We start from the raw sequence: 72089 nt of genomic DNA on the forward strand, positions 1-72089 counted from the left end.
ATTCCACCAAAAAGTGGAATCCAGTCACTTTACCGAAAATCCTAATTTTGAATGAAATACACGTCTGTTTTTAAATATTAAGTTTTAACTGTTCACAACCACAAATTCCCAGATGGTAAGCAGTTGCAAATAGAAAAGGGAAAGCTTGCAAAGCATGGAAAAAATGCTCTCTGGCAAAGCTAAAAAATTATAGGAACTGGCTTGCCTTTGCTATACTTTTTCCAAGATGTAAAAAGAAGCCGACAGTCAGATGGCTGCTTGCCATTTGTCATAACCCATTTCAAATATGTCTCCTTGTTACCTTTTCTCATACACTTTTCCTATCTTATCTTCAATAAAAATCTACTTCTTCTCAGGAATTGTTATAGCAGAAAGATTTTTCAGGTCTTAGAATGTCATTGGAATATTATAAGATTGGATGTAGTGTAGGAGTGTCCCACAGCTTTGTAGCACATACTGACAAAAACAGGACAGTTTTTCCCTTTGATTCATTTGGTCTTACTGCTCCGAACTGTGAGTGTTAAAGACACTATGAATTAGATTACTGGAAAGCAGCTCTCTGGCATTAGTCTTCAAATCATATTCATTTTTTGTCATTCAGAGTTTTCACATAGCAAAAAAAAAATGTCTTGATGAATATTAACTAATTTATGAATTAGTTAACCTACTCAGGTGCCTAAAGAGGGAAATCTAGAAGCTTCCAAGATACTATAAAGTATTCTTCACCCAGGCTCCAGATGCATTTACAAAAAGATACAGGTCTCTTATGTCTCTTATGTCATACATGCTGGGCTCTTCACGGTGTCTGGGGTTCCCTAAGGAACCTCAGGGGATACAAGACTGTTGGAGATTTTTTCAGAAATGGCTTGGAAGGCAGCTGTGGGGGACAGGTTCTCACAGCCTGTTTCTGTAAACAGCAGAAGTTCTCAGGTTGTTTTTAATTACAAGTAAAAGTGACAAACATGAAGACCTTGAGAACCTTGCATACCAGAGTTCTCAGGCAGCTTTCTCATAACTAGTAGATATTCTATCTTTTGCTGTTTTGGGAAAGCAAAAATAATTCTGAGAACCCAAATCTTGGTATTAGAAACATAAGGAGGAGTTGGTGTGTTATCTCTGACCTATTGTGAGCTCGGGTTTGCAATATGCATGAACTTAATTAACACGGTTATAAAAAGTGATTGATTGAGTGAATAAACGGAGTCAGATGCTGAACAATGAAGTTGGGTCTCTCCCTCCATCTTCAATACAAGACATTTATGGCTTCGTACACAAACTGTGCCCTGATCACAGCTCCACTGAGCTTTCCTAAGTTGATCATGAATCAGTGATTTTACCTTCCAGTTGCAAAGCTATCATGACTATAAACAGTGATAAAAAAATAATGTTTTCCATTGATGTGGTTTTAATTCAAATTGATATTAAAATTATTAGCTGGCTGTTTGAGATTTTTTTTATAATTCTAATATGCCTCCTTTCCTCCTCTTTATTCTACTATGAAATGATAGCTTTCTTAACTCCTACAGAATACAATTCTCTTGTTTTAAAGAGAACCAAATTGGTTAAACCTATGCACAAACTGTGTCTGGGCCAACCACCTAGAATCCAACAATGCAGAGATCCAAAGACGAAAAGCAAAGTTACTATATGCAAAATACTTCACAAAATTATGTACAGGAACTTTTAAATAAGTACATTATTCTGTGGAAACACTTAAAGTTCATTCCAGCCCTTACAGCAAATGGATTGAATTCTGCATATTCCCTTGTACAAACAGGATAAAGCTCCCTTTTCTCACCCTGTAGGGCAAAGGATATTGGATCTTAAGGCCATAATATATCTGTGCATAGGAAACTTATTACAAGTCCTGGGTCTGCTCCAGACATACAGATATTTTAAGGAAACCATTCATTTGGAGAGAAAAGAAGGAATGACATCCGTCTCAGATTGAAGTTTGAGGTTCTGATTTTTTTATGTTTTGTTGTTTTTCTAATGAATAGCAGCTGTTCAAATGTGCTCAGAAGGTAGAACGCTGAATAAGCTCCAGTGCATGGGATTATTGGGCAAGGATCCGGGGAGAAGGTCAAAGAGGAGATATAAATAAATATTTATTTAACAGCTCCCATTGTTGTCAGTAAGGGATGATGGCTCAGCAAATCTAAAAATCAGCAAAGCTTTATTTAGGTGTCTGGATATGAATATGAGAGACTGTACACAGCCTAGATATAAACTATGCTATGTAGCTGGAAAAAGTAATATGACTGTGTTAATCTGACTTCTTACCTAGGCACTTCTTACCTAGACAATACTTCTGATTGTATAACACTGCTTTTTAGATACATCCTTGATTTTAGAATGGAAAAAACAGTACATGGAATGTACTGCACAAAAGTACTGTACACATGTAAAGGCATATGTGTTTACAAGGTTTACTTTTTTTTGGAAAATCTATTTCAAAAATATTGATTCAGTGCAATTAAGACCTTTTTTCTGATATTAATGTTGGTCTTCTAAAGCACAGGTTATAACAACATAACTTTCAATCAGAATATATTTTGCTTATGCTGAGAGGAGCTGTCAATGGCTGGGAAAATAATGCAGATGAGCTAAAGATATTTTACTAAGTCTTACTGCTTTAACATTAGTGCACTGTCTACAGGCTTAATCCAAATTTCTCATGCAGCCATATTTGCTGCTACTTACTCACTTCTGTGTACATACACTAGTACCCTCTACTGGTCTTAAATTTACTGTGGTGTTCAGCTAGTCAGAGGAGGTAGAGGCAAACCCTTAATAGACATCTGAATGATGAATACTTTCCTTTCTTCTGTTTTGATCAGGAGGTCATGATCTCTGTTCCCGTTAAAGGCACGACATTACTCGGCAATGTGGGGTGGTTTCTATCTGTCCTACAGTTCATTAAAATTGTGCATAAAAGCACGGATAGTGGAATCAACAATAAACCAGCACTGCTGGAAAAGACATAAAATACTGCACAGCTAATCATAGAGAAAATATGGCCCCTATAACAGCTCTTTGTTCTCTACATTCTTGCTGTCATCTGTTGTGCTGTTTTCAAGAATGTCAGATGTGAATTGATTGGCAACATCTTTGCTTGAGGGGAGCAAAGCTATTTAATGTATATGGTTTTTAAAATTCTATAACAGCCTATGAAATGCTCTGGAAATATGTAAATTCACATTTAATTGTCGTTGAAGAAAAAAGATCAGTAACAAAAATGCTCCAAGAAGAAAACATGGCTAAAAGGAGCACCATGGACAAGAAAGCACTGAATTTCTCAAAAGGCAAATAAGTAATTGTCCACATAAGGACTCTTATATGCCACTTGTACAGTTTGGCAAAGTTATAGCAAATAATGCAATCATTGGATTCCACCAAAAAGCCCCACATTTTTCAATACATAAATGACAATTTTTATTTCCAAAAGTTTTCTAAGTAAGTGGGCATGAACTTAGTCATAATGGTTTCCTCACATTCACCAATAAACAAAGCCATTTTAAATTACAGTTTCCAGAAAATGGAAAAAGGAGAGATAATTCTTATCCTGAGACTTTGAAACATCCATGCCAATATTTCCAGTTTAGCCACTGACTAGGATGCTAGACTTCAGTAATATTTAATATAGCATGATATTGTGCACAGATCTTACAGCTCCCAATGGCTGAGATCCTCTAAAAATAAAAAGTTCTGCTTTAGCAACGGCACACACTGATGAACTTTTGAAGGAAGAGGTTGGCATGGTATTTCGGTGCCAGTGCTAGAGGATTCTTGGAGCCCATAACTAGTGCTGTATCACCAGATACTGTCACCATCAGGTTCATCTGAACCTAGAAAGCGTGAGCACTAAAAAAACTGCTGTAGACGGAGGGAGAGCTACACTGGATGTTTCATTTGGATTTTTTTTTATCTTATTTGTTTGGTGTTTATAGACTGTTACTTTGCATGAAAGAAATACATCCAGAAACTTTTCTGGTTTGGCTTATTTTTACTGAGCAAATGTTCTATATAATACTAAAGCCCTTAAAGAGATTTTTTTCTATTATGCTTAAGCTTGGTTACCCACGGACTTTCTCTCCCTTTGTTTTCATGCTTGGCCTTGTTACAAAGGATCACAAATTTTATGCACACCAAGGAAACCTTTGAACAGTAACAATAAGTTAAGAGGCTGGACGACTTATTATGAATGCTTGCTTTTTCAATTGTAAAATGAGAAGAACGATCTTTCCAAGGGAAAAAATTAAAAAAGAAAATACTTTCTTTTTCTCTTGAAAAATGCTAAATGATTTTTAGCAACTTTTCTTGTCCAACTAAATGGAAATTATCTTAACTGATTTCCTCAACCTGGTTCTCTGAGAAAGATCTAAATAATCTCTAAGATCTAAATAATTCCCATTTGCATGTGCATCTGAATGTCATTCCCTTTATTTCCACTGTCCCCTTATCCAGTAACCTATAAAATTCTTAAGCTATTAAAGAATATGTTAGAGAAAGGTGAATGATCCAAGCTATAGTATGTTCTTATATTGCTGTGAAAATAAGGCAGTAAGAAGATTAGAGTTCCCTGTGTCCCCCTTGAAGGAAAAGGGAAGGAACACTAAGGAGGTAGTGAAGTCAGGAACATATATCTCTAAAGTACTGACTTGGCACACTACCTCTTGCTTAGCTAGAGAGCAGTAAAATGTGCTTAGGGGTTATGGCACTAAGTTGAAAATACTGTGATTGCTTGGATCATATAAGGAAGTGAAGCATTGTGTTTTAAGCAGCAGGAGATATAGGGAGAAGGGCTGGTAGGAGAAGTCTGGTTTGCTTAGTTTTGCTTCTCAGTGAGACATTAGAGGATACTTTTAATTGTTTGTAGTTTTATTTTTTTATTAGTCTGATTGTATCATGTTTCTTTTCAAGCATGAATTAAAGATTATGAATATTTCATTTTCTGTTTTATTTCCAGATTTTTCCTGTTTGGATTGCGCCTTAGATTAGCGGGTAAGGTATAAGGACAAACCAATTCATGTAAGAGGAAGAAACACACTTTTCCCACTTCTTTCTGAATAGAGGTAATCAGATACAGAAACCATAGAAGCATTGAATGGTTTGGGTTGGAAAGGGCCTTAAAGACCACCAACTCCCCCTCTATAGGCAAGGACACCTTCCACTACACCAGTTTGCTCAAAGCCCCATCCAACCCGGCCTTGAGCATTTCCAGGGAATCCCCAGCTGTTCTAGGCAACCTGTTCCAGGGTCTCACAACCCTCACAGACATGAATTTCTCCCTAATATCTAACTTAATCCTAATCTTTTGTTTTAAAGCCATTACCCCTTGTTCTCTCACTACATGCCCTTGTGAAAATCTTTCTTATGGGCCTCCCTTAGGCACTGGAATGTTGCTGTAAGATCACCCTGAAGCCTTCTCTGTTCCAGGCTGAACAACCTAACTCTCTCAACCTGTCTTGACAGAGAATTTCTCTTGGGAGAGAATTTCATTCAACCCACAGTACAAATCAAAGCCAAATACACTTAAACTATTATTTTAAAAGATAGGTTTGTTGAATTAGTCTCAAATCTTTTGATGACAAGTATCCAGTTCCACAGTCTTTGCTACTGTATATCTTACTTCACTCAGGAGAGAAGAACTGACTCTTCTTCAATGCCTTCATATGGTTTAGAAATAAAAATATCTGCATTTTGGTTTCATGTGGGATATTTAATACCTTCTATGCTTCTACTAAGACAAAATAAAAACAGAACCAAGACAAACAGTGAGATAAATGGACAGATAAATGGCAAATGTTTTAATTCAGATAAAAGTACAAAATAATAGATAAAAGAAAAGAGGACAAGGACATAAATTAAACTACCATCTACTAGAAGTAATTTCTGGGAATACAGCTGTCAAGTCCTTTAAATTCTAAGCAGTACTGCCATTGTGGGCATGTTTTGTGTCTAAACTGTGTGTCTACAACTGCCTGTGTGTTACATAAACGCTTAAGAAAATTATAATCTTAATTAGATCGAGAGTGCAAAATGAAAATCAAGTTCCAACTATGAATTCTGGGAAACAACTTGAGATAGAGATCATGCAGGGATGATTCATTTGACAAGTTATCTAATTGAAGTAAATATTGCTGGGTTGCGAAAGTAATTTTAAAGAAAATGCAGAGCTAGTAGTTAGAGTTGCCCTAGGCAAAATTTATGAGTGATATTGTCTTCACACTCCTGCTCAGTCTACCCTTTGTGAAAATGTTTTTGTTGTCTGTTTTTCAGTCTTGGTTCACATGATATATTTTTTACTGTGATTGGTTGAAAATCATGTATTTTACAAAATATGTGGAATATGTATGCTTTAATTCACAAACATATATATATATATATATATATATATGTGTGTGTGTAGATATTTTTTCACAGAGAGATAAAAAAGAAAGAGTGGATGTGTGTTACAAAAGCAAAGACAATCAGCTTCCCTGGCTTATGAAATGGAAACAGCAGAAACATATTCTGTCCTCAGGTCTGAAAAAAGTCTTGAGCCTCCAGTTATTAATGTTTCAGATGACTGTTTTCTGTGAATGAATGTCTAAATCAGGCTGAAGGATAGGAAATTTAAACAGCTATAATAAACTGCCGTGTGTAAAAACAGTTGAGATTATACATGGGTGGAAGATTCACCTTGACTACTATATTATAATTAATGCCCATCTTAAAGTATCCATTTGGCAATTATTTTGTTTCTTATCAAATGTTTATATTTTATTTACTGCCCATCCCTTTTTCCTGTCTCCCACAAGAGTCATTTCATGTTTCAGGTGCTGAAACTGTTTCAGAAATTGTAGAAACCGACTATGTATAAAAAAATGTGACAGAACTGTGATGTCTCTGATATTTAGCCTTTTTCAATCCCTTATTTCCCTTTTCAATCACACTCTGGAAATGATACTTTACTAATTTTAGATTGAGTCATCCATTTCAGCAGCTTATACAAGAAACAAAGAATCTTTCAATCCAGCACTTGTAATAGAATCACAGAATTAATGAATTTGTAAGTGAACAGCACATAACGCAAATAAAACTAAAAAGTATTTTTATTGGGCTTATTTTTTTCTATGCTGGTTCTGGCTAGTCCAAAAAAAGCTTAGATGGAAAACATTGTGTCATTGTTTCTATTATAGAAACTATAATTTTCAGAAGTTTATAACAGAATTGTAATAAATTTATCATTCTGTTTACAAATTACACAGCAGTTATTTGTTTTTTTTTAATATAGTAGTCTTCAGGGGAAGAGATAGGATTACACTGAGATACCATAACTAAAGAATGGAATAATTCCAAGTTGGTATTTATATATATTTGAATCATTTAAAATGGCACAAAATCTTCTACAGGACATGAACATTAACTTCATTTAATCAAATGATAATATTTGTCCAATCAGCATGCCAAGGCATCTCAAACTGCTCTATTGTGTGGGGCCCATGGACCCTTTTGTTCTGACTGGGTCAAAAAGCTATAGACTATATTTTCTTTGAAATGTGTTCTTTTGTTTGGTGAAAGCTGTCCCAAAGCAATTAGTGTCACAGCTTCGAAAGAAGCATAAGTAAAAATTGAAAAAGCAAAGGGGAAAGCAGAACTTATAAATCTGCCTCTCATGCCCATAAACAGTGCAAAGTTAAGATGAGTGTCCTGGTCCAGTGAAGTATCCCTGCTGGAGGAGATCCTCACAGCATAAAGGTGATTTCTGTCATGAAGCCACAAGCCTGCCTCCCGGGGGACGTGTCCAGATCACCCAGCCTTTAACGTGGTTGCATAAATGTGGAAAACAACAGTGGTAGCATGGTGCTGGGCATGAGCTAACGTGCACAGGCTTTTAATTCCAGGTTGCTTTATCTGGCTGTCCCAGGGCATGGACCAAATAGATGCATAACTGCCTCCAGCTGCTCATGAACATATCCTGCATGAGAATGTCAGTGAAGGAGGGGGAAAAGGAGAAGAACACATCCTTCACAGCAAAATTTGGCTGTAACCAATTTGTTTTGATTACCAGATCCCCTATTCAAAATATCTAGCCAGGCCGGCATTTGGGCAATAAAAAATTGCACATCAGGCTAAGAGCAGATGCCTCAAGGGAGGCCCTGTTGCCACAGACCCAAGTCCCAGAGATGTGATGCCACCAGAATGTGCTTCTCATTAAAAACCATATAGCATTGTATGCTGCCTGTTTCTAACATTCTTAGGCAAATAGATTAATATTTTTAAATATTCCCATCTTTCCAGTCTTCTAAAAATCTATATGCTGGAATGGACAAGGTTTAATGTTTGATACAGGTACACCCATTCAGGACTTTCATCTCAGTCTAATTCTCCTAGAAGGAGGGCATTTGGCAGAAAAGTCATGACTGTGTACTCAGATGAGGAAAACATATTTAATTTTATTTTCACATTTTGCTTTTGACAGCAACTATTTTTGCAGACAATCCCTCTTCTGTGGTACACCCCATCAAATAGAAAAGACATGTAGCTGGCAGCATTGGTCAAACTGAAAAGCAGAGTAAGCTTCAAAGTCTGCACATGAAGCAGGGAGGTTGCTGTGGGATAGGACAGGATAGAACAGGATAAGGTAGTGAAGGCAAGGCAAGTCATACCCTGAATGTTAGTTAAATTAGATGTCTACTTGCCACATTATTGTAATATACATTTCACCTCCCATTTGCAGTAAAAACTAAATTGCTTAGTTGATTTATTTAATGCGAAATGTATTTCTATTGAAAAAAAGAATTGGCAGGTTCATAGCTATGAATCTGACTTACCTAAGTGGCTGATAATTATGCCACTAACTTGAGTGGATACAGAACCAAATCCTTATTAACATGTGCTTTCTTTTTGACTCATTGCATTTAAATTGTATCTGTAAGTGCCACCTATAAAATTGTTCTGCGGGCATTTTGTGATGCTATGTCACACTATCGCTTACAAATTGGTGTAAAAGTTATACTGAAGAGCAGTATCAGGAAATTAGTAATTGGTACCTTATAAAATCCAGACTGTATGCTAGGCATCTGCTTTCTCATTGTGAGACTAGTTTTTCCTCACAAGGAAACTAAAAAATCCAGAAAGTGGCCTAATCACAGTGCAGTTCTCAAGAAAGTCATAATACAGGGAGTTCATAGACCTTGGAAGAAAGCAATGTGTAATTCTACAACCCTCTGCATCCCATCTAGATAATTTAACTCTCTGTCTATCAATCAAGGAATGACATGTTAAATCACTAAGATGGCTGTTGCTTTACAAAGTAGTGTATTTCTGGTGTATTACTTATAGATACTTGGATGAAAAATATTTCTTACTGAAATTGGATTTTAAGCTGTTCCCCCAACTACACCATTACATTCCTTTATTCCTTTCCTTTATATCCTGAGGTATTGGGTTTTCCTTTGTTTTCCATGAAGTTCTGTGTAATTTTTAAGGCCAGCTATGATCTAAAACATGGCAGGGAGGTGGTTCATTTTATAAAATCAAAATGGAGTATCTAATGCATATAATGTATGTTGCTGACACAATTAGTATCCAACTGCAATGGAATCCCAGAATTTTGTCTGTTAGGCAAGACACAAAGAATTTTTAAGATTAAGGGTAACTATGCCAAAACCTGGGATCCATCCATTTCAAATCGCATGCCCAGGTGATGCTTCACTGTAGTGAGGGCTCAGAGCACAGGAAAAGGTGCCCCTTGAAAATCTATTAGCATAATGCACTGTTGCATGGCCCACTGTTCCCAGATCCAGCATACTTGCAACACAGAAGCAAGACTTTGATCCACCACTTCATGGCGCCAAGTATGCAGAGGAAACAGAAGTGTTTGTCCTCTGCCCTCTTGTCAGCAGTGCACTGGAGAGCAATTAAAGCTGGGTGCTGCACATAAATATCACATTTAGGGTGAGTCTAGATTGGAGAAAAATGTACAGGTTTTGCATCACAATCCAAGATCTGTCAGAATTGGGTGCCATGCAAAAGAGAATGCAAAATACCTCTGTGATATAATTCAACAGAAAACTATGAGAAGGTAACTATTTGATGTATGTCAAAAGCTGATTCAGTTATTCCCCATGTTTCAGCAATGTTCAATAAACACCCAGTGATATTCCTAAAGTTCACAATTCATGATATTTGGCTTATATTTTGTTTCCATGAAATTTATGGATTATTCAGCTTTCCTGTGCTGCCATCCCCTTGAAAAAGAGCATTAAACGTTAAAAAGTCATGGCTGCACCCCTTTCATTTGACTTTTTAGTGTGTATGTGTTTGAATGCAGCTTCCTTCCTTCCTCTATACTTCCCCATTGCCCAGTTTCCTCTTAGACAATATATACTTCCTAAAACAATGAATCTGTACCTAACTAGGCAGAAAAAGAGGAAAGAGGCAGACCAGATTGGATCCATCTGATCACTCATATTATACATATCAGTATTAAATGCTGAATTTATTCACCAAGTACATTATACATACGAGAACACTGTAGCATTAAGCAATAGAAGAGATCCACAGGAAGATCATTGAACAGATATTTCACAAACATGGGTTTGTTGGCAAGATTAATCATGCCTATTATACTTGACCCATTTTCCTTTTTTTTTTATAAATTAAAAACATGACAAAAACAGAAGTTGGGAGCTATTCAGTCATAACAACCACAAACTAATTAAAGTGAAGCTATCCTGTATGTATTGAAGTCATAATTGAATTTTTGTTGACTTTAAAGGAGACAAGATTTTGCAAACATTCAGAAATCTGTAAGAGTTTAAAAAAAAATTGAAGACACTCAAGCTTGTTACACTCTGAGTATTAAATAAGAGCAAACCGTGATGCTAATCAGGTTTGACTTCTAAAATGTAGTGTTTATGAAAAGAAGTTTGAACATTAAGAAATCCACAATGGGGACTATTCAAACTAAAACACTTTATGATGCTTTAATTACTTTGGGTTTGGTTATAATTTTGGCTTTTTTCTTGGGACTGCCAGCTGCAGTAGTGATGAGTGCAGATAGCTCCCTCAGGATGAGGATGTGGAAGTAGGGAATGACTGATCTTTTCTATATCACAGAAATATTTGAATTGTTCCAAACATTACAGTTTGACTTTTCAGTTCTGAGCCATATATAATCTGGTTCATATATAACTACATTACTCATAATAACTACATAATAATTGTTCATAATAACTACATTCTTAGTTTTCAATCCTGTGCTTCATTAAACTACAGAGGTATCTAAATTACTTACATGAAAGCTATTTGTGAACTGCAAATATATTACTGGTTGGCCAAAATTGTTCCCCAGCTTTCAGAAGCTCCATGAAAAAATTGTCAAGATTTCAGAACAGGAAATGTTAATTGGCTCAGTTGTTTAATCACCAAGTAAATTATACATATGTATAATGTGCATAATGACCCCACATGGGTCATTCACTTGAGAGTAAGGCTTGATGATCCTTGTGGGTCCCTCCTCCCTCAGAATGTCCTGTGATTCTGTGAAAAACGGAACAATAACAAAAAACAAGGAAAAATAATTTATTTATTAATTAATTTACAAAACAACTTCAGACAGCCTTTGTTTTCCAACTTAGAGCAGACTGTTTATTACCTACATCATAGAAATTGCATTTCTGTTAGAACCAAAGACAACCAAACATTGAAAATATCCGCTGTGAAAGAAAATCTACAGCTTCAGACATTAATGGTGTGGAGCACCCAATCCAAAATGGGATGTATCTGGTTTTCAAAATAGGCTGAAGCCCAAAGATTTCCTCAGTTCAAATTAGAAATCAACCATAAAAAAATGGGTTTAACTTTTATCTGGATGTCTAAATATGGCTTAAAAGCCTTGGCCAAATTATTTTCCATTATGAAGACACCATAACACATCTAACTTCTCTTCATAAATTTTAATATGCCAGAGACTATTTAATCCCCTGGGAGGCAGCATGGAACTCCTTTCAGTCACACAAAGTAGAGAGCACTAACGCTAGGCACCCCTGCTCCAAGCAAGAAATTTTGATATCAGGTCAAAATCCATCAATTATTTATTAGCTCTTCTTTAAAAAAGAAACTCATTAGAAAGAAGTAGTTCTTATGAAAATCTTAAAGTACAACAAAGCCTGTTTGGCAACAAGGGCTCCTCATAAGTGACTTCTATACTTGATATTCACAAGATGCGGAGTCACTTTACTTCACAGCTAAAACTCATTAGGCCCACAGGTCAAGACCATTTCTCTCTTCACAATTCTTTTTCTAGTTGTCTAGCTTTTATACTCTGTCCCTTGGGCTGAGCTATGTATTCACTCCCTCCATGCTGGTCTGCCTAACTCAGGAAGTCATTCACATTCTTTCAAGGAACTCAGGGAGCTCGATACACTCAACTTGATAGCTGGTTATCCAAACTCCTTGACCATCTTCTCTAAGCCTTCTCTCATTTTAAGGGTTTATTGGTCAGCCACACTCAGTAAGGTGACTTAAACACATTTTTGTATCATTGCTTCAGTAGCTAAAGGTTATAAAATACAGTGATGCCAGAAAGCTCCTTCTTTGCTCCAGGTGCAACTTTGTGTGTGCCAAAAGGAAGCAATTCACTAGGCCAAGTGGGCTTCACCACCTTACTTAACTAGCACTGTAAAGAGGCAAGATTCTGATTAAGAGACCTCACTGCCTGTAGGGCTAATGTTGTACCCTTGGCAAAGAGCCAGTTCCATGCCCCTGGGTTGTTTAGGCTCTACAATCCATAAAATAACTTGACAAGCTTTTGACAAAAATTTCACATTCCCCAAGTGTGTAGAAGTTATTCTTCATGCGGTCTTCAAACAAGCTGACACAAGAGAAGCCTGCTGGGGTTGGCTCAGTTTTATCTGTAATGAGCCGAAAAAAGACAGAAGCCAATATTCCACACTATAACTGGAATCAGCAGCTTATCTCATTAACTATTCACAGTGGAGCTGCTATGCTTGAGGAAGCCGGATAATTCTCCCTTTCTTTAGGTGAAAACATATTCACTTGAGCATTGTGAGGCTGCAATTTACCCTTAGTGCAAACCTGCCATGAAGTAACTACTTTACTATTTAGAAAAAACTCGTGGCCACTTAGAGTTTTTACAGCATTTTTAGCTAAAGATGATTCTAACATTTCAAAACACAGTGTGATGATTTCCATTTATTAGTCAAAGGTATTTTAAATCTTTACAATGTCTGAAAGCATGCATAAAACTCTTAAGGCACATCTGTAAGTTCAAAAAGCCACACTGAAATCAAACTAGTAATAATAGTTTCTTGACTGATATCTTTGATGCCAAATTGTATTCTGGAAGCATTTTTATAACCAGATTCTGAACTTTGAAATAGGGTTTTAGGTTTATAACAGAAACAATTACAAAAGCAAGGCCAAGTCCCTGCATCTGGATTCAATGGTTGCACCACTGGTCTTGGAAGTTACAAACCTAAGTCTGTACAAATATATGTTAAGAACTTCAGTCGTGCAAATACAATGGCGGTATATTGTTTTTTTCTTTAAGTAAAGAAGAGAAAATGGTAGTGATAAACAAGAAATATTTTAAATGTATATACCTTTCCAGTAGGAAAAAAATATATTTATATTTCATTTTTCAGAATATATTTCTGAAAAGATTAATTAGTACTTTCAGCTCAGCTTTATATCTGTGTTAACCCCTCTCCCTAGATATGGCCTCCAAGTGTCATTTGTAGCAGAAAGCCTAGATTTTGCTATGTCTGCTTATCAGAGCAGCATATAAAAACCACTGATGTCTTATGTTCTGGCCACTGGATTTCATTTAGACATTCAGATCACACAGATCTGTGTAACGCTGCACTACTAAAAACATTATAAAACTGAATAAGATACAGTAAAACATAATCTAAATCTGCACTGATCTGTCCTGACATGCTGAGCGTTACGAAAACATATTTTGTCTTTGCTCACAAGCTGTTATGCCACTTACCAGCTCAGATATGAAACAATTATATTCTGCAAATCCATACATGAGTAAATAAATAAAGCTGTTAATTGTTAAAATCCTCTAACCTCTAAAAGGATATACTGTTTTTGCTGTGTCCAGTTCTGTTCTTATTGAGGGCATTGAGGTATCTATAGCCTATAGGAATATTTAAAAGATGGAGCAGAACACACCTCATGATTTCTCCAGGGTTTGTGGCATGTTTTGTTAACACTCCTAGAGTTTTGTTAATCACCTGGCACCAGCTATACAAAGCCTCTTTCAGTACTGCTAGTTTTACTGCTGAAACATATTCAGTGTCAAGTCACCTGGGCATCCACTTCAGGATTAAAGTTTGCCTTCCACTATGTAAGATCCAGCGACTCTGAAGTGTTTCTCTGATAGTTTTTTGATGCAGAAATGCACAGTATGAGAATACCAAGAATGGTAGGGGAAGCACTTTTTTCAGTCAAGAGTGTGTTTCTGAAAGCAGGGACAGATAAAAAATGGAGCTGAAATAGCTGTCCAGTGAAAGAGGGAAAACATCTCTGATTAGTGTTTCTGGGGACCTTGTTAAGTTTCTGGAAATAGCTGTACATCAGGATAGCCTGTGTTGTTAGGAGACTAAGTTCATTGGCCTAAGAGTCATATGTGCTTCCTAGTCAGGTAACAAGAAGCGACAACACATTGCAGTGTTTCAAGTGTGCACCACGAAAAGGGTAGCAAATCTTGGAGCTTAAAGGGAAGAGCCAAGTACCTGGGTCTAAGTTTTATTGGCAGATGGGACTTGAACAGCTGAGCAGCAGTTTGGCACCATTCTTAGTACAGAATTTGTTCTTCAACTTGAAATGTTGTTCTTCAGTATAAAATGAACAACACAGGCTGAGAAGGTTAAACTGAGGAAGTGGAGAAATTTTTGTAATTTTCAATGCCAAATAATACAGTGTAAACCACAGTACGCTGAAGAAGACTCAAGTGGAGAATGTTTACTGCCCACTGCTACAGATTATTCTTTTCCTTTCTTTTTTTTTTTTTTTTTGGTAATACTTTAATAAAAGTTGAATTCTTAGCTGAGGAAAGAAAGCAAATGAAATAAAGTTCTCATCACCTCTTTTATTTCAGCTGTTTTTTTGAAAAGAGAGAAATATTTTTCTTTCCTCAGCTAATTCTTTAGCTGACAATATAAAGAAGAAAATTTGGCTCTGTGATGCTTCATTTGAAAGATGTAGAAGTGGCATAGAAAATGCCCAACAACAGTTTCCATGTTATTACTCCCAGGTTATTAACAGTCTGCTAGAAGTATCCTATGCAGTTAAAAGAAAAACTTCTTCTTCACAACATTTCACTGGGAAAACAGAAATAAAATAAGAGAAATAAAGAGATACTGGAACACAGTCAGAGGAAACTAAACCTACTTCTTCTAGTGGTATCTCTCATTACAGATTGAAGTAGATTCTTTCATTCATTCTTTTAATCACAGTACCTCTTTATTCCTTCACTTGTTAATACTTTCAGAGGCTACACCATTTCCTGCCCTTCTGCTTTGTAATTTAGAACACAGGTAAAGCAGGACTGCATCTCTCAAGGTAACAAGAGGAACTTGCCCCATGTGTTTTCATCCAAGTGACCCCTCAGATAAGCCAGGTCCAAATGGGCTACCCTGGTCTGGGGGAAACTGAGGAGCCCTGTGTAGCTGTGGCAGTGTATACAGCACTGTCTGTCCTGTGCTCAAAGGTCTCCGGATGCAAGTCAATCCAGAGATATGTGATGGGCAGAAGTGTCAGCCCAGCGCTGTGCTCAAGCAAACAAACTCTGTGGAAAGGCAGACATGGGATCAAGCTAACACAGCTATGCAATCCCCGTCTGGAGCTGCTCTGCAGACACAGCCACTGGGCTCCAGCCACCCACCAGACATGCCCAAAGGCACTGGAAGCAAGGACAGCCGTGTGACATTTTTGTTTGCACTGGCACAAGAAACAGTTCTGTTTTGCTGATGGCAGCTGAGGGCCCACCAAGGCTGTGGCACCCTCTGTTACAAACTCCCTGCCTCCTCTGCTGCCTGTGCTTCCTGCATACCTCAGTGAGCCTTGGCCTAGCATTGCTTTCCCTCCCACGCTGCTGACCCTCATTTTTTCTTCATTTCTTGTTAATCAGCATTTACTCCAATTAGTTTGTGATATAACTTGTCAGGCATTATAGTTCAAACACATGAAAGATCAAAAGTAAATAAAGGAAATACTGACACTGGCAGTAGACCCAGCACGCTCTCCCAATACAAATACTCAGTGCCTGAAGACAAGCAGTGAACAAGTCATGACAGCACATGGGTATTATTTCTGTAAGCTAACAGTTTGTTTTTCTGCATCATAAAGTTGAATGCAATCCATCAACTTTTCTAGAATTCTTCATTTTTCTGCTGGAAGTTAAACAAGGCCCTAATTCATCTGCAAAAATTTATCCTCCATTTGCTGCCAAGTGGTAAAAGCAATAGTTAATTTATTACCAGCTTCAACAGAAGGCATTTAAAAAGTTCTGCTTTTTCATGTGTGTCACTCATGGGATTTTCAGTCTTCTGGGCTCCTTCTTTCTCCTCTTTTGGAGACAGCTGTCAGGAAAGTCCACTTGTCCATCAAGTTTATTCATCAGTAAGACTGTGATGGTCTATTCCTCGCTTTGTTAAACCATAGCAAATAAAAAACATCAGTTTCAACTTCAAAAAATTTGTCTTGTTTAATAAACAGAATCTCAGAGCTCTCTTCTTCCTGCATGAGGCTGCTTGACAAGAGAAACTGAGAGAGAATCCCAACTGAGAAGGATGGCACTGGACAGAGATAATAGCGGAGGAAAGAAGACTGGAAGTTTCATTGCACCTATGGCTGTTCTTTCAGCAAGAACTATGGGTACGCCATGGCAGTACACTTTGCATACCAGGAAGCAGAAGCTGGGGCAAAAAGGATAATCATAGGATAACAGAACAGGTTGAGTTGGAAGGGACCTTAAAGATCATCCTTCTACCACTTTACTCAGAGTGCCATAAAACCTGGCCTTAAAATCATAGAATAGAATCATTGAATCAGCAAGTTTGACAAAGACCTCCAAGATCATCAAGTCCAACCTTTGACTGAACACCACCATGCCAACTAAACCATAGCACTAAGTGCCATGTCTAGTCATTTCCTGAAGACTTCCCAGACTCTATCACTGTTGTAGTGTGTTCCTCCTGTTCCTCATGTTCAGCAAGGTGTTGACCAACACCCCCAGGCCCTTTTTCACTGGGCAGCTTTCCAGCCACTCTGCCCCCAGCCTGTAGTGCTGCATGGAGTTGTTGTGCCTTGAACACTTCCAGGGACAGAGTGTCAACGACTTCTTTGGGCAACCTGTTCCAGTGCATCATCACCCTCACAGTGAAGAATTTCTTCCTAATATCCAATCTAAATCTACTCTCTCTCAGCTTAAAACTATTAAGAGCAGCTAAGCCATATTTAAAAAAAAAAACAAACAAACAAACAAAAAAAACCCAACCAAAACAAAAAAAAAAAAAGAAAAACAAAGAGGAAAACTTGAAGGCAAGGAGGAGATAAATTGTCTGAAGAAAGGTATAGAGAAGAGCCCTTGCAAAGGGCAGCAACATACTGGCGCTGCAGCTGCAAAGAGAGGAACAGATAACTGGCTCCTAGAAAACCCAAAACTTCATTTCTGAGAGAGTAGTCACGCTACAATAGTTTGCCAAAACTGTGCTTCAATGTTGGCTCTTACTGAAAGTTGAAGGTAACTCCTCAGCCTGTGAGCTAAGTGACCACAAGGACAGTGGTAATGATGGAATTTTCCCTCAAACACTGCCAATCTGAACAAAGTGAAGGTATTTCACAATTAGGGAACTTCAGTGAAAATAAGAAAGACAGTTCTCTCTAATTGTACCATTTCCTCAAACTTTCATGCTTGACTTACCCTTAGCTGCCTCCCAGTCCTGCCAAAAAGCCTGTCATTTGCTGCTACCTACAACAAACAGGTTCTTGTTCATGTGAACAGCCTTTTACCTTCAGACTAACTTTCAGAAATGACTGTATCACAAACGCACTTGGTGCTCCCTACAGTTCAAGTATTTCTACTTGGTTTTCCTAGTTCCTTTGAAATATTTTCCTACCACTTCGTAAACTCTGTGTAAACAGCAGTTACCACAGCTGAAATGGCAAATATCAGTGACATGGATGATTTCCTTCACCATTCATGTGCTCTGCCTGTCCCTAAACAGTGTAAAAACTTGGAACAGTTTGTAAAGATGTTTTCCAACCATTTACTGTACCAGATGCCAGAAAACCTAGCATCAGAGAAATTATACTGCTGCAGTAGCTATCTAGATATCAGTAAATGCCTCCCCTTGAAATATAGCTGAAACCTCAAAGTAAAAAACTAAAAAAATACTGTAACCACAGGGCTGTCCATGCACACATAGCATCTATGAGTTCCATATCACTAACAATATTTACTACTAACTCCCTAACTGTAAGTACTACACATCAGTTAAAAAAATCCTGTCCTTAATACTTTTAATTCTCACAATTTATATTTAAGAAATGGTAAACTTTGCAATAAATTAAAATATATATTAGAGCTGGATGTGCTTTGTTACTAAAGTAGTCTGGTTTTTACCCTGTGAACTGTTGATGCATTTACTGTTAATACAGAATTGATAAAATAATATGGGTTGGTATTGGCTTTGCTTGGCTGAAAAAAATTATGCTGAAGATAGTGAACATCATGTTAGCATTGTTATTCTAAATGTCTGTAATATTTATTCTGGCATTTATTTAAATGTAGCTTATATGTTGCTGTGTTTTAAATTTGTGACCAAAGCAGTGTGGAAAACATAAGGATGCTTTATCTTACTGCTGACCAAGGCTGGTGTTGTGCTGGGGTGTTTTCTGCTCCTCACACTATCCTGCCAAGAGAGCAGGCTGGCAATGCACAAGGAGCTGGCAGGAGACACAGCTGGGACTGCTCCTTGTGTGAGTCCCCAGCTGATCCAAGGGATATCCACCATATGGTGTCATGCTCAGCATGTGAAGCTGGGGCAGCTTTACAAAGGGGGGATGTTTGGAGTTACAGCATTTGCCCTCACAAGTCATTTCTGTTCATGATGACACCCAGCTTTCCTGGAGGTGGCAGAACCTGTCTCCCCATGGGCAGTAGTGAATGAATTCCTTGTTTTGCTTTTGTTGTGCTTCACCTATCCAACTGTCTTCATCTCAACCCCAAATTTTTCAAACTTTTCCCCTTCCAATTCTCTCCCCCACATCAAACTGGGTTAGTGAGGGAGACTTACTGGAGTAAGTTAGCTGTGTGGAGCTAAGCTGCCAACATGACATAAAAGACATCATACCACAACACAAAAAAAGATTCTGCAGGTAAAAGCATGGATAATGAACTTTTATTTTGAAAGTGAAACTTTATTAATGCATTTAGAAGATATGTCTTGTCCAGATTCTGACAACAGTTTATTGCAAACAGCTAAAGAGGTTTGCTCACCAAGCCTTTTGATAATCACACCTCTCACATGTTTCAAAGTCAAAACCGGTTAATCGATTACGATTCTTTCTATTTATTTGCTGATGATCCGCTGGCCACAATTTTACAGCCTTGAACATAATGCCATTTCCTATATTTACTTACCTTGGAGATGGAATTTGAAAGCTTCATACCAAAACTCAGAGGCATTCTTATGACTCAAGATGCATCCATGCTCATTTCTGCAACTTGAAAGACTGAATTTTTTGGCTTTTTAGAACAGATGAAGGAAACGGCCACATTGTCTACCTAGGGAACAGAAAATTATCCATATCCAAAAACCACACAGCGGAACCAATTAGATATTAGTGCATGGTCTTCTGAATCATGCATTTTTCACTGGACTAGACATAGGCTTACTTTTGTGTACTGAAACAATTGCTAATACTAGAGAGAAGTTGAGAAGAGGGAACTCAATTATTTAATAACTTTAAACTAAAGTTGGCTTCTCTGGTGGATTTTAAAAGGCAATTAATGACCAGGTCTACGTTCAGTCTGGTTAATTACTGGTTCCCGTCTTTTCCTCTATTGTTATCATTTCCTCTCTATTTCATTTCTGAGATTTTCTGTTCACATGCATTTATTGGAGCGTCTGTCCTTGAGCATGATTACAGAGACCAAATTCCCACACACTGACAGGATACAAGTCTCGGCAGCAGAATTGTGCCAGTATGAAGTATAAGGATTAATGTCAGGTTGGTTATTTGTGTTTTGATGGGATCTATAACAAAGAATCTTTAAGGCTGGGAAAGATCTCAAGAGCATCGAGTCTGACCATTAACTCTGAACTGCCAAACCCACCACTAAACTGTGTCCTTAAGCACCATATCACTATGGGAAGAAAAAGAAGCCCAAACTGCTGGGTCCAATTAGGAATTATGCGCTGAACTCCTGTGTGTATACGTGTGTGCGAACGCACAAGATGCGTAGCTGCACGTCTGAGCGCTTCAACAGTGCTGGATGCACCGAGGTCCCAGAGACAAACTTTCCGTAAACTTCAGTAACCGCAACTGCCGCGACCCCTGTCCGCCGGCTCCGGAGCCTATTTCAGCCACCCCCGCCCCGGGCCCGCCCGCAGCCGCCCCCAGCCCGGCGGTGCCGCCCACCCCGCAAGAGGAGCCGCTGCGCCGCGCCCTCCCCCAGCACAGCGCCCGGCGCGGGGAGGCGGGCGGAGCGCGGCGCGCCGGCACCCGCATCCCCGGTCCCCATGCGGCGGCGGGCGGCGGGACGCTGCCGCCGCGGGGAGAGCTGCGCGCCCAGGCAGCCCGTCCGTGGCCGCGGGGCCGCCCGCATCGCCCGCCCGCCCGCTGGCCCACGGAGCTCCCGCAGCGACGCGCTGCGCTCCCGCCGGGGCTGAGCGCTTGCGGCGTACCGACTTTCGGCGGGTCGTGCGGCACCCGGAGAAGGGGAGCGCTCGGAAACAATAGCAGTCAATACAAACCAGCACCCGGCGGTGCCTGCCCGGCTGCCGCGCATCGCTTATGCTCGTTCGGGGGGACCCAGCCGCGGCGGCGGATCCCGCAGGATGACGGGTGATGAGGAGTCCTAAGTCGGCGTCGAGGCGGACCACCGCAGGCAGCGATGAGGCTCGGCGAGCCGGTGCCGGAGGGGAGGCCGGGGTCCAGGTGACCGCCGGCCCCGCGCCGCCGGCCGCCCGCAGCCACCCGGAGCCTCGGGAGCGGCGGGCAGCGCCTGCCGAGAGCGCCTCGCCCAGCCGCAGGTAAGGAGCGGCGCACGCCGCCGCTGCCGGAGCGCGGTCGGGTGCGGGCGGGTTGGGTTTTGGGGTTCCCCGGCAGGGCTGCGCGGGAGCAGGGAAGCGGCTGGGCTGCCCGGCCAGCGGCCGTCGGGCGTCCCGCAGCCGGTGCCGCCGTGTGTCGGCGCTCGCCCTCAGCCCGGGCGCTCCCGTCGCCCGGTCCGGCGGGGACATTCTTCCTTAATGGGAAGCATCTGTCCTCCGGTACGGCAGAAGGAAACACGGAGGCGAGGGGGACTATGGCTCCCCGCAGCCCCCTCCGCCCAGCCGCTGCTGGCGCACGGCCCGGTCCGCGCAGCACCAGCCGCACCCTCCCGCCGCCCGCCCCGCCGGGAACCGTGAGGGCAGCGCCGCCGCTCGGGGCTCCGCCCGCGCCCCGCCTCCCGGGGCGGGGCCGCAGCCTATTGGCCGGCACGCTGTGGAGGCAGCCAATGGCGGAGAGGGCTCTGAGTGCGCCCCCGTGCGGCGGGGCGGCGCGGTGCGAGTGCCGCGGCAGATCCCGGAGGAGCGGGGCCGGCCGTGCCTCCGTCCGACACGGGCAGGGCACGGTGAGTCCCGCCCGCCGGCCCTTCCCAGCCCCTCACGAGGCGCTGCATCCCCCTCTTCACCTCAGTGAGCATCTCCTGAAAGGGACCTCTTACTAAAGGAATCTGAATGGGTAGGCTGTTTTGTAGGAGGATTTTCATTAAGGAGAATATAAGGGAAACAGCACCTGAAAATTCTTAAACAAATTACAAGCTATTTGTCTTGTAAAGAATGCTAAACATCCCATTAACTTGACCACAGATATTTGGGAAAACTCTTCATCCAACGAGCCTCTTCTTTGAACTATAATAGTTTGCACATGGTAATCTTAAGGAAAAAATGTGCAATCTTGTTGCTTGCAGATCTGAGAAAATCTGAATTTTATACTACAAGAAAATAACTAATGGAACTAATAATACCTGGTACAAATGAATTCTGTTATTGTCACAGTGTTGTACAAAAGCAGGAATATTAAATGTCTGTTACCAATAGCAGCCTGTGTTCTTGTATGACTTTAATTTGAAAAACTTTCAAATTCTTCTGTTGATTGGAATAAGAATAGAAGCGTTTTAAACTCACTTGTCCAGAGTTAGGGTGCTTAATTGGTAATAATACATGACATAAATTATTTGATTTTCAGAAATTACTAGTGCTCCAAGTCAGTAACACCTGTGTTTTCTTGTCTGTGCTTCTTTAAATGACTCTCCATGGTTGTAGCCATTCAGACTTCGACACACAGTTCCAAAAATATGAACTTGAGTATTGGTAGACGTACTGTAAACTTTTCCTCTGAGGTCTGTGCTTATGCTTTTAAACAAATTGTCTAGTTTTATCATTTCTGATTGTTCATAATACCTGGTTGGTTTAGATTGCAGTGTTAGAGTATATCCAACATCACAGAACAACCCATGGCAAAGGATGACAGAGTCTAGATCTATGGCCAACCAATTCTTTCTTTCACTTTCTATCACAATCATTTCCCATATCTATTATGAATGACATTCATTGAGCCACATTTTACCATACCAAAAGTTAATAATGTGTCTAAATATTAGGCAGCTAGGTGATGTGAGTTTGCTAATTTGGGACCTAATGAACCTCAGTTGTACTATTTCTAGTCATCTGATGAGGTACATAACTGATATTATTCATCTTCAAGTGATTATGGCTTGTTTTTTTTTTTTTTTTTTTCCTTCATTAACTGTAGAGGGAGCCCTGGCAATTTGCTTGAGCTAGATATGTCCCTAAAAGTTTTCTAGTTTTTCTGTGAGATGAGTACTATTCTTGGTGTTCAGAATAAGCCTTATAAAACCTATTACCATAGGGAGATAGCATAACTTTTTTAGAATAGGTATTTAGTAGAAGTAAGTAATGGGGGGAAAATTGACATTGAAACAGAAGACGACATGGAATAAAGAAAATGGCTTTCCAACTGAACTTGGCCTTGGTTGTCCAAAGACTTTCTAGACAATGCAGGTAATCACTAGGTATAGAAAGGGTTTAAAATATGTAAAGAGTGCATAAAAGTTTTAAAAAATAATAATTTATTCTCTCTTTTCTTCCTGCCCCCCAACAACGCAGGAGTTGCCAGGCGAGGGGAGGCGCCAAGATGGGGGAGAGGGCGCTGTCCGTGGTGCTGCTGCTGGGGCTGGCGCTGCCGCGGGGCGCCCTGAGCTGCCCCCAGCCCTGCGCCTGCTACCTCCCCACCGAGGTGCACTGCACCTTCCGCTCCCTGGCAGCCGTGCCAGCACGGATCCCCAAACACGTGGAAAGGATCAACTTCGGGTTCGTATGGCAGCTCGGGGCAAACGGTTTTGTGCTCTCAGTGCGGGAGCCTGGGATGCTTCGTGCAGCTGGGGCGAACCAGGATCTCTGTGTGTACTTCTCAAGTAGAATCACAGAGATGGGTGCTTACCCATCAGTGCTGAATTTCAAACGCTACAGCTGCTGGCATGGAGGAATTAGCTTAGCCTTTTTGTTTCAAACAAAAGTTACTATTATTTTCAAATAAATCTTTATATCACGGTGTGAGTTCTTTTTTGGCACATAGAACATTTAGTCTTTTAGAGTGTATAAAGAAAGATATTTAATTAAATGTATTATGAGATTTCTACAGAATACGGAATTTTATACCTGATTAAAAAAAAACCAAAAACACAGTAGGAGTAAAATTCTATGATGTAACCCAGGAGCATTTTGGAGAACAATGAGATGCAGCATATCTTAAATGAATACAGTGGAGAGAGATTTGATCCATTGCCTTTGGAGTTGTGGTTTTGTTGTAGTTTTTTTTAAGCGACTAAGCGCAGTATAAGCATATTTTGGGAAGAGATTGCTCAGACTCCAGCTCATGTCCTCTGCCAGGATATTGGCATCTCACATCTGTCAGATTTTCAGACAAGAAGGCAGGGACTGTTGGTAGGCTTCATATCACAAAAGTACCATGTTGGGTCATGGTGTGACACAGAACAAATCAAGACATGTAGTCCTCTTTGCTTGGTGTCAGGGCTGCCCCACTACCCATGATGAACTCACCCTGACAACCTCATGGCCTGCAGCCGAAGCAGCAACTGATCATGCAACGACTGGCAATAGTGATCTATTGGTTAGAGGTTTGTTTTTTGCTTCTCAATAATTAAAATTTTTATCCACCAACATTTTATCCACCTAAAGCATAATTTTATTCTCAAAATGCTCTTGTGCTCATTAAAGCTACATTAAAGAAATATGTACTCAGATCCCTCAATTGCTTTTGAAAATGGGATGTTGGCTTCTAAGTTACTAAGGCGTTTGGGCTGGTTTTTTAGTAAAGTACATTATTTGATATACTATTAGCATAAAAAACATTTCCTACCTTTGTATTTCATCACTACAAATGACGTTTTCTGAGTTATGTCCTTTCCCAGGAAGAAACTGTCTTAGCTGCCTGTTGTTACACTTTCACTTTGAAAGAGTACCTTTATCATATTACTGTTTGAAGTGCTATACGTTTAGAGAGTGAAGATTTTTTTTCTAACTGTTAATTATTCAGGAATTTTTTTTTATTTAGACAGGTTAATTTTTTTTTTTGAAGGACTGATTTTGAAATAAGGAATTTTAATAAGATGTTTGCTATAAGCTTAGTGGATCTGCAGAAGGACTAAAAATATTAATACAGTACTATAAAATTTTAGCAAATTAAGGATCTTTAGATAGATAACATAGTGAAGATCCAAAAGTATTTTCTCCATATTCAAAGTATGTTAATTTCATGCTGTGTCTTCTCTTGCTTTCTAGAAAATACAAGAAATTGGAAAAAAATCTCTAAAATTCTATGCTTAGTTTTAAGACTTCGTGCCTAGATTAGATACTACATTTAATTTTCTGAATACATATGAAAAACACAAATGTAGAGCTAGGCCACCAAATGTAACTCTTCCAAACTGGTAAATAAAGCCTAATTTGTTTGTCCAAAGCAAAACTGATTCATTTTCAAAGAGTAGATTTTTCTGTATTCCTTATCTAAGAGGAGTTTCAAGGCTCAAATGATGGAATTGGAAGGTCAATTCCTAGATCTTCTGTATTTAGTTAATGTAGCCAATTACATGTTGTAGCAGTAAGTGAAGCAGGATGTGACTTACTGCTGCTTGTGCTGTTTGGGAGATAACCCATTTTTAATGTTTACTCTCCAAATCTCTATGTATTTATTTTTAAATGCTGCTTTGGCAGCACTGCAGCTTGTGTAGTTTGCCAGGCTCCATAGCATCATGGTTTGGCCACAGGCCATTAACTTATTTCCATTCTATAAACTGAGCTGCATGGAAAAATATACTGACAACTATTAGAATTAAACGCCTATTTATTACTTTTACTCCTAATTTATGGCTAAAGTGTCACAAAGTGAGTTGAAAGAAATCGTAGTGTAAACATGAGCTAAGTATGCTTGGGCCTTGTAAGAGTCTTTCAGTAACTTCTGGCCTTTTGACAATGCATTAAAGTCCCTCCAGTTTTTCCTGAAAGTTAGATTATACTAATTTTACATTTTCAGTCCGTGACAGTCATATAAATTGTAACTGCATGTGTGATTTTTTCCGCCAGGTTCAACAGTATACAGTCTATATATGAAAACTCCTTTGCAGGACTTACAAAATTGGAATTGCTCATGATACATGGAAATGATATTCAGAATATTCCTAATGGTGCTTTGAAAGATCTTGTGTCTCTACAGGTAATGCTTATGTTTTCCTAAATTTCAAAACTAACTTTAATGAAAAATTGAAAATAAAACTAAATGTTCTTTATAGTGCCTTTTAAGGATTAACATACCGTTTTCTTCCAAAGTACATTGGATATCTATTAACTATGCCTATGTCTAACTTGATAATGCCAACTAACACTCAGTTTTATTCTACTTCTGACCAACGTATCATTTTTCAGTGGTGCAAAAGATTTGAATGTGGGAGGAAAAAAATTACTTGATTGCTATTCTATTTGGATTTAGACAATAAAAAGAATCTCTGGTTCTTTTTTTTTTAATTGATATTTGTTTTGTTTTTTTGTTTAGGTTTTCAAAATTAGTTACAATAAATTGAAAGCCATAACTGGCCAAACTCTTCAAGGACTTTCAAGCTTAATGAGATTGCACATGGACCACAACAGAATTGAGTTTATTCATCCAAATGCTTTTAATGGTTTAACCTCTCTAAGACTTGTCCACCTGGAAGGAAATTTGCTCCAGCAGCTTCACCCCAACACCTTTTCAACATTTATGGTCCTTGATTACTTCAAATTGTCAACAGTAAGACATCTCTACCTATCTGAAAATGCTCTTAGGACCTTGCCTGCTGGGATGTTTCAAGGCATGCCACTGCTGGAAAATCTTTACCTTCATGGAAATCCATGGGACTGCCACTGCAGTTTGAAGTGGCTCCTTGAGTGGAATGAAGTTTCTGGAGGTAGGAGCATAGTGTTTATTGAACTCCTAATGTTGATTTTTTTTTTTTTCTTCCTGTTCTGTGTGTTGATGGTTTTGTTATTTCCTAAGTGTTATTACCTACATGATGTCTAAGTGCAGTATTAATTCATGTTACTGTTCAATAAATATGTGTGTTTAAAAAACACTATAAAAAGCAAGCGATGTTCTTTCATTAGATAAAAATATGTATTTAACAGCAAAGAAATTAGCCATTACATTTGGGATGTTGGAAGTGGTAGTGAAGTTTATAACTGGAAAGGGCTTATAACTTTTTACTGTATTTTCTTGCACAGCAGTGTACCTTTGGTAAGGGCTGCCAATTGTCCTCAGCCAACAAAGCTGCTGACTGTATCCTCTCATGGAAGGTGTTAACATTGGATTTGAACTTGTTTGTCCAAGGAAGGAAGGAAATTAGGTTACCAAATTCCTGATTAAACCCTCTAATTTTGAATCTGCTAACATCAGGGCTGTAATATGCATTCTTCATGTCCATCTGTGTTTCTTCATTGACCATAACTTCCTTTTATAATGGAGCAAATATATATTAAGTATTTTCACATGTTACAGTGTATTTATTTAAAACTATGTATTTTTTTCATAAAATAGCTTGTCTATCTTTGTTCAGTCTTAGAGATTAAAAAAGTATCACAATGTCTAGGCTGGAATGCTTCTGATTGTGTTCAGATGCAAAAAAGAGAGGTTTATAATGCTTTTGTATCAGGAATACACTAAATCAGGAGGGGTTTGAGTGACAGTTTTTAGTTTGGGTATCTCAGTGCAGCAGAAGAGCTGGTGTCACACCAGAGCTTCTGCTAAATTATTAAAATGGAATTGGCATTTAATTGTAATTGAAGATGTCTCAAATAAGTGATGGAATCCCAAGGTTTATGTAATTATTTTGGAGCACATATAATGAATGATGATGGGTCCTGTAATCTTAGAATACATAATTCATTGCAATTTTGCACTTGACTGTAGGACAGTGCTTTTTAGGAATGTGTAATGCTTGAATGAGTAATATAAGTCTTCCTGACTAAACAGATATTTGAGTCATCTGACTGAAATACTGTATTTCACTACTTTCATTTTAATATTGTTACATTCTGTTCTTGATTCAAATTGTGTGTGTATGTCTAATGGGTGTACTTAAGTTTTACTGTAAGTTATAATAATGATATATTAGCTGAACATTCCTTCCTTAGTGCGGTGTGGGCTTGCTAGTATTTTTTATTCAGTTAGGTTACCTCTGTATGCTAAAACAGTAGCAATTTTTGGAGGGAGGAATAATTTATCCATTATTTTTATATATGACAGATTTTGTATCTGTATATGACTATAACATTTACTTCTTTGGGAATTCTGTCTAGAGAGAGTTATTAAATTTCTTCAGACTAGTGTAGCCACTGCCAAGTTGATTGTGGGCCAGTTTTTCCTTATCTTTGAAACATCCGGTTTGAATCTGCAAGTGACTAACTGCATATATATATATATATATATATATATATATATATATGTATTTAATTTTTAACACCTTTTCCAGAAAATTGATTTTTCAGATTAGCAAAGCACATATTTTCCATTAAAATAATGGTATGAAAATTTGCTGTGTATTTCCCTTTCTCCTGACATTTTGCCTTATAACCCACTGGTATATTGTTCATTCTTTCAAAGATCTCTCATTCTTCAGGATGATACTTATTCCTAGAATAACTGTAATACATTTTATTTACTATACGGTTCCATACTGAATACCTAAGGTACATTTGGCATTTGAGTGAACAGAACAATGTAATAAATATATGATTGTTACTTTGCAGACAACATTCTGCATTGACAGAAGAGAGGAGTCAAGACTGTAATTTCCTGGTCTAGCTCTCCTTCTGTGTTTTACCTTTTTTCTATTATTACAAAGTTTGCAGTTGTTTTAGAGGTCAGGGAAGAAGTGGCACTTTATTTTTTTCCTGCTTGTGAGTGCAAGAACTAGGCAGTCTGTTTTGGTAGCTACAGTAAAAAAAAAAAGAAACAGCATTGGCAATTTTGTGTACTGCCAATGCTGTTCATCAATAGAGAAATAATAAAAAGCTTCCTGGATTATTTAATGAGGAAGTCCAGCATTTCTCTGGTAAATGCTCTATTTTTGAAAGCTGAAAGGCCCCACGCCTCTTCATGTTAGATCCACAAGTTAGGCTGTCACTACAAATGCAAACTTTTTGACACAGAGAGTAGTTTGTTGCTGATTTAAATGTTGCCCTGCACACTTTGCATAGAAACCAAAGAAATCATGGTCAGATTGAGAACTGGGTGCCCATTCAGCTGTAAAACAAAGAGGTGGCATTCTATAAGTCTTGCCTTATAATCATAATGCAATCCTCAAATCCTCATGAAGTTTATTTCATATTTCAGAGAGTTGTCTAACTAGAACAGTTTTTCAGCTTATTTATGTCTTGTTTTCCTTTTTATTTTCTTTCTTCCGTCTTTTTTTTCCCAGGTGTTTTAAAATGCAAAAAGGACAAAGCCTATGAAGGGGGACAACTGTGTGCTAAGTGCAGCAGCCCAAAACAACTGCAGAAAGAAGATATTCAAAACTTGGAAGATATTTCCTGTAGGAAGCCTACAATTCAGTCCTCACTGAGGCAAAATAGCAGCACTCAAAATGAGGAAGATGGTGACAGTTACGAACTCCCTCTGGAAGAACTTCAGTCCTTGCCATGGAACATTACTCTAAATATGACTGATGAGCATGGCAATATAGTCCACCTGAACTGTGAAATCAAAAAACCAACAGGTTCTACCAAAATTCAGTGGAATCAAATCCAGACTCAGGAGATAGATATAAATGCCACAATTGCACTGGATTTTGAATGTCCAATGAATCGAGAAAACTATGAAAAACTATGGAAGCTTATAGCTTACTACAGTGAAGTACCTGTTAAGTTAGAGAGGGAACTTATGCTCAGAAAAGAGCCTAAAATAATCTATCAGTACAGGCAAGGTTCAGATTATGATGCTCTTTACTACACAGGTGTAAAAGCCCAAATACTTGCTGAGCCTTCTTGGGTGATGCAGCCTCTTATAAATATCCAATTAAACAGGCATCAGAGTACAGGGAAAAAAGTGGTGCTATCTTTTTTTACTGTGTTTTCTCAGACAATTAATACCAAAACCACTAGGCAGCAGAGAAACTGGGTAATGATAGAGCAAAATCAGAGCACAAGGACAGCACAGACTGTGGTGGAAGGGTCAGAGTGTCAGCTGAGCTGCAGTGTGAAAGCTTCTGAGAGCCCCTCCATTCAGTGGCTTTTTCCAGATGGAACTAAACTGCAGGCACCTTTTAATGACAAAGAGAGTAGGTTTTCCATTCTCAATAGTGGCCAACTAATAATCAAAGCAGTCAGTTACACTGATGGAGGTGTGTACCACTGCATTGCCCAAGTGAGAGATGATGTGGACATAATGCCTTACAGACTTGTTGTGCAGCCTGCAGCTATTCAGGTAGCTGATTCAGATGTAGTGAGAGTTGAAAAAAATGTTGGAGATCCAATAGCTTTGCCATGCAATGCAATTGCCATCCCAGACCCGCAGTTGAGCTGGATTCTTCCAAACAGTCAGGTCCTCAATGATTTATCAAACTCCTCAAAAGGCTATATGCTGCCCAATGGTACTTTGCTTATTCCAAGGAGCCATGTCACTGATAGTGGCCATTACAGATGTGTGGCTGTCAATCAGCAGGGATCAGATCAGATTGTTGTAAGGGTCACAGTAAATAAAATGGTGTCTGACAGGTCATTTAAACGAATCAAACTAAAGAAGCGCCCAGGCTCAAAAGGCTTGTCAAAAACAAGAGGGCGGGTCATAGATGATGAAGAGGGATCAGGGGCAGGAGGGGTGGAGGAGTTCCCACGAAGAAAGAACCGCCTAAAAGACTGGGAAATACCTTTTAAACAAAAAACTGACCAAGTGCCAGAAGCTCAAATTAAAAAGGGGAAGAAGGGCAGAAGGAAAATGAAAATCTGGAAAAGTACTGATGGAACCCAAGACAGCAATGTTGCAGAAGGCCGGAGAGTATTTGAATCTCGAAGGAGAATTAATGTGGCAAGCAAACAGATTAATCCACAGCATTGGGCTGACATTTTGGCAAAGGTCCGTGGGAAGAATCTTCCTAGAACGACAGCTACAACTGTCTCTGAAACAACTTCACTGCCATCAGTCATTCAGGAGTCTACTCCTGCCCCTTATCCCTTAGCCAGCCCTCCATCCTCAGAGACAGGAGCTGATGTGGTGGATTCCTCTGCTGAGGCATCACCTGTGGGTGAAGACGAGCAATTCTCAGTCACTGCTTCACAGAACACGGAAGTGTTTTCAGTCCAGCCTGTATTAATAAGGTCAGAAACGGAACCATTCTCCAACCACAGGGCTTTAGAAACACCTGCAAGTATGGACACTGTAGAAATTGCTTTGTCAGGTCCACATTTGACTCCTGTCTCTCCAACTCCACAACCACAAGGGGAGCAGCATCTTGATGTCAGGACAGATGATTCAATTGCTCTTACTGAAGAACCTCTAGCCAAAAAAAATGTGACAAACTTTCCTAATGTTCAGAACAGTTTATTCACAGTGGAAAATGTAGATAAAACTGTATCTTCTATATCTGAAGAAAATTCTGCTTTCGCTGAGCTACCACTTGATGCTACTCTCCTTGCTGAGTCTCAGACTGTGGATCTTCATAGCACCTTGGAGGAAAGCTTGAAGTTAAATGAAGGGGGCCCAATTAGTGTTGGCACTGTAACTTCAGCATCTTCTCAGTTTGTTGAGATCATCCCAACAGATTCTGTCAGCACTACTACTGCTCCTTCATCTACTTTTCCGTTTGTTAGAGAAAAGAGCAATGATGCAAGATACCAGCGCAAAAAAATATCCACAAATCGTACAAAAATGGCAGACTTAAATAACAGTTTTCTAGCTGTCACCCCTGTTAGGGTTCAGAGTGAAGAAGAACCTGAAACCCAGAGGAATACAGTGACTCAAGAAAGCATATCCAGCAGTTATGCAGACAATTCTCAGACAGAGGAACATAGAAACTTGGCTATTCCAAAACAAAATCCTATATTCATTTTGCATAGTGCTAATGCTCCTCATAAAACAGCAGAGGAGTTAGAAACATCCTCTTCCATGATTAGATTGACCACTGTGGCCACCACAACAACTCCATATAGAAAGACCATGCCTTCACTTATTACTCAGCATGGTAGAAAAAGGCCTTATGGGAGAAGGAGAAGGCCAAACAGAATCCGACAAAGACCAAAGCCTTTGCCCCGTCCTGTTTTAACCACAGAGGCAATGCCTATAATTCCAAGGACACCTGAAATTGAAGCTGTTACCAAAACTTCTGCTGCAACTCTTAAAAGTCCTGATCTTAAAAACACCAAAGTACAGGCTAGGAAAGAGGAGCGTATGGAATCCACTGCTTCCTTAATTCCTGATTCGGGTGTCACAGAGAAAATTACAAAAATCAGAGATGTGATCACAACTTTCTCTTTTGGGCCTACTGCTTCTCCACCTGGAGCCAAACATGTGCCACACCCTACTAACCCTGAAACCTTGGAACTTCCAGTGACCGAGCCCATCACAGTTTTATCATCATATGCTGTACAGGATGCGCTTCCCACGAAAGAATCAAGTGTGTCTCTGAAACCAGAGCAAAGTGAAGTGCCAGCATACCACTCATTAGACAACGTCTCTGCGGAGAAGGACATGAAAGCAGATTCTAAAACTGTGGATCATACGGCAGAGCAATCAAGGACCACAACTTCTCCTGCATATAGAAATACTCAATACTCAATACTATCAACAAAACCAAAATCTCAAGAAGAGCCTAACCTATTTGACTTAGAAGTTGTGGTTAATGAAACAACTGCTGGAACATTCCAGGTGGCATATCCCACTATGAGTGACTTAAGTATTCCTGTTGGCACAGTCGAAGTTTTTAAGGACCTATCAGTTTCAAAGGAGCCATGGAAGCCCACAGTATCTGTAGAGACACCAGCAAAAGCTGAGCCACCTCAGCAGTATGAGATAATTACTTTATCCTCCTCTTTCAGCACTGCAGAAACTCAGACTTTTCCAGTTAGAGAGACAAAGAAATCTGTTACTTCCCAGGCTGGGACAGTGCCATCTTCCTTGGACAGAAAGGAATCTGTGTTACATGTGTTTTATCATTCGCAGACAACTGAAAAGCCTCCTACTACCTCCACTGCTTTTATTCCATTTACAAAACTTGTCACTCTTCCCCCTTCGATTTCAAGCACTTCCCATCCTTCTTTTCATTATACAGCCAAGGAGAGTAATACCTTTAATCAAGAAAGGTTCCCAGAAGCAAAACAAGTTGGAGCAGGTAGTGACAAAATAGTGATGACCTCAAAACAGAATGTTCACCCTACTCCTTCCTCTAACCAGAACAGGATTAGCATACAGTCCAAAGAGCAGCAATTCAATGAGTTGTATAGTAGCAAGTCGAATAACAGTTTACTGCTAAATCCAAGTCTTCCCCATCCACCTGCTGGAATGATACCAAGCATAAACCAAAGACTACCTGTTGTGCCTCCAAAGCACATTCCAGTAAGAGGCACAATGAAGCTTCCTGTAACACAGGGCCCTCTTCGCTATTTTATAACACATCAACCTCTTCACTACACAAACAAGCCAGAGATAACAGCCTATGCAGCACAAACCATCCAGGACAGGAAAACTTCTGCTTCCCAGAGAGAATCAACTGCCCCAACACAAGCCACTCCATTTCACAAAACAAATCCATTAACTGAAAGCAAGTTCAGTAATCAGGGTCAGAACAGATATAATTTTAATTCAAGATTTTTTGGAAATAACCATGTTCCAGATAACAGAGGCACAGCTGGGAGACTACCAAGCCAAGGGATCCCCTATTATCCCAGTTCCAGAATACCATTCCTTTTCAACAGAACAAGGATATTCCCTAACTTAAATATGCATCCTAAACCAGATGTTCCTAGTCAACCAGTGCCAAAAGACACAAATGAGAAGAAGGTTGCTCAGGTCTTACCTACTGGGATTACAGTGCAGAAAGCTACAGCTATTCCAGTGCCTCCAATGCCACATGCTACAACGACCACATCACCACGGGTGATTTTAAAGATCACCCCTCCAGCCTTTCAGCATACAAAACCACAAATAAGCACTACAGTTCAACCTTTTAAAAATGTCCATTATCGTCATCAAAAATTTCCATCTGTTCCTTACATGGGAGGCATTATGCCACGCAATTCGACTGTAATTCAGTCTTCCACTAATTTTAGAGTACATGGAGAAAGACCTAAAATTATCACAAAAGCATCTCAGACCATATCCATCCTTGCTGAAATGGATGCTTTTATCCCTTGTGATGCAGTTGGGGAACCCAAGCCTTTTATTACTTGGACAAAAGTCTCTACAGGTAAGACAGATATTCTGCATGGTTTGTAGGGGTATTGCACAGGAGTGCAATATGATCACAGGAATACTTCAAAATACTGAAAAATGCTTCCTGTCACTTATAATCACTGTAGAGAAAATGATTAATTGCAACTAATCCTTACAAGTAATAATAGATCTACAGTGTTTCTTGTAGTAAAAGAAAACCTCTACCATTTAATGAGTTCGTTTTTGAAGAATAGTTTTTGGCTGTGAAAAGCAGCCAACTCTGCTTATTCATAGCAGTTGGAATTTATTACAGCAATATTTTTGAGTATGGGTTTGTTAACATTGCTACTTTAAATATTGATGTGTGTATCATCTCCATATGCAAAAGGAACAGAAAAGTTACATAAAGATTTAAGAGGGATCCTAAAAAAGGCCTTCAAAAATTTCCTTGCTGTCCATGTTTGCAAGATAGTGGTTAGTTCTGCCGTGGAAACTATGACTAATTTGTGCTATGGATAGAGTCAGAAGATGTCATGTAGGCCCTCTGAAGTTGTAATTGGTGTTGAGTAAACCTTAAATCTCACTTAAGACTTCTTTATTGCAATAATGTACATTTTAAACCCTTTGACTTTATCTTTCTTTTTTTCCTCTCACTTTCACAGGAGCTCTAATGACAGCCAACAGCAAGTTACAAAGGTTTGAAGTCTGGAAAAATGGTACTCTCCTTATCCGAAATGCTCAGCTTCAGGATCGTGGACAGTATTTATGCACAGCTCAGAACGTGCATGGCGAAGATAAAATGATGGTTATGCTCACAATTGTAGCCCACCAGCCCAAAATTTCACTTTCCCGCTATCGAGATGTCACGGTTTACTTTGGAGATACCATAGCAATGGAGTGTCAGGCTAGCGGGACTCCAAGCCCGTTAATTTCATGGATTTTCCCAGACAGGAAGATTTTGCAGGCAGTCACAACCACAGAAAGCAGGATAATGCTTCATGAAAACCGAACTTTGTCTATCAAGCAAGCAACTTTTTCAGACCGAGGAGTTTACAAATGTGTAGCAAGCAATGCTGCAGGAGCTGACAGCATTGCAGTGAGGCTGCACATTGCAGCCTTACCCCCCATCATCCAGCAGGAAAAGCAAGAGAACATTTCCCTGCCCCTTGGTAGCAGTATTAACATCCACTGCACTGCCAAAGGAGCACCTGCTCCCAGCATCCGCTGGGTGGTCTTCGATGGCACCCAAATCCGACCTTCTCAGTTTGTCAATGGAAATTTATTTGTTTTTCCTAATGGGACTCTTTACATTCGCAACGTGTCCCCCAAGGACAGTGGGACCTATGAGTGCATTGCTGCCAACATGGTGGGAGCTGCCAGGAGAACAGTACAACTCCATGTGAAGAAGCACGCATCTAATGCTAGGATCACTGGGAGCTCTCCTCAGAGAACAGATGTAACATACGGTGGCATCTTGCATTTGGACTGTAGTGCTTCTGGTGACCCTTGGCCTCGGATATTATGGAGGTTGCCTTCCAAAAGGATGATTGATTCCCTTCACAGGTAAACTATTGTTTCAGGTGTTGCAGGTAAATTGCAGTTTGGATGAACTTAGAGAAAAGCCCACTCACAGGTCTCGTTCCTGACTTCTGCAGGTCTTGAATGATCCTCCCAGTCCTTTAGAAGGAATTTCAAATTATATAAAAAAAATTAAGTCATATTTTAGCATAATTTTCTTCAAAGTGGTATTACTCTTGGAAAGTTATCTTCAAGATTTTAGGATAAGCTGCCACTGTTTGTCTTTTACAGCCACTTGTAAATGTAGCAAAAAGTCCAGATATACAGCTTGTGTACTGCTTGTTCCAATGTGCTTAGTCTGAATAAGATTGCACAGGTGCCTGCTTTGCTTTTCTCCTGGAGAAAAGGGATCGTTGAATTTTATCTCTTAGGCAAATCATTACACACAGTAAATACAGGGCAAATAAATCAACTTATAATTACTTAAACAAACACAATAATTTAAACGCCGTGTATAAACAAATGTTACTACAAAATAAGGTCTGTGCAAACCTGGTTGTGTATAAATGCCTAAAACAATATGTTCTCCAATGTTTGCAATATCAAGTAAAATATCACTTCTACAATAACTGTCCTAACACTTGGTTGAAAACAAATTTCTGTGCTATAAATTATTTGTAACTCACCTTAGAGCACTATAAAGAGATGAGAAATGCATTGTAATTAAAATGCATAATTGGGAACAACTTTCTTCACAGCTGAACATAGTCATAATTTTTTTTATATTGACAAAAATATTTTTAGGTAACCTGTATATTACAAAATATATAGCACAAAATCCAGATTGCATTTTATGCCTCATAGTGCTAACAAAAAATACTGTGTTTCTTTTTAATTTTCCCTCATGATCTTTATGTGGGCTGCTTTTCAAATACTAGAGATCTACTTTGGGAAGATAACTGGCTACTGAGGTAGTTGGTTTTGACCACAATACACCAATTCCATAGTGAAGTGGAAAGGAATAATAGCTTTTTTAGCATACTGGAATTTCTTTTCCTTGAAAAAATAAAAGCTTAGCAACATTTGGCATCTTTGTGACTGTTCTAAAAGTTTAATATTTATACCCAATGCCAGAGGAAGTTCCTCATCTTTATTTGTTTTCAGCTGAAGACTGAAGTACCGGACTCCATTATGGTTCATATAGGCTTGTGTGGATTATATAATTCAGAGGTCTCATATTTCAATGTTACAGAATAATGTACAAGTAGTCAGAAGAGGGAAAACCACCATAATTTGTTATTTAGTGGTCAAAACCAGCATTAAAGTCATTAAACACAAGAAAATTACTTGGTTACAAGTGAGTAGACTTCTTTGACTTCTTTTTTTCCATTTGCTTTTTGGTGGTGAATATTCTGGAAATTTCTGACCATCTAATTATTTACCAGTAGCAATTTTCCTCTCCTATTCTTTTTTTTTTTTTTTTTTTTTTTGATACTGTTGTTTTTCTCCCACAGATTTCTCTCAGTAGTTTATACCCAAAATGTGATTCTGTAGCTCATGTTAGGTTCTTTTTTCTTTCCTTACAGCACTTTGGAAACTAGAATCAAAGTATTCAGCAATGGGACTTTGGTTGTTCATTCAGTTACAGACAAAGATGCAGGAGACTACTTGTGTGTGGCCCGCAATAAGATAGGGGATGACTATGTGCTCCTCAAAGTGAATGTGATGATGAAACCAGCAAAAATAGAACATAAGAATGAGAATAACCACAAGGTCAAGTATGGAGGGGACCTGAAAGTTGATTGTGTAGCCACAGGTCTGCCAAACCCAGAGATCTCCTGGGGTCTACCAGATGGCAGCATGATCAATACTTTCATGCAGTCGGATGACAGCGGCAGCCGGACGAAGCGATACGTGGTCTTTGATAATGGAACCCTGTATTTCAATGATGTTGGACTGAGAGAGGAGGGGGACTACACCTGCTATGCTGAAAACCAGATTGGGAAGGATGAAATGAAAGTGCGGGTCAAAGTGGTGGCAGAGCCTGCAACCATCAGGAACAAAACATACATCACTATTAATGTACCGTATGGCGATGTTGTCACAGTGGCCTGTGAAGCCAAAGGAGAACCCACTCCCAAGGTGACCTGGCTTTCCCCAACCAACAGGCCTATTCCTGCCCTGTCTGAAAAGTACCAGATATACAGAGATGGCACCCTCCTCATCCAAAAGGCCCAAAGGTCTGACAGTGGTAACTACACTTGTGTAGCACGGAACAGTGCTGGAGAAGATCGGAAGATGGTCTGGATCCATGTTGACGTTCAGCCGCCCAGAATCAATGGTCATCTCAGTGCGATTACATCTGTGCGGGAGACAGCCACCAGAGACAGCCGGAAACTTATTGACTGCAAAGCTGAGGGCATCCCTGCTCCTCGTGTCCTGTGGGCTTTTCCAGAAGGAGTAATCTTACCGGCTCCCTACTATGGGAACAGGATCACTGTGCATCGCAATGGAACGTTGGACATCAGAGGGGTGAGACAGACAGACGCCGTGCAGCTCGTGTGCATCGGGCGCAACGAAGGTGGGGAAGCGAGACTGCTTGTGCAGCTCCTCATCACAGACCATTTGGAGAAGCCCTCCTTCAGAGACCCTGTCAGTGAAAGGATCACTGCCATTGCTGGGCACAGCATCAATCTGAACTGCTCAGTCCAGGGGAACCCCAAACCCAGCACGAGCTGGATCCTTCCCAATGGCTCTGAAGTGCTGAGTGGCAGTCGCCTGCACAGATTTTACCATAAGAGGGATGGGATCTTACACATCAGCAGCTTATCTGCTGGGGATGCTGGCACCTACCGCTGTACAGCCAGAAACCCGGGAGGGTATGTGGAACGAGTAGTCTTCCTGAAGGTGGGACTCAGGCCAGAAATCAGCAACCAGTACAACAACCTGGTGAGCATCATCAATGGAGAAACTCTGCAGCTTCACTGCATCACCCAGGCAAACCAGCGGGCACAGATCTCTTGGACACTGCCCAATGGTATGGTTATGGATGCCCCCCAGGCCGTGGGTCGCTTTTCCCTGATGGAGAATGGCTCACTGACAGTGCGTGAGGCTTCTGTATTTGACAGGGGCACCTACCTGTGCAAAGTGTCAACAGAGTATGGCACTTCTGTTATGACTGTGCCTGTCATTGTCATTGCCTATCCTCCTCGAATCACCAGTGAGCCAGCACCTGTCATCTATGCCAGACCTGGAAATTCAGTTAAACTGAACTGCATGGCCATTGGGATTCCTAAAGCAGAAATAACATGGGAGCTTCCAGATAAATCACATCTGACAACAGGAGCTCAATCCCGTCTGTATGGAAACAAATTCCTCCATCCTCAGGGGTCATTAGTCATCCAGCAGTCCACTCAAAGGGATGCAGGCTTCTATAAATGCACTGCTAAAAATATACTAGGCAGTGATACTAAAACAACCTACATACACATATTCTAACATTAAAACAAGTGCCTTTGACTGGATACTGGTGTTCAAGTCACTGCCAAACGAGTGCAATGAGGAGAGTACTGCTTGCAACAATGGCTAACAAGAGAAGAAAAAGGAATTAATCTGCATTTCTTTTGTACTCAGTATGGTAGTAAGTCTGGAACTGAGAAGACTAACATGTTATAAAAGGTCTTAAAATTTTTAAGACAGTGTAATGTTTTTCATGCTATCCAATAGCATCTGAGACCTAAAGTACTCTACTGTCAATAGTCCAAAGCTATTTCTTTTTCTAACAAGCACCTTAAAAGTACCAAAGAAGTATTAACTGTTCATGAGTGAGCTGCAGTGATAGAAGTACTTTAGTAAAACATAATTTTCTTTATACCCTGCAGCGCCTTTTCATAATCTAGGCTTATAGAATATGATTATTAACCTTTCTGTTCATGCTTCTATCAGCTCTTCAAAATCAAAGACTAAATTAGCAAATAAGAGTGATCTATTTTAATAAAAATACATGCAGAGATTAGCTGCCTTAACATATGAACATACATTTGCCAGCTACTAAGGATGCTATGGTCAATTAATTCATTATCTATTTTATATATATTTTTTAATCTGACTATGAGACTAGAAAGAGTAACAATGAAATTGGTCTCATTTTATAAATTATTGGTCTTTACAAGACTCTGATACATTACAGTGTTTTATAATATTAAGGTCAATATACTGTACATTTTATAATAAAAAAATAAAATATTTTCCAAAGAATGTATTCATTGGTTTTCTTTTTTTTCTTTTCCTTTTTTTTTTTTTTTCAGAAAATAAGGAACTCCAAGCAGTGGGAGTATGGAGTTAGGTCAAAAACCCTGAAGTAATGTAGTGTTATATGTACTTGTATTTGACCCAATTTCTATTTGATACATTTATAGATATTTTAGGGAAGACAAATTAGTATAATTGTTTCTTTTTAAAATTGATTTATTAATAGAAATTTATTAATATTTCAGCATATATTTGCAATGGTAATACTTTTTCTGCAGTCAAGGATTGTTTACTGGATAATATCCATAATTTTCTGAAGATTTATCTCTTGTGCTTTAGAAATATTTGCTAGAAGGTGCTGAATATGCCCATGTTTCAACAAAGTATAACAATCAGAATTTTGGAAATGTTAACTTACCTTTAAGCATGTGGCTTTTCTCCGATATTCCTGAATTCTTAAAGTTCTGCTTGCTCATAAAACTTATGCTCATATTTTAGAATATGGTTAGAATAAAAGCTTTATTTTTATTTTCTCTGTTGATCAAAACATGTCAGTAATGTAAAGTGTTTTGTTAATATTTACATTTTGCAAAAGCTGAAATCAAAGACTTCCTACCCCACAAGTTTATCCAGTTTAGAAAGTAGTAAGCTGTTGCAAAATGTATACTTATCATAATGGCAAACAGGACTGAGCTACTTAAAGTAAAAGGTATTTTATTAGAACAAGAATATAGAATTAAATGAGATGGGCATTGCTGAAGATACAAGGGGTACAATTTGTATTATAGAATATTTTATAAAACTTATTTTTAAAAATTCAATGCAGGTTAAAAATCTGTGGTTCGTACACAGCTTTATTAAAGTTGTGGATATGTTGCCTAAGTAAATAGCACTTAATTATGTCTTAGTTTCTTTTTTATGGTTTAAAACCTTGGGCCTTAAATCACCAAGCAGTGCTCAAGGGGAAGCATATCCCTAAATACCTGGCAGGGATGTAGCTGCTTGTGAGAGCAGTTAATGAAGAAAGAAAAGAAGCATTTAAGATTTTTGATTAGGTTGCCCATGTGGTACTTTCTAATCTGGCTGTTTTCCTTGAACATATCAGACACATCTTTAGATCCTTTACTTTTAACTTTATAGTAGTTTTCCAATTTGGAAAACGGTCATACAGTATTTAATAATAATAATACATCTTGTAAAAGAGTCTGAAGTCAGCATTTGGCATTGTAGTAGGAGTCAAGCACTTTTAATCATGTGTCCAGCCTTCACTTAACAGTTATGGGAATTTAGAGATATTCTTGGGTGCTGAATTACTTCTGCATATTTCTATTAAGTAGATTTCTTTTTATGTTAAGAGAAGAAAACAGAATCCAAACCCAAATTCAAACATTTGATCTTTCAGGATCAAACAAAGCATCAGATCATGTTTTATTCCTCAGTTCAGAATTTTCACAACTGCCAATGGAAGTTTTGGAGGCTAAGATATGAAAGATTTGGCTCTAGACATTTTCTTAAGTCAAAACTTGCATGCTTGCAAAATTCCTTCAAAAGGGGATTTAACATTTTTTAATGCATTATAATTTCCATTATTTTTGCCTTTACCCCTTTCATGAAAATATGCTCCCAATAAGAGATCTATAGCATATAATTTTCTTCCAAAATAAATGTAACCACAACTTAAAAATATAAAATGAATGCTTTTTACACTCAAGCAGTGTTGGGCCATATGTTGTGTCTGTCATACTCTTTCTGTGCTGATATGCTGGTGTTCCAGGATATCTATCCTGGACTCAAGATAGGTACACTTCTCCCTTTTGTAGAAATAAAGAGATTCACAGGGAAACTAAGTCTGTTCTAGGATTTCCATTCTTGGGCCTGAATCTATGTGTCACTCTGGGTGCTGAATCATCCATCAAATGAGGGCAGTTGTAAGACACTGAATTTAAATCAAAATTTATTCCTTTATTTTCAGGTAATTATCTGCAAGTTGTGTTAAATAAATCAATGACAAATTCACATTACTTCAAGGATGCAACACTTCATTAATTTTTTTTTTTCTTCAAAAGTCTTCATTCAATCAGGACCCATGAATTCAAAGGCAATGTAATTCATTCTTTTCTGATTTGGGAAATGCTGGGAAGGTAGGTTTCTAAGTTTTTACTTGATCAATCAAAGCAGGTTCTGGATAGTTTCCATGGAAAGGAAAAACATTAATTGCCTTTGCTTTGTAAATGGAGAAGAAAGATTGGTTTGTCTTCTATTTGGAGAAGCAGAATAAGAAGGTGACTTATTACAACTGTGCAGATTGAAAATTACTGCAGTTGTAGATATATTTTTTTGCAATAGCCTTCACAAAAGGAGATTCACTGTGACCATATCCAGAACACAACTAGCAACTGGTAACAGAAATGGATGTAGGAATATTGACCAGAAAAGCAATAAACAGGGAAGTAAACAGGGTATTCGTGTCTAGATCTGATAAAATTCCTGAAACGCTATTGAGTTCACTTGCATGTTCTAGTGATTATCTTCAAAAGCTAATGAAGTTCAATTGTGGTACAAGAAGACTGGAAAAAAATACCAAAGCTGTAGTTGAGAAAACATGAATCAGTAAAACTCTGGTATTAAGAGAGGTACTTTGTTTAGCTCATTATTAAACAATCAGTTTAAGAGCATCTGTAGAATAACAGAGTGATAGGAAGCAGCTGCTCTTCCTGTTTCTGTGAAATATCAAATAACAACCATCTAGTTACCTTCTCACACAAGTAGTTAGTTCTGAGTATGGGAAGAGAGGGTTGTTACAGTATATCTTACTTTAGCAGTTTAGTTTTTTGGGTTTTTTTTACACAGCCATAAGAGATGTCCTCATGTCCAAACTAAAGAAATGCAATTTATCTTCTATAAAGTGGGAAGTTGGATGTTACAGAGAAGTCATAAGTAACTGCTTCTCAGTTAGGAGAACATGTCAGCTGAATCCAGCTAAGGTCTGGTGACTTCCCACATTCATTAATGGCTATCAGGTATACAGAAGACGTTTCAAAAATATGTAAATATTATTAAATTGAAAAATATTAAAGTACATTTGCAACATCCCAAGTTGCTGTTCTGAGAGATCTTTCTAGATGGGTGAAATGATTGGAAATAAAAACTAATCACTACCCCTCCCTCCAATAAATATAAGTGTGAGAATTATATTCAAAAAAGGACAATGAATACACATACAGTAAACAGTGAAGAGTGAAGAAGGTGTAGGAGTTGCACAAGTTAATAACATGGCATTCCAACCAAAACCTTATCACTTTGAAATCTGCTCAAGAGGGCTGTGTGAATGAATATAATGGACATACTTTTCTTGAAGTCAGGCTCAAATACAAAGAGACTGGAAAAAATCCAAGGAAGTGATTTAGAAAAGACAACCTATAATGCTAATTTAAATTAGATGAGCTTGTTCTGCCTAAGAAAAAAAGGCCAAATATCAAATGCAACAGTTAAGAAAATGTGCAGTCCTTATCAAAACAGCGATGAGTTGTTTTTCAGGTTCACTGAGGTTTAGTATGAGAATCTTACTCCAAACAAGCTCTAGGCTAGATACTAAAACTTTGTAACTTTAAGAACAGTTGAACAATGTATTATTTTTCTTTAGAAAATTTTGAAATTCCCATATTTGGAGACAGTTAAAAGAAGTTTAGTCTAAGAACTGAAACAGATAATCAACATCCTTGTCCAAGAAACTGAGAAATCTTGGGATTTCTTTAAGTTTACTTGGGGCGTTAAGTACATTTATTTGGGTTTTCATAACATTCCTATCTTTTCTATATTTTCCTATTAGTTAGATGCATTTGTAAAAGAAAGATTTGTTTGCTAGTTTTAGTCTGGGCTTGTGATTTTTATCTATGTAGTATTCATGATAATCTATGGGATTGTTAACCATTTAGTACATAACAGATATGGGAACATGATAAATAGGTCCATTTTGACCACATCTTTATGATGGAAATCTCATGGAAAGAATTTCTAGAAGCAGCTATGTCATAGGATTTTTTTGTCATTCAAATAGTTTGATTGACAAAGGCATCTCACACCACATCATTCACAGGCTTGTCCAGAGCAGAAATAAGGAACTGCGAGGACTTCATGTATTTCTTTTACCTAGCCTGGATTTTATTTATCTCCATGTTTTCAAAAATGCATTTGCAATCTTCCAATGCAGCCAGCTACCTTGAAAATATCCTGAAAGCTGTACAAGCATATGTATAGCTTTTAATATAATTTTCTCTATTTTATTGTTTGCAAATTGACCACAGCAGTTTTTGAATGATAGAAGGCAGAGTAAATCCTCACAGAGAACATTTAACACTCCATTAATCAACCCTCAATCATCCTGCAAAAGATGATAAGACAGAAGCCACTGCATACAGTAGGGAAGCACATCAAGTAGATTGTGGCAGATTATCATCCTGTGGAACAAATAGTGCTTTGTTAGAGCTGTTGCAATTTCTTGATGTAAAAAGTTAAAAATTTGTTTGCCCTAAAGGTGTGTATACTTTTTACTGTTATTTCTCTTGGCCTAAGAAAAGATAGTGGTTTTTTCTGAAAACCTTTCTTGCTGGATCGGTCCAGTAACACCAGCATGGAACACTTAGCAGAAATGCTAGTAGCTTTTGTAATTATCTGAGTTACAATCTCACCTGCCATAAATCAATTGAGCCTGGCTCAAGAGCCACCCAAAATGTTCACCCGTTTTGTGAGCATCCCTACCTTTTTACTTGGAAGGAAATTGAGTTTCATAGGTGATACAATAGTGAGTGAAAGAGACTGCAAGCAATAAAGAGACAGTGTAGTGGTAATGGAGGACACTCCTGTTTTTCAAGAGTCATTAGCACATGGGAAGTTCTGTGCCCCTACTTACTCTTTTGAATAAGAAAACTTTTCTTTGCCTGGGAGGTAGACCTCTCATGTTTCTTTCTTTCCCATATGCAAGACCCACTGCTACTCTTCATATATGGTGAGAGTGATGCTTCTGACACATGGGGTAATGCAGCAACAAAGATGCTATCACATTGGACTGTGGATGTTATGAGGTTGAGCTGCAGCTGTGTACCACCTACTAAGCACTTCTTTGAATGTGGGACCTCCACAAAGGGAAATGCATGTTGGCAGCAGTACTGCTGCTTCTTCCCTTCTCCATGACCCCATTCATCAAGCACAGCTGGCTGTTATATCAAAGAATTCACAGACTGGCCACGCATGATGTGCCAGATCACTGAGTGGTTAAGAGGCATAAATACATGATGTCTCACAGCTGCCAGGACTGGAAATGGCAGCCAGCAGTGTGAGTCTTGACAAGTGAGGAGTAAAATGACATGAGATGGATAGTCAAATTATAAAATTAAAAGCACAAGTGGTGCTGTCACACCTAAGTACCTCCTCTAGTGCTCTGTATCATTCAAAGCACACCTGATATCATATGTGTATTCTGTAACCCTTGAATTAACAACACATGTATGGGTTTCCCTGTTACCTTTATTCCCAGTGTTAGTTAAAAGATATTCCAGGCTCTGAATCAAAACTAGATTTTTTTTTTCCTTGCTTCTACCACAAAGGGTCAATGGATTAAGCCGCTGTACTCAACTACTAAGAACTGCTCTGTGCTTTTATGAGCTTCTTTGGAATATTACAGTAATGGTCAAAATGAGGAACATTTTATTAAAACCCTATTTACTAACCTGGGAAAAAAATCCCTTGGTAGTCATGGATGACAAATGCATGCAGCTCCTGTGAAGCTAGCAACCCAAACATCTCTCTGAAATCAGTGGGAAAGTTCCTGGACTCCAAATTGTCTAGACAAAGAAATTCTTAACTGTTTCTTAACTGAATCATCTTTTTTCAGTAAAGTGAGACTGGGAAAGGATAAGGAAATTAAAATTTGAGTATTTTGAAAAAGTAAAGGGAAAGTAGGACAATTGGGACTTGAATAAGGGATGCAAAGGGCCTTTCTTATACAGAAATGGAGGTAAACATGTAATTGTATATTTTTAGAAAGCTAAAATCTTGTCAGTTTTTTTTACAGTGTGCAAAAAGGCATTACTATTCTGCTCAGTTGCTTTTAAAAATTCTGCTAATATATTGCTTAAAATCTGAATACAAAGTGTTACTAGGGAGTCCTAGTGACAGTATTCCTGTGCTGTTTCTACAGCAAATGTACATAAACAAATACTCGTAGTTATAGGAAAAATATAACAGGCATCTTATACTACATTCTTCGTATTGTAAGCTGCAACAATGATATAATAAAAATTTATTTCTCTTCATCTTTAGGTCCCAAATCTGTAACACAATATGGGGAGGGGGGGCAGTGGGTGTGTGGATAAGAAGAATGCTAACAATGCAGTTAAGCAAGGTGGAATTAGCTGATCTATTAGCATGCTGCCACAAAAAACCCCAACCTACACTCTCCTTTCCCTGTTTCAGCAGTAAATTTCCCCATCATCTACTTATGCCAGCTCTTTTATTAATGTGTACTCTGTCTTCAGCCAGTTCAATTCATTAATTTGCTAAAATAACTAATCAAGAGGGGTGGGAGACACATGGAGTGTATAGTTTTCTGGTCAGTAAGCTGAACTGGCTCATCCAGGTTACTAGGGAAAGGTCCATGAGCAAGAAAGCAAATATGCAGCAATCTGAAATGAAGCAAGGAAAAGTAGGATCACCTTCTCCAACTGCAGTAAACTGATGAAGTAAACTGTTAAGCTTCCCCCGACATTTCATCTGTCTTTAACCAGTGACTAACTGGGGAAAAATACCCTCTTAGAGTATAAAAGGATGTTTCTCTTATACCTAAACTGTTCAATATGCATGGTTTTGTATAGCCTTGTGGATGTTTTCCTGAAGCATATGTGCCTTCATAACCGCAGGTAATGATGCTGACAGGCAGACCACTGCAGCTGGGGAGTTGGTGACCCACATAACAACTAACCTGAGCAGGTGCAGACCCATGCAGAGCTTGCACTGCTGTGTGACACATACAGCATGGCCTTCAGACCCACCTTGTCCTGCTCACGTCCCTTGACTGTAAAATTAACTCAATAATTATAAAAGATAAGCTCTGCAGGCAGCTCCCACTCAATGCCACCGTTTACACTGCCTGCATGGCTTTGCCTTTAACTCACAGTGTGAGTTCACACATGCATATCTTCTTTGTTTGACAGTAGAAATGATGAGTAGACTTGTTTACTTTTTAAAAATGGTTCAAATTACCAAACTGGGGCAACTGTACCATGGGTGGGCTCTGCCCAGCATTCCTCATCCTGATTAGAGACCTGTTTGGCACTGCACAACTCAGGGTTTCCAGAACCTGAAGGGAAAAAAAGTTATCTATACTTTTCTTCCCCTCTTTATAATGACAGTTCTATTAAATTCTGATTTAAAATACCCTTTGTGGAGTGCCTTTCTTACTGCAATCATAATGAAGCAGTACCTCCTGGTGCCACACACAGTGTATTCATTTCTCTTGATTGCATGATAGCTGTGTATTCTAATAATCATTCTAGGGGAGAAGTGTTTTCTTTTTAAAAGGCAATATTGGTAAGAAAGAGAAAACTCAGGTAAAATCTATTATACAAACATTTTTGTTGTTTTTCACAAACTGAAATGCTTAATTATGCTTTCTCCAGTCGGTAAAGGAGGAACTCCTTCAAATGAGTTTTTAGCTGCTTCCTAAGGCCAGAGGAATTTGCTCAGTTTTCTCTGTGTGCTGGACATGTTGAAGACTTGCCCTCAAACAGATCATATCCTCAACTTTCTCATAACCTTGCACAACAAAAGGAACATTAATCTATTCCTTAGTCACCTCAACATACTGACAGACAATTGTGCTTCATAACGGCCATGAAGCCAACAATAATGAGAAAAGCAAGGGTCTCATTCCTTTCCCCCTCATTAATGAACATTTTGTGTACCCTGGGAAGCACTGTAAGACATACACTTACAACAAAGGTCTGCTTGGCCCCATGAACTTATTCTATATGTCATGCTGTTCCATTAATCATTGTGTTTTGACTGATATAAAATGATTCTTGCTGTGTCAAGACAAAGACATATAAAGGGTTAAAAATAGAGGAGGCATGAGGTGACCCTCTGGATATATGACCCCACATAACCAAAATTATTTTCAAGAAAAGGTTTGAGGGACTGAGTTTTGAGTTTTCTTTATTGTGACTTTTTTTTTGGTATTTCAGAATTCACTTTGGAATGTATTTGGAATATGTTGTGCCAAGCCTTTAAAACAAAATATATCCTGTTACAGTTTTTTCTTACAGCCCTCAGTTCCATTCTTAAACTGCTGGACAATGTTTAAGAGTATTCAGCTTACCCAGCTGAACTTTTCTAAAAGACCTATTATTAAAATAAAAAAAGTTCTGGTGATTCATTCAACATGTCAGTGAATCTGAGGGAGATTCCCAGCTCATAAAAATTGAAACAAATAAGAAACAGGCTGTTCTTGCATAATCACACACAGCAAATGGTGACAGGCTTAATAGTTGTTAGCTAACGGAATCAGAAAAGTTATGGTTTTGTTCTCTCTGATTAACCTTGCATAAAACATGTTAACACATGGATACATAACTTTTGAAATATAGGAAACAAGACTAGTTGATCAACGGAGACTTAGCAGACCGTCTTGAGCTGTCCCTCATTAGAGATTTCTCCATACAGGCTGATGTAGCCAATCAGCCAAATTCAATTACTGAAGATTAGAATTGTGCTTCCTGACATTGTATGGGGTTCCATCAAACAGAGGAAAACAAAAACTTGCAGTAATTAGAGATTACTGAGTCAGACTACTCCTGAGAGCAAAACATAGCTTAGAGTAATTTCTTTTACTGAGTCGTAGCTTTTCCCACCCTTACTACAACCTGCCTGTAAAATATAACTGTAGTTCATAAACATATGTATGCAGCAAGGTACTAATAATTAGAGGCTGAAATGTGAAATTTTGGTCCCAGATATGGGGAAACAAAATGGCTAAAGTCTGCTTCCTGTTCAGCAATGTCCAACTGCTTTGTGCCATCTCCCTGTTGCAGCTGTTCTGTGAGTTTAAGTACCCATGGAAAAAAAAAAGCTAATTGAGATGCTGTCACTTATGGCCAGTTTCTAATAGCCTGGGTCAGAGTGACTTACTGCAAAAGTAATCCTATGGCATGCTGTTCAGTGTGGCTGTCTGGATCATAATTTGCTTTCAATCTTCACTTAGACCAAACAGCCAAATAGAAACCCCAGGATTATACCATTGTATCAAGTTAATTATAAATTAAGTGTAACATTTTGCAGATATATCCATTTTCTCCAAAGGTGCAGATTCTTGCATGTGTACATGTGTTTGTGTGTCTTTTCTTCTTTCTTTAGCTAGATATGTATGTCTTTGTGCATGCATATATTTTATGTTTGCATACATATGTTCTCTTGGTATATATGTGTGCATCTGGATGTGCATATTTAAATTTTTGTTTAAGTTCACACTGCCTTTTCTCTGTAAGTAAAGGAGGGAAATAAATTGTAGAGGTTCATGGAACAAATTTATTTCGCTTGATAAGAAAAAACCACATGATTTTTCTTTACGTCTAAGCATGAAGTACTCTACTGTCATGTGGAATGAAATCTTAGATTTGAGGAAGACCAGCCAGTGCTCCAAAAGTCTGAAATATCATAAGCTAACTGAGGGAAGATTTTTTTATGATTTTGGAAGTACCCAGATATTCCGCCTCACTCAGAGGCTCAGTTATTGCTTTTCCTGGCAGGGGAGTATCTTCCAACTCTTCTTTGAATAGCCTTTTTTTGCTCTTCTCAGCCAGCATGAGATGCTTTGGAAATTGATGACCCAGCTGCAGATGCTACAGTGAAACAGCAGATTTTACAGTGCTTTGATCATCTCAGGAAAACTCTCAGTTCTGGAAGTCTTTTATCTTATATTCTGCCAGCATGATCCATAGTAGACACTAGCAGTAGCTAGCAATAACTAGCATCTGCTAATGGAATATGAATGAGATTTACAATCTAAATAAAGCAAATAGATTTTTAAAAATTCCATTGTGATTTTCCTTGGCTTAGTAATAACACAAATGAGCAGGAGGATTACACTACATATTTAAAAATATATATATTAAAATGGCATTGATGAAGCTTTTAATTTAATGTTTTCTTAGTCTTGCAACATTCTCTTAGAAGTTTTCAAGGCTGCCAAAATCTATATCCAGCACAGCAAGAGAGAAACAGTGTCTGTTGAACTCAAGCATGCTTGGATGGTGGTGGATATTTATACAACACTTCCTATTTAACCTTTCCCTCTACTTTTGTACTAATCTGCAAGACATGCTGAGAAAGATAATAAGCAAGATTACAAGATACAACAGGCAAGACATGCAGAAGTTATCAAAAGAACTATTGCTGTTATGGGCAGTCTGACAGAGAATGGAGGCAAGTGAATAAATGCTGCTTTGTTTCATGTTGGTATAATCCTTTTGACTTTGATGAGATTAGATAGTTAAAAATTAAGAAAGATTTTAGCCTGTGTTCAGCTCTGATACAAGAACATAGCTCAATCCTTGGCAACGATTTCTCCATTGAAGAAAAATTAAGATGACCTAAAAACTAAGAAACCTAAGGAATCTCAAATATCAGGTAGCAAGATTTTTTGGGAGATTTGAGGGTTACTTTGTGTTATGACTATTATAGTATCAAGACTATACTTTCAGCTTTTAGTTCAGGAAATGTATGAAGCAATCATTATGTTTGGCACCAATTTTCAAATCACAGGACAGCAGCTGGCAGGTCTTTGTGTAAGAACAGTAAATTAAAAACAAGTACTGAAAATTTTGGGAAGAATTTTAAGAACTAGAGAAGTGAACATAGAAGATGGACAAGAATAGCAACAGAAACCACTGGATTGCTTGAATCAAATTAAACTTTGAAAGATTTATTTGCACAGTAGTTTGAAAGTGAACTGTCCAAACAGTCTACTCTTGCCAGTGTCTGATTATTTTACTTCATGTGTTCATTAAATTAGAACAATACTCAGACAGATTAGAACAATATTCAGACACTGAGTCTTATTTCTACATTATCTGCATGAAGAGTCTAAAAGAGTTTAAATAGAAACCATCAAATAAGTAATCCTGTAACTGAGACCGTTTCATTTTTGGAAGGCCTGGGGAGGGAGGGGTAATGTCTAAATTAAGACTGCCTAACTCAATGGAAACATGAAAAGCTTCCGCTTGCAGATATTTATAACTTGGTTAAACTAATTGCTGGATTTAAATTTTCCATACTTTTCCTTTGCTTATGATGCAGGATTTATGGTGTTTTCAGTTTTTTGTGGGTTTTTTTCTTTTTAATTCTTAAAGGGTTTTGCTGAAAAAGGCTCAATTGTTTCCAAAAGTTAAGCTAAGGAAAAACTTTCTGCCAGTATTGCAAACATTTTCCTACTATTTCATTGAAGCATTTGGTAAAGACTAAGATGTTTGGAAGAAAATAATTCTAGGATCAAAGGTGTGTGTGTGTTTGCTATTTTAAAATCTCAATCTCAGATGGCTTCTTCTTACCACAAATGATGTGGATACGGGTAGAACATCATATTGGTTAATATGACTCCCAGCAAGAAGATGCTGTAAACTAAATTCCCAGTGGTGCCTCCACATCCTGTAAGGATGACAGACTCCCTCTTGGGGAATAAAAACCTAAAATTAAGTTGCCACACTCACAGATTTTCAGAATCTTTCAGAATAGGCTGGGCTTCTTCACTGTGCAGAAATAAACCTCCGGTTGAATTGAATAAGGATTTGATCTCTTTATGAAGTGTAGGAAATTTTGATAATGAAGAACTGAATTCTAAAAAAAGGAAAAAAAAACTACCACTACCATCACCAAAACCAACAAAATTCAAACATTGACATGGGAAATCAAGATGAATCCATGACAGCACAGGAACTGAGTTTTTAAACTACTTGACTTGACTACTTGACTTTGATGAATGTAGTTTTATTAAAATCAATTTTAGGAGATAGCTGGTAGAGAGGTCATCAGATTAAAAACCAACAATATCTAAGTAAAACAGAGATACAAGGCAAGTATGAGAAGACCATAGCCTTTGAAAATATTTCCCACATCTACATGAAAATAAATGTGATTCAATAATTACACTCATTTTTTCCAGCAGTCCTAGAAACCTCAAACTGGGACAACAAGATGAAATAGAGGCTTTACATCCCCAAATAGTGTGATCATTAATTGTAAACACATATTGCCATGTTGTAAAATTCTGGGCAAGCATGATATGCTTTGAGAGCATATTAATTTTTTTCAGATGTTTGAGAAGTAATTATTTTGGCAGAATATCTCTTTTTTATTATTTTATGTCATCTTTCAGGACAGTGCAACCAACTATATGTCAACTGAGATCTTCCTCTGCCCTACTTTGATTTCCAGCAAATTTGAGGGCTCAGAAATGAAGAAGAACTACTAGAGTGATCAAATCCCTCCTGCTTTATAAAACAATGTGCAATTGAAAAAAAAAAAAAAAATCATTGTCTAGACTTACCTGCTGGGATTCACTGCAGTGAAAACCATGGATCTGTCTCCTGGTCTTCCAACTCAGACATCTGCCAGGGATTCCCTGCAAGCTCACATGTCCAGGCCTCCTTTCTATAAAAAAGACTTGAATACGAAGCAGAAAGGTGGGTGACATGCCAATATCTTGCCTCAAAATGAATACAGGATACTGCAAAATTGGAGTGCTTCCTAGGTTCAGTAATATAAAGAAATGTGCTCAATGTCCAACAGACTAAGAGAATATTGTTCTTTATGGGTTCTTTTTATTTTGTTTTTTTTTTAATTTTTATTTCTTGACCATAGGACGATGTTGAAAAAAGAGATGTATTACACTACCCCAGTCAGTCAAATTACACTTTTTCTGGGATTCCTGATAACATATTTCTAATGTAGATTCTCAGTTAAGCATCTTTGCCACATAGCAATGAATGGGCCAGCAATTACTGAATTGGGCTCATATTCTCACCAATTGTTTTAACAATAGTCAAGAAATATTGCTAACTATATTTATATAAGAAATACTGCTGAAATATCGCAGAGTTGTAATGCAGACCATTTAAATTTTTCTTTGAGGTCTTAGTGTCTTTGGGACTTGAATGTAATCACCTGGTTTGCCACCACTGAGACAATACTAGACACAGGCAGCTGGAGGCTGAAAGGACATGACGTTGTTCTCAAAGTATGGCCTCACTTGTGTACTTAAAGCACGCATTTGTTTATGTTGTACTGCTTCCTGAGCATTTGTCACCTTAGCAGTTCAGCCCTGCTGTCAGCACTTTTGAAGTATTTGCTATTTTACACACTGTGGACTCCTATGGGCTTTTCCTCCATTTATTTTCCATTGAAACAATCCTTGGAGCTTTCATTTAAATTTATTTTGACTTCTCCTACAGTATCTTATGAAAGTGGTGTCACATCTGGTAGCCAGTGATTTTGTTTACTGCCATAAAAATGTCCCTGACATTACATGTCAAGGGGATTAATGCATTTTTTTACAAAACTTTTGTTTCCTTTCACAATATAAGAAAGGGTTTAAATAATGAGTATAGTCATTGAGAGGTTTTCTTCTGTTATAAACAAGAATTGATTATATAAAGATATATTAAGGTTTAAAATGCTATCACAAATAAAAGTAAACAGAATGTGTGTTCAGCCACAGCAACAGGGAAAGATTCTTTAGTTTTCTCAGCTTTTGTCTTCAGCCTAGTTCTGAGAAAAAAAATCAGATTATTGTCCTTGGAAAAACAATTGAGTTATTAACTCATAACTTTAGGTAGGTGTCTACTCAACCATTGTAAAGAGGGTATCCACATGTTTAAGTGCTTTTCTGGATTGGGGCCCTAAGCATTTTTCAAGTAATCTGCCAGAAGTGTATTTAGTTCAGTGCAATGCAATAACCTCCTTAGCCTGAGCTATCCTTCCTTGACTTGGAAAAAATCTCTTTCTTTCCAGCTTTCCTTGGCAGTGTCAGCTTTTCAGTTCTTACCTCTATGGATCTGCAGGAAAACCAGCAGTCTCCCCAGAACTTGTCTGCTTGGTTTGTGTCCGGTTGTGTTATCATTTCACCAATTAGTCAGGCTAATAGTCTTAACAAGCTTGCAGTCCTCCTTTGAATTTTTTTCCTATTCTGGAACAAAAAGCAAATATGATGAAGGAAATTAAACATTTTTTATTTAAAAAAAGACATCTAAATGCAAGCAAAATCAGAGCCTGCTTAATGCTTAATGAGCTTTTATATCTTTACCTTTTAAGGCAAACTTTCTCAAACTGTAGACTAGACCTGTTGAAGGATTTAGTATATAGTCCTTACTCATATTTTGCATTACTTCATGGCTAGCCTGCAGCTGAGAGGATGAAAATTTGGTGTCAAGATCCATATCTAGTCTATGTTTGAGAAAAGTCTTTTTTAGCTGACAGAAACTCTGTCCAGAGAAAACTCAACATGAGAAATACTGAGCAGTTCCAGTCTGTCTCAATTCTAGTCACAAAACAAAGCCCAACATGCTTGCTCTGAGGAAAAATACTCATTAAAGACTACACAAAGCCTGAGGAAAAAAATGACATAGATAAACACAGTATCCTTGCATCCATCTTCCCTTCACTCCCCCTTCTTCTTTTACCTTGTGGAGGGATAGAATGCAAGAAGATAAAGATGGTGCAGAAGGTAGTCTCACACCTGACTAGTTGCAGCTGTGCTAATCACCAAAGATTAGGAACAGGCCTGTCCTTATTAGGCCACAGCTGTGTCCAATAAGAAGAAGAAGGGTGCTACAAAAGAGTGGGTTAACTGGGTGAAGAGAGAGATGGAGTTGGTTGGCTGTGCTGAGAAGATGAATAAGTCAGTACTACAAGGAACTGCCCATGAGAAATCACCAAGAAGGTATGTGAGCTTTCGAAATAAGATGGCAACATTACCTTTCAGTGAAAATACCTGTAATAATACTTTAGTCAAGGGAATTCTCTGTCTCATAAATATGATGCTTGGTTCAGTTTTTCTCTCTCACAGAATAGAATTACAAGTATGTCTTAAAGAAAGGCTCTGATTCAGCTCTGCTAGGAAAAGGTGACTTTATGTTCCTTTTAGAACTACTCTAATTCATATTAAGAAAGTTAGATATTTAGGAATCTCAATTGAAGCAGATTTTTTTATTTCCCTAAAAAGATTTCTTTCAGGAGTAGTTTGCACCTTGTAGCCTCATTTGATAGAATTCTCTCTTATACCTATATGCTTTTTTCACTAGCTTTTAAGCCAGTTCTGTCAAAAACTTTTCTCTAGAAAAATTTCCCTGTGATTTGAGTGCAAGTTCAACTAGATGAGTTTGGTGAGCTTTTTTTTTTTTCAAGTCACTGGTGCACAAACTGTGATGTACCCCATACAGGTTCCTGATTTTTGTCTTGTAGTCAATTTCATTAACTGTTCTCACAGTTTACCAAGACTTAATAAAAAAAAGTTAGATTATTTATGCTAAATTATTTTAAATACTAAATGTCAAATATTTAATTATTTAAATTTGAAGATTAGATACTTTTTTAAATGAGGAGGGTTTTATTTTGTTGGGGTTTTTTTTTTTTTGTTTTTTTTGGGTTTTTAAATTACTTCTGGGTTTTGTTCCACTTAAACACCATTGTCTTTCTAGAGTCCCATCCAAAATTTCTTTGTACACTGTTTCTGTGCAGTGTCTTCACCCCTTTCCAACAAACCTCAAACAGCTTCATTTCTTCCTAGATATGTGAGTGATGAAGATATTTATTTCCTTCACAAATATTTCTATTATCATTTGCTTCTGAGAAATTAGTGTTTTCTGTAATTACTTAATTCTCAATAGTATTTCTCTAGCAATAGTTAAGAAACACAATGACTTCCAACCCAGGGGAAGTACAGAAAATTCCCATATCAAGCTTTGTTTACACTCAACTTTGAGCCAAGTAGTTTAGTTTTCCATGCTATCTGTTAATATCCCCAGATGAGACTCATGACCTAAATGTTATTTTATACATTTTTTGTATTTTTAAATAATTTCTTGTGACTTGTGTTCTATGAAGACAGAACCTACATTGACTGGTAATTTTGTTTGGTTTAGTTTTGAATCCTGAAGTATCTAGGATATCATTGACTGCTTAATTTCTTTATAAATATCTCTTCATCAAAAGAAACTATGAAAATTTTTCTTTAAAAGGAGATAAGTCTAATAAAGTGAGAACTTCCTGGCTATGGCATAAATTTTACATTCTTTCTATCTTCCACTTCTTGCTGCTAGATGTAGGTTGTTTTCTCTTGTTCTTGCTCAAGATATCCTAAACATTAGCCTCTTCCTTCTTAGAGTCCTGTCTCTGTTACCTCTATATCACAGTTGTTTTGTTCTTCTGGCAGTAGATGCCCTCTTTCTCTGCTTTACATCTACATCTTTCATTTCCTTTCTGTATTCATTAGTATTACCAGAACCTTTCTGCCACTCAGTTCCCCATTTCTGTGACTTCTGTGGCCTTATCATCCATATGTCAGTGTGGTTTTCCAAGTCACATAACTCTCTGCTCATCTCATTCAGGAGATGCCTGCAAATCCTTCCAGCCATCTCATTCATCAGACTTCTTTCAATCCTGTTTCATTTTTCAGATCTCTATTCTGTATGTTCTGTTAATGAAGTAAAGCATGCAAATATTGTTCAGAAGATTTGCATACATGCTTGACATCAGCATCTAGTCCCTTTTGCTGTCTCTTTATCCTTCAGAATTTCTCACTGCTGCTCATGACTATTACATTTGAAAAACTGGGAACTGAGTGTATAAGAGTGTTCTCTTCTCATCCTGCTCTCGGGATGCTGGTGTTTCCTTTGTTTGAACCTTTTCCATTGGGTAATCCTTCTGTCTGAAGAGATTTGAAATTAATGACAAAGCAACAGAGATGCCAGAGGCATTCATTAATGTGCTGTGCTTCAGGGTCTCTGTCACGAAAGAAAATCCCCAAGCAGACAACAAAGTAATAAACTGCTCACAAACTGCATCCCTTGTAAACCGCATCAAACAAAATATCTTTGGGTGGACAATTCATTTATTGCCAAGATAACAACAAACACTGTTTTCTTTCTGCTTCAAAAGCAGATTTTACATAAACTTTTACTGTTTTCTATGTGTGCAGGAGAGAATTATCTATGATTATTGCTTATGCAAATATTTTACATGGTAATACTTGACCTAGACAACAATACTTCCATCTTGCCTTGCTTTCTCTGTCCCCTGAAGTTGAGGTCATCACTTCTATTGCCAACATCATTATGAGCATACTTCCTCTGGGACCTAGAGATTATGGGACCAGTCTTTGATTAGAGCTACAAGCTTGTGTTACACATCATAGTCACAGGGCACAGATCACTGATCCAAGGCAAATGTGACCAGGAGATTTGAATGTGTTTAGGCTAACATTTTAAACTTTATCAGGGATCATCTGGTCATGCATGTCCAGATCCAGGCTGGGACAAAGGCACACAACAAACTTGAGCTCCTTATCAGGCACTGTAGATAATTTGACAGTACATTAATGTTGGCATGTGCTTACATCATGACCTGGATCATATTTGTGCTCATGGTTGTGCAGGGTGAGGGGGAGCACAGAGTGTGAAACTCTAGTCTGTTCATGCAAGGAGGAGCAACTTCAGCAGGTGGGAAGGAGAATATTCTCCCTAGTCCTAAACCATATTGGCTCAATTCAAGTCTTCCCAGAGTAGTTTGGCACACCATATTTTTTCTCTTTTAGTGGTTTTAGGAACTAGAAAATACTCACAAAAACCAAAAGACAGCAGCTGGAAACAGCTGGCTCTCCTAAATGTTTCTCAGTAACATACTGTCTGCTGGCTCTGCTGAAGATCATTGAGAACTTGTCTGTCTTTGGTTCTACTGCCTTTGTTGATGAGCCTGCTCTATCTCAGAGGGTTTTTTTCTCAGAACTGAGCATATAGGCATAGAGATGCACTGAAGGAGAACTGGATCAAGTATTTCATACCTTCCTCCATGTGTTTTGTTAGGAGGGACAGAAGGTTATGCCTCTCTAACGCTGAAGTCTTTAACTGCAAATGATGGGTCAAGACAAATCCCAGAGGAAGGAATACTAGAGGGAAATAATCAAATTTCATATTTAGAGTGAGAGTCAGAATGCACAGCTGTCTTCATCAGGATCTGATGGTAACTTTAGGAAAATTGTATTCCCAGCCTTGGCAGTTCTTCAACTTTATACAGAGCATTTAGTTATCTCATACAGGGCTTTGATTCTGCTGTTCAAACCTCCATTTGTGCATGGAGGTTTGCTTGCATTATAGAAATGTAAATAAAAGTGAACTTGACTGTACTTTTTTATGCATCTCAGAAGTATTTGACTTGCCTGACTAGTCAACAACCAACAGAAAACATAAATGGATTGTGATAAAATAAAACACTTTTCCAACAACATTTCTTTGCAGGCTTTTCTGGCCGTGGTAGACCAGTTTTACTCTGGGAAAAAGGAAATTTTTTTTTTTTGTAATTTAAACCTTTTGGACAAAATGTTTCACATATCTCAGTGTCCATCATATATAAGACCAGTTTTTTACTGCATGTGTATCTTTTCTATTAGGTGAATTTAATTAACACCTCACATATTTGAATTTGATAGGTTACCTTAAAAATCATATGGTGATTATAGAATTTCATTTGATGTGAGTAAAAAGTTTGGTATGTACAATAAATCAGGCAATTCCCTACTTCCCTCACAAGAGCTGATGAAATCACTCCCTGCTCTGGCCTTCACCAATGGACTGGCTGTCATAAACTGAGCCAGTGCTCTTAGCACCACTTTTATGGGGCCATCAGTTGATGGATTTCAGCTGGCAATGTTTTAGGGCTGGGCTAGACACCTGGAGCAGAAGATTTTATCCAAATCTAAAATAGGCGTCTTCCCTCTAGCCTACCCCCCACCAATGATTTAAAAAAATGCTTTGTCAGTTTGGGGTTTGACGAGAGAGACAGAGATGTCAGTTTTTGTTTTATACAGGATAGAACAGTTAATTTAGGTGACGGTGCAAAGCTTGAGGTGGCATGGCAATCACACGAGCTCAGCTGACCTTGGCCTTTCATGTGCTAGTGCATTCCAAAATTAGACTAGGGTCTGAGGAATCAACACCCCCTATCCTAGCTCCCTGTGAGAATTAGTTTGGATTTGACCCAAGGTAAGGCTCCAGCTGTACCTCCCTATTCCCATCAGACAGGAAACTCAGAAATCTCACTTAATCTAGAGCAAGCACAATCTAAACTATATCATAGTTATATATTAAAAGCTTTGTCTTTGCAAAGAGATTTATTTTATTAACCAAACAAGATCAATTAGACTAGTATGAAATGTTTTCCTGTTGTCCACAAAGTATCTTTGTGTTCTGCAGAGATGTATATGAAGCATATCAACATAGGCTCTCTCCTTGAAGCTATACTATGTAAAGGAACAATTTTGTAATACATTTAAGGCAAATTACCTGTCAAACTTTCCTTTGGCTTTTTGCACCATTTCGTGCAATCAGAAAAAGAAACATTTCAAATTCTGTGCATAATGGTAAAAATTCCATTCTGTCATTCTAAAATTATCTGTGGCCATGGTAAGTATTACCACGTGTAGGAGGAAACATCAACCGCAGCTAGAGTCAGTACAACAATATCTGAGGTGGGGTGGTGTTTGGACAGATGGAATAAACCACAAAAAGAAGAGGCAGGGAACTAAACATTTTAGGAGAGGCTGCTCTATCAGCAATGGTGTCTGTCACAAATCCATGTCTTTCAAAGGAACTGGTTGCAAGATTCAGCAGGAAAGAAATAAAAATGAAAAAAGACACATGGATACTACAGATAAATATTCAAAGCAGACTTTACAGTCCTGGGAAGTTTTCTTGCCTCAAAACTCCAAGGGCACAGTCCTATTCCTATTTTCAAATGGAAAAGACAGCTCTTCCACCTCAGACAAGCTGCAGAGTATGCATCCCAACACCTGCTGCAACTGCCTGCTGGACAATTGCAACAGTGAAATAGTTGTCTTATTTGTGTACCAGGGAAACGCCATGTGGTTCCCAATGGGTTTTTCAGACAAGATATTCCACTGGTGCATGCTCTGCCATTATTAAAGCTGTGATCCCTCTGTTTCCAGCTGTTCTGCAGTTCCACCCTTGCTTTCAGGGCTTAATAGCTCTGTCTCAAAAAAGTCTTCACAGGGTCAGTTTTAGCAAATAAAGTCTCAACACAAGTAAGCACTGCAACATGAACTTTAAATTATCATCATGTTTATTTTCCATTATTTGGATTAAGTATTTATTGTTTCTACATTCCTAAAGAAGCAAGTCTGAATTTTAAATTGTGAGCTTTATTTTTACAAAATGACTGGTGGTAAGCATGTAGAAAAAATATGAGTTCTTCTCATATAGTGTTGTAACTTTTTTTCTTTATTATGGGACTTATTATGTACATTGCTATCTGAACAAAGAATTTTCTGTTCTGAAGTTCTGTTAGGGTTAGTCACTTGCAACAGCAGCAATATTATACTGAAATACATATTACTGCATGTAGATTTGGATTTATATACACATTTCTCTCCTTCTCTAAAACTTGTTTTGTTGCCCTAATTATCATCAAACTGTCTGTACTACAGCATTCCCATGTGTATTGTGGTCATGTCTCTATTGCCCCTTGACCCTTGAATTGCTGTCTGGCAAAAAAAAGTACATTCCACAACTCCATAAATGTTTCATAAAACTCAGTGGTTCGATATTATAGCTTTATAGTTTGGCTTTTTTTTTTTTAATATGATTTCTTACAATTATCTTCAAACACTGATCTTATATTTACAAACAATTCAAGAAGATATCTGTGTCTATTCAAAAGAAATCTCATTGAATGAATATATTACAAGGATATATTTCTGACACCTCATAACTTATAGGGAATGAATGTCTGATGCACATGTAGAAGCATTTATGATTTTTTTCTATAGAAATACAGATTTCTTAGACATGTAAGGAAAATTGTACAGAGCCTGCAAGAAGGATGTAGAGAGCCAAATTTACAAGAGCAGATTGTGACAGGGGGAATGGATTCAAACTGAAAGACAGTAGGTTTAGATTAGGTATCAGAAAAAAATTATTACTGTGAGGGCAGTGAGGCACTGGAACAGGCTGCCCAAATGAATTGTAGACACTCCATCTCTGGAAAAGGCTCTGGGCAGCCTGCTCTAATGAAAGGTGTCACTGCCCATGGCATGAGGGCTGGAAATGGATTGTCTTTAAGGTCCCTAAATAAAAATGTTTTCTGTATTTAACATTAATTAATCAATAAGCTGGAATTTTTATTATAAAAATATTAGATAATCAAAACTATTGAGCATTTGTTCTGTGTTCTGGTCTGTTTGAACTTAAAATTTCATCCTATACCTATAGACATCCTTTGAGTAAGACCCTAGATATTTTCTGTCAATTGTCACAGGATTTTGCTTTTGCTCTCTGACTAGTAGAGCCAAGCTCCGCAGCTGTTCCACCCACAGTGAATTTTGGTTGCCTGTTTATTGGAACACATTTTGAGACAAAACCATTACTTACAGATTTGGAATCTGTTGTCTGAAAACATTCATATGAACAAAAGTTTTCTCAGATTATTCACAAATGTTAGTGTACAATAAAACTCTCTACACAGCCTGAAGCCGGACCCAGAATCTATTTAGGCTGAAATGCTTCTTAAAAATTCTTTGTACTATTTCTCAACTTCTAATCCAACATATTGTGTTTCTTCTCTCTTTTCTATGCACTTTCTTAATCTATGTGTTTTATTAACAACATAGTTCATCTTAAAATGATTTCTCCTTTTGAACCATTTTGTGTTTTGCTATTTAGATCTGCCAAGTATAAATGCATTGAAAAGAAATTGAAGCAAATGTAAGGAGGAGAAAGGTGTGACTTTTAGACTCAGGTTTATATGATAATGCAGCTTGAAAGGGAATCACATACATTTTTCCTAGATAGCATCTTGTCTATATCAGCTCTTTGATATTCCATCAGCCTCATTAACATTTACAGAAGTCATGTAAAAAGGGGTGGAAAGATTTCCTGCACATCATGCAGGTAACAGCCTACTGTTGTGTTTCATGGACTACATGTCCCATATCACTGAGAATAATTTAATTTAAAATAGGTTTAAATTAATTTAAAGTAGGAACAAGACATAAGACCTAAATTAACCAACATCTGGATGGCATCAAGATGAGAGGAATTTTTTCCCTTTTAACAGAAATGTTTAATATCGTCAGTAAATAGAAAATAACAGGTTAAAGTTTTCTTGATTTTTTTTTTTTTATTCAGATTGTATATTTTCAAGTTATCTATAAAAAAAATTACATTCTTTATGTTTCAGTTTATTTTTCAGCATTCCTTCCCCACATGGGGAACATGGAAGTATTTAAGTTAAGTCATTATCAAAATTTTAAAGAATATTGTAGATATATATAACAATGAAACACCCTTTGTTTCCTCAAGCTATCTTTCTACTCATTAATTTTTTTTGAGTTTATTTATTTCCAATATATTTGCTTTAAACTAGATGTACTCAAAGCTAAATACATCCAGATTATCCCCACTGGCATAAAGTATAAATAACAGCTATAAGCATTGATGTTTGCTGTTATTTTTAAGAGGTTGAGAATCAAGTCTGATAAAGATATTTTACTTTGCTAGTTTATCTTGGGGTTTTAGTTTCCTTTTAATTTTGCCCTCAGGACAAGTTAAGAAGATTTCCATTTTTTTCTCATTTTAAACTCCAGGCTTTAATTAATTAATGTTAGGCCCCATTTCTTATGTAGCTTTGCTCAGCAGACAAACATATATCTAAATTCCACTACTTGGGAAAAGGCTGTTACTATGAGTATGAACTTCAGGCTTGGTTCTGGCTGACTAAGCAACCAAGGGTGGACAAGAGCCAGAATATCCTTAGGGGTACATGGAAAGCATAATCATATATTGTTCATATATTGTATGGAGCATCTGCCATAACACAGTCTCCATCTGGGGGTTTTTATGTGCCATCAAAGAAAAAAAAAAAAAAAAAAAAAGAAAGCAAAACTATTTGACAAGTATCAGTTCCATGCAGTCACAGAACACAGATATGGTATCCAGAGTAATGAACATGACAGGGTTCATTCACAGATGATCATCTCAGGTTATTGCCAACTACTTTGTCAGGGGAATAGGTGGGTTATAAAGTTTTATTTCAAACCAGATGTCATGACTTTTCCTCCCAAAACTTATATTCTTCTGTCAAAAACAAAGAAAACACTGGAAATCAGTAATCACATAGATGTTAGGATTAAATTTGATAGTCGCCATGACCTGGAATTTACTTGTGAAGTTTGCGTACATTGTAATTTTTCCATCTGAAACTGAAAATGAGGAATCCAAAAAATTTGTGTCTGAGATGACAGGAGTAAGGGCAGCTATATTTGAAGGATGTTTATATTTAATGAGTGCATACCTGCCAAGGTATTAAAGCCAAATTACGTGGGACCAGGCTTAAAGAGAGGAGGTGTGCACAAGATGTTTGTGTAAGACATCTAAAATATTCTTGAACATCTTTTAAACTGTTGAAGGAACTTTATTCAAATTCTCAGTATCATTACTGATCATTTGACAGATTTTGTTAATAATTCTCAACAATAAAAGGGTTCTTATTTTTTAAGGGGAAGGTAAACACTTTCAGTCTGAGTAGAGCACCATTCCACAATACTAAACATTGACACCAGAGAGAAAAATGGAGCCATCCTGAATTACTTTATCCAAGCATCTTGCAAAACTGCCCTGAAAGCTTCAGGAGCAATGATGGTGATGGTGTCAATGGATTCCTTGCTCCAATTCATTTCGAAGTACTGCCAGAAATACCATGGTGCTCCCATGTTTATGTTTCTGCGCTAAAACTCATTCAGGAGCTGCTTCGCAAGAAAGAAAAGGACAGACAACTGAACATGAAAGGGACTCAGGCCATAGAAATGCAGACTTGATAATTTAATTTAACATTGATGAAAATGTTATCTTTGGGGGAAACAATAAATTATTATTATTAATCATCTCCCCTCTCCTTTTGGTCTAAACCACATTCTTTAAGAGTGAGTAATTATTCTTTTACTAAAAGGTAAATTTAAAATTTATCTGTCTTGTGTAAGCAATGTGAGAGATCAGATGTGAAAGATAAATGAGTATACAAGAGTCCAAGAAGTGTAAACAATGTTTTTTGAAACAAGTACAAATACTGTGAGCAGTACTAGCAGTAACAATACAAAAATTTTTAAGGCAACTATTTATTTCTAAACAGTTTATGTGTCTTGAGCCAACTCCATTACTTGTGTATACGTACTCAGACTTGTTCTAAGAAATAGGAAAAGCTAGGAAAAGCTCTGCAGCAGACTCCTGATGAGGACCATTATTCAGTATAGTTTTGACCCCATGTGCTAACTTTTTGTCTAGAGATAAGATCATTACTTTTTTTACATGAAAATGTCTTCAAAGTAAATTTTCTATGCTATAAATTCACAAATGTTAATCAGAACACTGAAAAAATATTCAAAAGGAGGTTTGTTAACTAACAAATAGCACATGTCACTGTATGGCAACATGCTGCATGCCAAGCCAGAAATTTTAATAATTTTTCAGACTAATTTAAGGAGACATTATGCACATTTACACCAAGATTTAATAAGAGTAAACAAAGCCACACACATAAAGTACAAATATGCATAAGGATCCTATTCACATGGTTCTTCATATGAATTCTTTTAAAGAGGTAGTGTTATGATCACAGCTTCTTCACAAATTTCCTGGGTCTGGTCTTAACACCAGTGATTCACTGACCTCTGAATGGATCTACTCTAACTGCATACATGGTGGTGAAAACAGCAGTAAACTTGGCTGTGACATGAGGCAAATGGATCACAGAGAAGACCTATAAAATTCACCGTATATCAAAAATGAATGGATGTGAATCTGGATTTTAGGCTGTGCTGGGTAAATCTGTCCCCCTGAGGACAGTTTTTAAATATTTATTTTAACTCTAAGATGAAGAAAGGCTGTAATTACGAGCAGAGAATACTAAAAATGCAACCAAGTTTCTGCTCTAGTGGAAGCAAAAGTAAAATTCCATGAATGCAACCTATAGAACCTACAGAACTATACAATACACATTAGTCATTAGTACATATGCCTGAAATAACAGCTGACAGACTGAAAATATGTGAAGTTACAGCTCTAACTGACTTCTCTGTACCAGGATAAGCAGTTCCTATGTAAGAGATAGGGAAGAAATGATCTGACATAAAATAAGTAAAAGGATGTCTTTCCCCACACTGATAGCAAGATGAACTGAACTGTCTGTAAACATAACAGAAAAAGTCTCACTGATATAATCTAAGATAGGTGTCAAGTGAAAAAAAAAGTTAATAATTGTTCATTGTTTGGGAATTAAAGCAAGTGACTTAGTCTAATTCAACACCTTTGAAACAATAATATATTAGGACCCAAGGTGCCCCAAAGAACCTGGTCCTTGGCACTCACCCCAGACCCATGAACTGCACCAGCATGCCAGGACAAGAACTCCTAGAGAAGTAAAACTTAAGCTGTCCCAGCTGATATTCAGTCTTTCTCTGTTGGAAAAGAAGGCAATTACATATGGCCTAAAAGCAGCATAAGGGGCATTTTTAGTCACATCAGATATCTGCCTTGCTAAAGTTCACAGAGATGGCTAAGTAACAATATTCACCTAAGAATTAGCCATTTTTTCCATTGTCATATTATTTCTTAATGTCAGTCCTCTAGTTCTATGGCAAAATAAAATATGTAGATCTGAACAGTCTCAATCTTCTCAGGCTGAAAAATCTGTACTGCTGGGAGGAACTGTACCTTGCTTTCAACTTCAGATAGCTTTTAACTGAAAGTGCCTATGCATCTGTAACAAAACACTTTTACAAATAAAAATGTTTGAGGGACTGGTAGGGATCCTTAACGCGAATAAGAAGCTCAAAAAGCAGTGCAGGCATTCCCATAATCTCATGACAGTGCAGATGCTTTAATAGGCAGCAATAGAATCATAGACTTCTTTGCTGGTCTATTAAATGCACTTCTTTAATAACAGTCTCAAAAATAGAGTTAAAATGACTACAGATTATATATGAAAATGAATAAAACAATTTAATTAATTTTTCTAATTAGGTCATTGGACAAAACTACACTTAAGTTAAATTTTGTCATCAAAAATGTTTGAATTTGGTCAAGGAAGACCACTCTAGAATTATTATCACCAACTTCTGGTACATCTGAATAAAAGGCAAAAGCAGCGAGAAATGCACTCTAACCTTTCCCTTCTCTCCCCCTTCGTAAAACCTTGTTCTGTGATGTTTTCTGCACAGACTGATCTAGAACCTCACTGTGTGGTCCCTAAAGTGTATAAAGAGACTTAATAGGTAGCGTGGCCAGTAGCACAGTGGAATGTCAGCGTGGATTTAGCTTAATGCACAACATCCTGGGCCTACCCAGTCTACAAAATGCTCCCAGACTAAGCCTATTACACTGTGGTGTATCTGGCTTAAAAAACCAAACCAAAACAAACCTGACCAAAACAGGAACACATAACATTCCAGCAGCTTTTTTCATTACAACAAGCTGCTGAAAGTTTATATGTGCATTAATGAAAGAGGAAACGTCCTATCTCTGTCAAAAATTTTGAAACGAATATTCAAGTCTCCTTTTCTCAACTTTATTTTTGTGGGAAGAAAAAAAGGCTTTCTCTCTCAATCTCTTTCTGCCAGACAAGTTAATCCACTGAAAACCAGGTATGAGAGGAATTTAAAAAAATTTTTGTTCTAATATGGAAATGAAATCTTATAGGTATTTTGAAATTTCTTTCTCGAAAAAAAATTAAATTAATTCTCTAAGGTTTTCTAAAGTCGCTATGGCTTGTTTGACTTTTATTTCACTCTGCTCTGCCTTGCAATGACACAAGAACTGATGGACTTTCTTCATTCAAGAGGTCAGATTTTCCTCCTTTAGAATAAGAGCAAGAAATCTTATTTTCTCTCATTCTTCCTAGGATATGGCTTTGCATTTTAAATGCTTACCAGTACAAGTGCTCATATGTAAGACTCCATGTGCTATGATCTTCTGTGATGTACCCAAGGCAAATTTCTACAATGTAATGCGACTGGAAAGGAGAGATGAAAGGTGCTATTAGCAGACTTTAGCTTTCCAAACTCTTCTGAAAAGGGTTTTCTGATGAGATTCACTCAACTGGCTAGACCCTAGAACACCATTCTTCCTTTCCAGTTAATACAAGAGTTGCTTCCTACCAGGTCTTGTCTGGGGTTTATTACCTGCATTAATCCTCTCCTTATAAGGGAGACAGCAAGGGGGGATTTGGTTCCAAATCAGCAAATGGGTGATCTGCCATTCAAATAGGGGGGTGAGCTGAGCCCAGACCTCAGCAAGTAATATGGTGGAGAATTGCTGATCTAGAAGAAGTCTGTAGTCATTGCAAATTTTAAAAAACCTTCCTAGAATTAACTTCACTCATTTTAATATGCAGCTTTTTAAGATCTTAAGTTAGGGGTTTTTTCCACTTTTCTTCTTTTATTATTTTACAGGGAAACAAACTCCTACTAAATATTTATGTATGTGAGTTTGTTGTTAACGTCAGTGTGCATATAGACTTGTTGGGGTTTGAGCAAAAGGTTTTGCTTAGCAGGTTCTGCTTTTGGTGGGAGGATGAGGGAGGCAAGAAGAAAAGGGGAAACCTAGTAAAATGTACAATAGATCTGATGACCTGAAAATTGTAACCAATGGACAAACAGGAGAGAATAAATTCTGAACATCTGTTGGAGATAAAAAATCACCTTCCCATCTGCTCTTTCATGTCCGTAACAAGCTAGAGATGTGTAATAAAGGAAACATCTGGGTTAGAAAATAAATTCCCAAATTAGATCACCACAAATCAGTGGTTAATGAAACACTAGGCTCTCCTCAGTGTTGGAAAAAATTAATAATTTCCATCTAAATTGTGGGATAATCTTTTCTCAACTGAATGGAATGTTTTGCAACGTTTATTTGTTTCATTTGCATTTATTCCCTTTATCTAGCTAAACTCTTATACAGATTGAATTAAATAGTAAATGCAAGTAAGTTAATTTAACAGTGTGCTCCATGAAAGTTCACTTAAACAACTACAGATAATAAGATTTAATTTTAAAAGACTGTAATGGTAATGCTTAGGCACCTGCACATATCTTATAAATTCTGTATCATGGCACTGAGAGTGTACATGCCAGTTCCTTACCTGTTGTAGTCTTTTTACAGAATCACAGAATCACGGAATGGGTCAGGTTGGGAGGGACCACAGTGGTCATCTGGTCCAACCTCCCTGCTCGAGCAGGATCATCCCAGAGCACATGGCACAGGAATGTATCCCGACGATTCTTGAATATCTCTGGCAAGAGACACTCCACAATCTCTCTGGGCAGCCAGTTCCAGTGCATGGTCGTCAGCACAGTAAAGAAGCTCTTCCTCTGGATGAAACTTCTTGTGCCTCAGTTTCTGACCATTGGAGATTGTCTTGCTTGGCGCTGCTGAGAAGAACATGGCTCCATTCTCTTGACACCCTTCCTTCAGATACTTCTATACTGATTCTTCTTTATGGATCAAGACCCCTCTCAGCTGTCTCTTCTTTAGGCTGAACAGGTCCAGTTCCCTCAGTCTTTCCTCATAAGAGAGATATTCCTCTCTCCTAATCATCTTTGTTGCCCTCCACTGGACCTGCTCCAGGTGCTCCACATCACATCTCTCCAGTTCTGAGGAAGCCAGAATTAGACACAACACTCCAAATGTACCTCACCAGGGCTAGGTAGGGCGCCTATTAGAGTAGAGGGGCAGGATCTCCTTTGCCTGCTGGCAATGCTCTTCCTGATGCTCTTCTAGAGCAAAACAAGGAGGGTTCCTTGTTTTGCTCTAGAAGTCACTCTTGCCTATACCCATGCTGCCTGGACTTGGTGTTTCCAATCAAGATCAAGGGATGTTTCCTACTGTTTGGAGCTTGTATTAATTACTCTGTACATCTGTACCTCCCAAACAGAGGGCTCACATATGGATGTTTGTACAAAAGGCAAAAGTGGTGTGGTCTACAAATATTTTGGATGTGTAGTTGCATTGCTCTCAGTAGGTAGATTACTTTACACTCCTCCATAAACTCTGCCCAAGCTAAAGGCAATCAGGATCAGACCACAAGGGATTGTTCTTCCACCCTCACGGAACTTTGACGTCTGAACTTTGCATTTTTCTTAAAATGACAGCATTCTCTGGTGAGCAATTACACGGATTACTTTCACTGAAGTGTTACAAAACCACTTTCTAATCTCAGCCCTACAGTGAGTTAGTCATCTCAGTGTTGCAGATGATAAAATCCTTCTCATAATATTACAATCGAGTCAGGCTGACCTGGTACACAAAGGAAATAACAGAAACATGTGCCTTATGTAATGGTTTCACATGTAATGAGTTTTCTATAGGTTGGATTTCAGCCACAATTTCATCATTTTATCCATTTTTTTTTAATCCCTGTTGACATCTCAATAACTTTCTTCCACCACAGACAGATGCTTTTACCCTGGCTGGCTGGTGAAGTATTAACAGTTTTCACAGGAGTTGATGTATAGAAAAGTGTGTGTACTGTTGACCACAAAAGCAAATAAAAGGCAATTTTCTTCAAAATTAGAGATGTGCTAGAATCAATTTGTGCAACATTATATGAGCCAAATTCACCCAGACTGGAAGGACTGCTCAACAGCAAAGAGAAGATGCAGTTCCCGGACAAGCAAGCAGCCCCACTGTGACAGAATCCACCTTCAATGGGGTAGCTGAGATTCAGTTTCCCCCTCTGCTTAGTCTATCTTATGAAATAGTTTAACTGAGCTACAAGACACTGATTTTATTATCACAGAAAAATAGATTAATGCTTGGGTAAATGGGTTTCTCCACTCTTTTCTTACTTGTTTTCTTGTTTCTCTCTCAACAATGTCAAGCTGGTTTTTTTCGTGATGTAGATGAAGAACTCAAAAAAAAAGATGAGTTCTAGAGAGATCTGTTCATCATCTTTGAAAGTATAAAGATTTTCCTGCCAACTATTTGACACTAAAATCAGAAGAAAAAAAGGAGAGGCTCATCAGAAAAGCCCCTAATATTCAACAAGTCTTTAATTTAATTTTTATTAATTTCATAACACAGGCCCAAGCATGTTTTAAGGCAAGGAGGGGAGACTGCTAAATAATCAAATTCAATGTTTTCTACACAGTTTTCCACAGATGTTTAAGGCAGTGCCAAAACATATCTATTGATCAGACCAGCAGAAGAGAGTTATTGCTGCAGGATTAGACAGTGCAGAGCTATGCAGCTGCCATGAGCCAAAACAATTTGCTGGAACACAGCATCACCTTAACAGAAAAGCAATTTCAGTACCTGAAATAGCTTAGACACTTCCTACAGTGTTTCCTGGTATGGAAGGAGTCTCAATCTGAGGAGCCTACAAATTTTGCATTCAGTAATAAAGAAGAGATAGCGATGCATAGAAAAGATAATTTGACCTGACCCACCAAAAAAGGTGTAAGAAAGAATCAGTTAAAAACTTCACTGTTTCTGTGTAACTAAGCAAAATGCAAGCATTAGGAACAGACCACCAACCAAAATGGAGAATATTTACACATCAGCCAGAGGCTGCAGTCTGACTGCTCTGCAGTTTACTGGGAGGAGCTACTCCTGTCATCTCTAAGTTTGTGTAAGATTTCAATTAGCTTTCAGTACTTTAATAAAGTCAATTTGAGACACATCTGAAGTTCTTCCCCAGTGTCTGAAAAGTGCTTTGTAAGATGAAATGTGTCAAAGTGAGAGTTTAGGCTAATGAATATGTTTGAAAATTAAGGCTTTAAGTATATAGAATAATAACATCATAGAACTGCATATTGCTGATCCCTGTACAATTTTTTTAGTCCACCAGTATCTCCAAGTTCTTCTTTGCAGGGCTACTTCAATTCATTCATCCCCCAGCCTGTTTTGGTACTGTGATTGCCTCACATGCAGGACCTTATATCAGCTTGGTTGAACTTCATCAGGTTTGCACAGGCCCACTCTTCAAACTTGTCAAATTCCCTCTGGAAGACATCCCTTCCCTCCAGCAAATGAGCTGCCCCACTCAGATTGATTCTTTATCCACTCAAAGGAGGGTCACAAAGATCATGAGGGGTCAAGAGGGAAAGCCATATCTGGAGCAGATGAGGTCACTTTTTTTGTTCAGCCCAGAGAGAAGGCTGAGGGGACACCTCACTGCAGTCCACAACCTGCTTGTGAGGGGAAGAGGAGCAGAACTGATCTCTTTTCTGTGGTGACCAGAAAGGTATGAAACTGTGTCAGGAGAGATTTAGGTTGGATACCAGGAAAAGATTCTTTATTGAGATTGTGGCTGGGCACTGGAATGGGCTCCCCAGGGAAGTGGTCACCACACTGGCCTGACAGACTTCAAGGGACATTTGGACAATGCTCTCAAGCACATGGTGTGAGCCCTGGGGTCCCCTTTGCAAGGCTGGAGTTGGATTTCAATGTTTAAATGTGAAACTAGTCTTTTGCAGGCTTATGCAATATCCATCATGCAATTTTCATCCTGGAAATACTACACATGTGAGTTGTCCTTCTGAAAGAAGTTGTGATAAATGCTTCAAATAAACACTGCAGGATCAGAATTTGTATGTGTAAGACTCATCTCAAACACAAACTCATTTTCATCTTCACAGTAACTATGGCTTCTAGATAGTGTACAGAGATTTCTGACAGAATATCTGCATAAATTTCATTTGTGCATGCAGAGTGTGAATTACTAGTTTCTTAAGAGTCAATATTTTCTTATCACCTGATATTGACACAGTT

At 38.2% G+C, this 72089-nt stretch overlaps 1 protein-coding gene and 1 long non-coding RNA gene across 2 annotated transcripts; one reads left to right on the forward strand and one right to left on the reverse strand.

Moving 5' to 3' along the window:
• The first annotated feature begins 20870 nt into the window (after positions 1–20870).
• MXRA5 (matrix remodeling associated 5) lies at positions 20871–39946 on the forward strand. Its single transcript, XM_064708899.1, has 7 exons — positions 20871–21287; positions 23427–23630; positions 25923–26052; positions 26389–26779; positions 29288–34264; positions 34893–35793; positions 37335–39946. The coding sequence occupies exons 1-7, from the start codon at positions 21103–21105 to the stop codon at positions 39244–39246; spliced, it is 8700 nt and encodes a 2899-aa protein (XP_064564969.1). The 5' UTR covers positions 20871–21102; the 3' UTR covers positions 39247–39946.
• A 10245-nt stretch (positions 39947–50191) lies between these two features.
• Positions 50192–54678, reverse strand: LOC135446744 (uncharacterized). Its single transcript, XR_010439879.1, has 4 exons — positions 54347–54678; positions 54089–54229; positions 52592–52707; positions 50192–51882 (listed from the first exon to the last, which is right to left on the reverse strand). It is a non-coding gene; the product is annotated as an uncharacterized LOC135446744 (long non-coding RNA).
• Between the last annotated feature and the right edge of the window lie 17411 nt (positions 54679–72089).

Source organism: Zonotrichia leucophrys, chromosome 1 (genome assembly GCF_028769735.1).
Source record: "Zonotrichia leucophrys gambelii isolate GWCS_2022_RI chromosome 1, RI_Zleu_2.0, whole genome shotgun sequence".
In the NCBI taxonomy this organism is placed as follows: Eukaryota; Metazoa; Chordata; class Aves; order Passeriformes; family Passerellidae; genus Zonotrichia; species Zonotrichia leucophrys.

Coding starts and splice junctions, on each gene's coding strand:
- MXRA5 (XM_064708899.1), top strand. CDS start 21,103: ATGAGGAGTCCTAAGTCGGCGTCGAGGCGGACCACCGCAGGCAGCGAT. Junction 26,780..29,287: donor GTGGAATGAAGTTTCTGGAG/GTAGGAGCATAG, acceptor TTTTTTTCCCAG/GTGTTTTAAAATGCAAAAAG. Junction 34,265..34,892: donor TTGGACAAAAGTCTCTACAG/GTAAGACAGATA, acceptor TCACTTTCACAG/GAGCTCTAATGACAGCCAAC.